At 44.2% G+C, this 67,208-nt stretch overlaps 20 protein-coding genes across 20 annotated transcripts in view; 8 read left to right on the forward strand and 12 right to left on the reverse strand.

The window, feature by feature from the left end:
- Window positions 1-2,574: 2,574 nt before the first annotated feature.
- BO72DRAFT_344668 (uncharacterized protein) lies at window positions 2,575-2,736 on the forward strand (the record flags this gene model as incomplete). The annotated part of the gene is made up of 1 exon (XM_040940648.1): window positions 2,575-2,736. A coding segment is annotated over one exon (162 nt), but the record flags the coding sequence as incomplete, so codon positions are not given.
- A 5,433-nt stretch (window positions 2,737-8,169) lies between these two features.
- On the reverse strand, window positions 8,170-9,291 carry BO72DRAFT_490501 (uncharacterized protein). The gene is made up of 2 exons (XM_040948135.1): window positions 8,314-9,291; window positions 8,170-8,268 (listed from the first exon to the last, which is right to left on the reverse strand). Exons 1-2 carry the CDS (start codon window positions 9,254-9,256, stop codon window positions 8,186-8,188), a joined length of 1,026 nt encoding a protein of 341 aa, XP_040795477.1. The 5' UTR covers window positions 9,257-9,291; the 3' UTR covers window positions 8,170-8,185.
- Window positions 9,292-10,865: 1,574 nt separating this feature from the next.
- Window positions 10,866-13,650, reverse strand: BO72DRAFT_490502 (Zn(II)2Cys6 transcription factor; the record flags this gene model as incomplete). The annotated part of the gene is made up of 8 exons (XM_040948136.1): window positions 13,574-13,650; window positions 13,480-13,505; window positions 12,730-13,428; window positions 11,718-12,674; window positions 11,514-11,584; window positions 11,166-11,251; window positions 10,980-10,994; window positions 10,866-10,891 (listed from the first exon to the last, which is right to left on the reverse strand). The coding sequence occupies exons 1-8, from the start codon at window positions 13,620-13,622 to the stop codon at window positions 10,866-10,868; spliced, it is 1,929 nt and encodes a 642-aa protein (XP_040795478.1). The 5' UTR covers window positions 13,623-13,650.
- A 281-nt stretch (window positions 13,651-13,931) lies between these two features.
- On the reverse strand, window positions 13,932-14,744 carry BO72DRAFT_441941 (molybdenum cofactor biosynthesis F family protein; the record flags this gene model as incomplete). The annotated part of the gene is made up of 1 exon (XM_040943489.1): window positions 13,932-14,744. One exon carries the CDS (start codon window positions 14,742-14,744, stop codon window positions 13,932-13,934), a length of 813 nt encoding a protein of 270 aa, XP_040795479.1.
- Window positions 14,745-16,334: 1,590 nt separating this feature from the next.
- BO72DRAFT_453657 (uncharacterized protein) lies at window positions 16,335-17,581 on the forward strand. Its single transcript, XM_040946034.1, has 2 exons — window positions 16,335-17,170; window positions 17,243-17,581. The coding sequence occupies exon 1, from the start codon at window positions 16,591-16,593 to the stop codon at window positions 17,155-17,157; it is 567 nt and encodes a 188-aa protein (XP_040795480.1). The 5' UTR covers window positions 16,335-16,590; the 3' UTR covers window positions 17,158-17,170; window positions 17,243-17,581.
- On the reverse strand, window positions 17,352-18,550 carry BO72DRAFT_14819 (aminoglycoside phosphotransferase family protein). Its single transcript, XM_040939213.1, has one exon. The coding sequence runs from the start codon at window positions 18,486-18,488 to the stop codon at window positions 17,547-17,549; it is 942 nt and encodes a 313-aa protein (XP_040795481.1). The 5' UTR covers window positions 18,489-18,550; the 3' UTR covers window positions 17,352-17,546.
- Window positions 18,551-19,037: 487 nt separating this feature from the next.
- Window positions 19,038-20,738, reverse strand: BO72DRAFT_417056 (PLP-dependent transferase; the record flags this gene model as incomplete). Its single annotated transcript, XM_040942602.1, has 7 exons — window positions 19,038-19,323; window positions 19,388-19,552; window positions 19,603-19,880; window positions 19,949-19,976; window positions 20,035-20,447; window positions 20,503-20,569; window positions 20,623-20,738. Coding segments are annotated over 7 exons (1,353 nt in total), but the record flags the coding sequence as incomplete, so codon positions are not given.
- A 380-nt stretch (window positions 20,739-21,118) lies between these two features.
- BO72DRAFT_473221 (MFS transporter) lies at window positions 21,119-22,817 on the forward strand (the record flags this gene model as incomplete). Its single annotated transcript, XM_040947186.1, has 6 exons — window positions 21,119-21,261; window positions 21,318-21,976; window positions 22,037-22,337; window positions 22,425-22,461; window positions 22,513-22,582; window positions 22,657-22,817. 6 exons carry the CDS (start codon window positions 21,119-21,121, stop codon window positions 22,815-22,817), a joined length of 1,371 nt encoding a protein of 456 aa, XP_040795483.1.
- A 184-nt stretch (window positions 22,818-23,001) lies between these two features.
- On the reverse strand, window positions 23,002-25,314 carry BO72DRAFT_473222 (uncharacterized protein; the record flags this gene model as incomplete). The annotated part of the gene is made up of 7 exons (XM_040947187.1): window positions 23,002-23,581; window positions 23,643-23,801; window positions 23,849-24,032; window positions 24,101-24,287; window positions 24,339-24,376; window positions 24,442-24,766; window positions 24,844-25,314. 7 exons carry the CDS (start codon window positions 25,312-25,314, stop codon window positions 23,002-23,004), a joined length of 1,944 nt encoding a protein of 647 aa, XP_040795484.1.
- A 541-nt stretch (window positions 25,315-25,855) lies between these two features.
- BO72DRAFT_503328 (uncharacterized protein) lies at window positions 25,856-26,514 on the reverse strand (the record flags this gene model as incomplete). The annotated part of the gene is made up of 1 exon (XM_040949111.1): window positions 25,856-26,514. The coding sequence occupies exon 1, from the start codon at window positions 26,378-26,380 to the stop codon at window positions 25,856-25,858; it is 525 nt and encodes a 174-aa protein (XP_040795485.1). The 5' UTR covers window positions 26,381-26,514.
- A 1,129-nt stretch (window positions 26,515-27,643) lies between these two features.
- Window positions 27,644-29,939, forward strand: BO72DRAFT_14888 (Zn(II)2Cys6 transcription factor). The gene is made up of 2 exons (XM_040939217.1): window positions 27,644-28,427; window positions 28,490-29,939. Exons 1-2 carry the CDS (start codon window positions 27,781-27,783, stop codon window positions 29,775-29,777), a joined length of 1,935 nt encoding a protein of 644 aa, XP_040795486.1. The 5' UTR covers window positions 27,644-27,780; the 3' UTR covers window positions 29,778-29,939.
- On the forward strand, window positions 29,940-31,652 carry BO72DRAFT_14889 (aspartate aminotransferase family protein). The gene has a single exon (XM_040939218.1). The coding sequence runs from the start codon at window positions 30,101-30,103 to the stop codon at window positions 31,424-31,426; it is 1,326 nt and encodes a 441-aa protein (XP_040795487.1). The 5' UTR covers window positions 29,940-30,100; the 3' UTR covers window positions 31,427-31,652.
- A 168-nt stretch (window positions 31,653-31,820) lies between these two features.
- On the reverse strand, window positions 31,821-33,734 carry BO72DRAFT_473225 (uncharacterized protein; the record flags this gene model as incomplete). The annotated part of the gene is made up of 8 exons (XM_040947188.1): window positions 31,821-31,928; window positions 32,039-32,204; window positions 32,254-32,321; window positions 32,352-32,583; window positions 32,634-33,059; window positions 33,106-33,237; window positions 33,280-33,396; window positions 33,670-33,734. The coding sequence occupies 8 exons, from the start codon at window positions 33,732-33,734 to the stop codon at window positions 31,821-31,823; spliced, it is 1,314 nt and encodes a 437-aa protein (XP_040795488.1).
- A 275-nt stretch (window positions 33,735-34,009) lies between these two features.
- BO72DRAFT_490508 (aminoglycoside phosphotransferase family protein) lies at window positions 34,010-36,067 on the reverse strand. The gene is made up of 2 exons (XM_040948137.1): window positions 35,773-36,067; window positions 34,010-35,713 (listed from the first exon to the last, which is right to left on the reverse strand). Exon 2 carries the CDS (start codon window positions 35,609-35,611, stop codon window positions 34,046-34,048), a length of 1,566 nt encoding a protein of 521 aa, XP_040795489.1. The 5' UTR covers window positions 35,612-35,713; window positions 35,773-36,067; the 3' UTR covers window positions 34,010-34,045.
- Window positions 36,068-36,775: 708 nt separating this feature from the next.
- BO72DRAFT_473227 (glutathione S-transferase) lies at window positions 36,776-37,900 on the reverse strand (the record flags this gene model as incomplete). Its single annotated transcript, XM_040947189.1, has 4 exons — window positions 36,776-37,193; window positions 37,279-37,397; window positions 37,453-37,626; window positions 37,871-37,900. 4 exons carry the CDS (start codon window positions 37,898-37,900, stop codon window positions 36,776-36,778), a joined length of 741 nt encoding a protein of 246 aa, XP_040795490.1.
- A 466-nt stretch (window positions 37,901-38,366) lies between these two features.
- On the forward strand, window positions 38,367-39,539 carry BO72DRAFT_503354 (zinc-binding alcohol dehydrogenase family protein; the record flags this gene model as incomplete). Its single annotated transcript, XM_040949112.1, has 2 exons — window positions 38,367-38,549; window positions 38,612-39,539. The coding sequence occupies exons 1-2, from the start codon at window positions 38,404-38,406 to the stop codon at window positions 39,537-39,539; spliced, it is 1,074 nt and encodes a 357-aa protein (XP_040795491.1). The 5' UTR covers window positions 38,367-38,403.
- A 1,461-nt stretch (window positions 39,540-41,000) lies between these two features.
- On the reverse strand, window positions 41,001-42,206 carry BO72DRAFT_441957 (tellurite-resistance/dicarboxylate transporter family protein; the record flags this gene model as incomplete). Its single annotated transcript, XM_040943490.1, has 1 exon — window positions 41,001-42,206. Exon 1 carries the CDS (start codon window positions 42,195-42,197, stop codon window positions 41,001-41,003), a length of 1,197 nt encoding a protein of 398 aa, XP_040795492.1. The 5' UTR covers window positions 42,198-42,206.
- Window positions 42,207-43,993: 1,787 nt separating this feature from the next.
- Window positions 43,994-44,965, forward strand: BO72DRAFT_441961 (uncharacterized protein; the record flags this gene model as incomplete). The annotated part of the gene is made up of 4 exons (XM_040943491.1): window positions 43,994-44,400; window positions 44,469-44,540; window positions 44,595-44,747; window positions 44,805-44,965. The coding sequence occupies exons 1-4, from the start codon at window positions 44,109-44,111 to the stop codon at window positions 44,963-44,965; spliced, it is 678 nt and encodes a 225-aa protein (XP_040795493.1). The 5' UTR covers window positions 43,994-44,108.
- An 18,067-nt stretch (window positions 44,966-63,032) lies between these two features.
- On the reverse strand, window positions 63,033-64,646 carry BO72DRAFT_453666 (RTA1 domain-containing protein). The gene is made up of 3 exons (XM_040946036.1): window positions 64,477-64,646; window positions 63,998-64,376; window positions 63,033-63,918 (listed from the first exon to the last, which is right to left on the reverse strand). Exons 1-3 carry the CDS (start codon window positions 64,496-64,498, stop codon window positions 63,279-63,281), a joined length of 1,041 nt encoding a protein of 346 aa, XP_040795494.1. The 5' UTR covers window positions 64,499-64,646; the 3' UTR covers window positions 63,033-63,278.
- A 371-nt stretch (window positions 64,647-65,017) lies between these two features.
- BO72DRAFT_417082 (beta subunit of fatty acid synthase) overlaps window positions 65,018-67,208 on the forward strand; it is a 6,886-nt gene continuing 4,695 nt past the window's right edge. The window contains exon 1 of the mRNA XM_040942603.1: window positions 65,018-67,208. This exon is cut by the window's right edge and continues 3,734 nt beyond it. Coding sequence (XP_040795495.1) covers window positions 65,131-67,208 — 2,078 coding nt within the window. The 5' untranslated portion in view covers window positions 65,018-65,130.

The following is a 67,208-nucleotide window of genomic DNA, read 5'->3' on the forward strand; positions in this document are numbered from 1 at the left end:
ACTATAAATTATAAAAAGTCTTAACCAGAAAAGACTTTTAGATATTTTAGACTTTTTATTTTTTATTATTATTTTTATTATTATATATTTCTATAACTACTTCTACTATTCTATCTATAAACAACAAAATAGTTATCTGCTATAATAAATAACCGGTGTTACCGGATAAAAAATAAAAATAATCGGGATTATAATTCTAGTAAGCTACTAGAATATAATATTTTATAATAAAAATATAATAATTAATAGTATATTTTTATTAATTTATTAATAAACTTTTAGTATTCTAATAATAGTATTTATAATTATAGTTTTTTTTATAAAAGTTATAATATAGTATTCTATTTTATAAACTTATTTAATATCTGCAAACTATAAGATTAGTAAATATATAAAAAAGCTAAATATTTACTATAAAAAAAGATTCTAATCTACTTCTAATTTTTTATTTTAGAAATCGGTAATCTAATATAAAATTAATATTAATTTTATAATATTTTTTAGTATATTTATAGCAGTCTAGTCAATACTCAGCTAAAATTAAAAAAAAAAAAAAATTTAAATTTAGAGTATTTATAAATATATAATTGAATTTACAGACAGTATACTGCTGGTATTTAATTAAAAATACTATATTAAAAATATAACTAAATATAAACTATTTTTCTGAAGTCTAATTATAATTTTTTATATTTATTTAAAGATACTTCAGACAGAAATATATTTAAAAAAAAATACTCGGTAAAAAAACAAAAAATTAACTAAATAGATATTTTAATATATAATAAAAACTGCAGTTATTTATTAGTATTTTAGTAGTATTAAAAATTATAGTAATATTTTAACAGTACTAAAATACTAAAAAAAAGATATTATAAAAAATATTTATTTAATTAGAATATTTTTTATAAGAATTTGTTAAAAAATTAATAAACAAACAACAAACAACTATAAATACAAAAAAGTTAAGAAAATAAAACAGATATAAAAAAGAAAAAGTTAAAGTATAACTATAATATTAATATTCTGTATAAAAAAATATTATATTTTTAAAGCAAAATAGTATTAAATTATAATTATTAATCTTATTAAAACTAGCTTTTATAATAAAAATATAACTGTAATATTAATATTCTGCGTAATATAATATTATATTTTTAAAACAAAATAGTATTAAATTATAGATCTGTTTACTAATACTACTAAAATAATAATTTTTTAAGATATTTATATAATTAGAAACAGCAGTTATAAAAAAAAATTAAATATTATTAGAAAATATATAATATCTGCTCCAATAATTATAAAATTAAGTTAAAAAATTATATCCGGGGTCTTAAAAATTTTATATATTATAATATTATTAAGATTAATATTAATTTTTATTAGAATATTAGATTTTATTACTAGTTGCTGCTAAAAACAGTCGTATATAAGAAAAAGATTAATTATTATAGATAAATTTTTAAAAGCTTATAGTATTTTTAGAAGATTACTAATATATTTTTATTAGAAAGAAATTATAATATTAATAACTTCTAGCTATTCTAGTACTTAAATCTTTAGAATCTTGCTATATTATAGGATAGTAAGAACTAGTTTTAAAATCAGAGACTGCTATTGTTCTATACCTAACTGACCTCTTTCATCCTTACAATTTATTTAATTTAAATAAATAACTAAAAAAAATAAGTTTATTTTAAGCTGCTGATAGACTAATTTTTTTATATAATTATATACTATCTTAAAAACCATACTTAAAAAAATTCTTATTAAGAAAAAACTACGAAAAACTAACTTAATAATTATTTCTATTATTTTTAATATTAGAAATATAAAGATTCTAATCTATATTATAATTAATACCAGATACTATATCTTAAAAGTAATAAACTAAAGCTGGACTAAGACTTATTAGTTATTATTATATTCTTTAAAAGTTTATAAAATAATTATAGGATTCAACAGCTGATAGAAAAAATTAGATTATATTATTTATTATATCTAAATAATTCTAAAAATCTATAACTATATTAAAAAAGATATATTCTTTTTAATTATCTATTTTATCTATTATTTAATTATTTTTAGTTTTCTATAGCTAAAGATTTATAATCTTTATACTAGTTGATTTATATATATAATTTAGTTTATCAGCCAGTACTGTTAGAATTATTATAATACTTTATCAAGACTTCAGAAAATTAGAGTATTATATAATATATTAATAAAAGCCTATTCTAAGAATATTATATCTTTAGAAGATCTAATAAAAAGAAATATTTATTTTATTTTATTAGTTATATATACTATTTATATATGCTACCACTATCTAATATTTATAATAATAATAAATCAGATTAATAAAATATTATAAATCTTAGTTAAATTAGAAAAATAAATCTTGCTTAAAAAATTTAAAAAATTTAAAAAATATTTTTTTTTTAAAAAAACTGAGAAGCTACTTTTATATTAAGATTATAATTATATTATTATTCTAAAAACAGAAAATCCCTGCTGTTTGGTTTCTTATATAAAATATTCTAAAATAAATTATAAGCTCTAAAAGAATAGTTTTTAAAAAATCTAAAAAAAAGCTTTATTTATTTAAACTTATTACCAATCACCTTTCTAGTACTATTTATAAAAAAGCTAAGAAAAAATCTAAGATTTTATATTAATTATTATACTTTAAATACTATTTCTATAAAAAATTATTATCTGCTTCTGCTTATTAAAAAGACTCTAAATAATCTGAAAAAAATAAAATATTTTATAAAAATCAATATTATCAGTACTTTTAATAATATTAGGATTAAGAAAAAGTAAGAATATTTTATTATATTCTAAACCCGCCTAAAATTTTATAAAATATTTATAATATTATTTAGACTGATCGGAGCCTCTATTATATTTTAGTAATATATTAATAATATTTTAAGAGACTATTTTAATATATTTTATACTATTTATTAAAATAATATTTTAATTTATAGCTGTATCTGCGAGAAATATTCTAAATATATCTATTATATTTTATAAAAGTTAAAAAAAATAAGATTTTATACTAAATTATTTAAGTATAAGTTTATTATATCCGAAACTAAGTTTCTGGATCTGATTATAGACTATAATAAGTTTTATATAAATCTGAAGAAGATTAAAACTATAACTAAATAGTTTATTTTAATTTATATAACTAATATATAAGTCTTTTTAGATTTTAGTAATTTTTATTATTAATTTATTTATAATTTCTTTAAATTAACTGCTTTAGTTATATATCTAATAAAAAAAGATGTTTTGTTTATCTAATTTTTAGATTATTAAATAATATTTAGTATATTTAAAAATATTTTTATTAAAGTATTTATTTTATAATTATTTAATTAGATCTATAATATTATTCTAAAAACCGATATCTTTAATTATATATTAGAAAAAGTTCTGTCTTAGTATAATAATAATAAAATATTATATTCTATTATATATTTCTCTAAGAAATATATTCCCGCCGAATATAACTATAAGATTTATAATAAAAAATTATTTGCTATTATTTATTATTTTAAAAAATAGTATTCTAAGTTAAAAAAAATATTATTTTTAATTTAAGTTATTATCGACTATTATAATCTAAAGTATTTTATATTTATTAAGTTACTAAACTATTAATAAACTTAATAATCTAAGTTTTTATTATATTTTAATTTTAAAATTATCTACAAATCTGAAAAATATAGAATTAAATCTAATAGTCTAATCAGAAAATCAGATAATCTTCTGAAGAAAAAGAATAAATATTTATTATACTAAAACTAAATAGTTTTAAAATAAGAAAATATTAATTCTATTTATTTATTAATATTACTTCTGACCCCGCCAGAGAGCGAGAAGGATAAAAAAAACAATTCTAAAAAAAATATAAAAAATATACTAAAAGTAAAGTTAGCATTTATTATATATACTTAAAGAAATATTATCTTTAAGAATAAATAAGATTTATAATTTTTATTTAATTTATAAAAACCTCTTTATATAGTATATAAAAAAAATAAATAGATTAGAAAAATATTAAAAGTTCTAGCTACTAATAAAAACCACTATTTAGATATATTATTTATATTATATAAAAAAAGAAAAAGCTTTTTATTTTATAAGAATTAATTATAAATATTTAATAATAAATAAATAAAAATTAAGCTGATTAGATTAGTCTATAATAAATCTGTTTTTAAATATTTTAAAAAAATCTATATTTATAAACTACTAGTCTAAGAATACTACTAGTCTAATATCTACTAATATATAAAATAATAAATAAAAAACTGCTATATCTATTAAAGAATAATACTATTTTAAAAAATTAAATAAGAAATTCTAAAGCCTCTGCCTGTATTTATACAAGTATAATAGAATATATTTATAAATTTTATTATATATTTATTTAAGAGCCAGAATTATAATATTATTCTAATAATTATTAACTATTTAATAAGAATAAAATATTTAATTTTTTATAATTTAACTGCTAATACTGCTGCCGTCGCGATAATATATATTTAATATATATAAAAACTATATAAATTATTATAATTTATTTTTTTAGATAAAAAATCCTAATTTATCTTTAAGTTTTAAAAATATTTAATTTAATAATTTAATATTACTAGTAAATTTTTTATAGTATATTATTTAGAGACTAACAGCTAAATTAAAAAAATTAATATAATATTTAAATAATATTTTTATATTTATATAAATTATTTATAAGATAACTAAAGCTAGTAGCTTTTTTTAATTAAATTTATACTAAATATAATCTATTCCAATATTATTAAAACTATTCTATTTTTTATAAACTATAAATTTTATTTTTATATAGATTTTAAATTTATTATTATTCTAAATAGTCCAGCTGTTAAAGATGCAGATTAGTTTACTATAAAAATATAAATTATTATTAAATTTATTAAAATAGAAATATCCGTTGTTTAAGCTTAATATATAAAATAAATAAACTAATAATATAAACCTATAAAAAAATTCTAAAAAATCAAAAAGTATAACTAAATATCTATAATATTAAGATATTAAGATTTAATAAAAAGTTTAACTAAAATATCTTAAGATTATATAAAATTAAAAAAATTATTAGTTTATATATTTATTAACTAATTTTATTTTTTAGTATAAAAATATATTTTATATTTAATATTAGCCTGCTTATTTCCGCCAGTAAAGAATTAATTTTAAACTAATATTAATTTCTATTACTGTATATAGAGGTTAATAAATTAAAAGAATAAAAAATTAAAAATATTCTAAATTTTATATAAAATTATAAAAATTATAGCTGCTTTTAACTAATATATATTATAAAATAGATTAAATATCCAGATCTAACAGCTAAATTAATAAATATATCTAAAGAATATTTATTAGATTATTAAAAACTTTTATTATTATTATTCTAATAAGCTGTAATCTATATCTTAACAAAGCTTAGTTTAAAAAAAACTATATTATTATAATATAAATCTAAAATATTTATTTTATTTTTTTATTTTAGTAATTTTATTATTCTTTTTAACTGCTTTATATATAATATACAGAAGTTTTTAATTTTTTATTTATTTCTAATTCTGTTTATAATTCTTTGAGCTATATTTTATTTATAAATCTAAGAATAGCCTAATTTAATAGCTAGTAAAAAATCTAGAGAATTAGTTATAGAGAATCGTCCAGCCAGCACTGTTATTCCTACCACCCAGTCCTACTAAGAACCAGACGCCAGCCTGCACCTTGATACTGGTATAAAAATAGATATTTTAAAAAAAAAATTCTTAAAAGTCTATAGAATATATATTAAAAACTCCGAAAATATTATTATTATATCTATTAGACAAAAGACTATATCTATATAATTATAATTATTTTAAATCTAATATTAAAATTTAAAAAGTTTAAGAAGAATATATAATTAAATAATAATATTAACTAATATAAAAAATATTAAACCATTTTTAAAAAATATTCTATTTCTATTATAGTTAGAATCCGGCTATTAACATACTGTTAATAATTTCTAGATTTTTATTAGACTTAAATAAAGCTTTTTATAATATTTTTAAATACCAAAGATTCTTACCCGCAGAAAAATATTTAAAAAACTAAAAATATATTTAGATATTAAAGATATATAACTTATTAAAATATTTTAGCTTATATTAATATTATTCTAAATATTATAAAATATACTAATATTTTTATTTATTAAAAATTCTACTAAAATTAGTTTTCTATTTTTTATTAAATAGCTAAAGATTTTTTTTTAATTATAACTAATAGTATTAGTATTAAATATTTATTTAATAATTTTTAAAATATTTATTATTATTACTAAAACCATTTTTATTCTAATATAATTAAAGTAGTTATATTTTAGATATATACTAATTATTTTATAATTAATAAGAAGTATAAGAATATTCTTAATAATTTTAATTTACATTTAATTATTTTTATACTAAAAAAATAAAAAAAAATAAAATAATTATTATCTTTTATATTAGTAAGAATAAAAATATAGATAATCTTAAAAATAATTCTAAAAATAGATTATTATTAAAATTAGAAAAACTGGGCCTATCGGAGTCTTTAAATGTTATATATTTAGATAAAAATAAAGACCCGGTTTTTATAATTTTTATATTAATATAATTACTATTCTAAACAGTATAAAAAATAATATAAAATTATTAGTTTATTAATCAAATATTAAATATTGTTTATATTATATTAGATTCTATAAAAGCCTTTTACAAAATGTAGTATATTTTAAAAAAAACAGATAGAATAAATAAAATAAATTAGCTAAATCTAAAAAATATTACTATATTATAATTAAAAGGTTATTATATTTTATATATAATATATATAAAAATAATATATATATTATTAATTAATCTACAGTTAATAATCTATCTGCTATATCTATTTCTAATCTATAGATATAAATAATTAAAATAGTAGTTATATCTTAATCTAATTTTAACTATACAGTTAAAAAATTTTTATATCTTAATCTGGTTATACGGTTATGGTCAGATTAAGATTAAGATATAACAGTCAGGTTAAGCCACTCTATCTTTAAGCCTAAATACAGATTTTAGAAGCTCAGTTTTTAATCTGTTTTTTAACCAAAATCCGCTCTAGATATAAGATTTTTTTTAAATCAGCTAATAATATAAATCTTATAGAAAACAGATATAATATATTAATTAATATAAATTTTTATTTTTTTTAGATTTAATTAATAAAATAATAGAAATAAAAATAGTTGCTTTTAAATTTATTAAAATTAAATAAATATTTAAAAAAAAATAAAAATAAAAAATTTAAAATTAATTAATATAATTATTCTTACTAAAGCAGTTATATTATTTGTAATAATAAAAATAGATTTTGAAATATATATAAGAATATTTATTATAAAAATAATAATTTAAATAATTTTTATATATTTATTCTAAACTTAATTTTATTTTTTTATAATAATTTTATAAATAATAACAATATTAACAAGCTTTTAGATTATAAATATCTTTTTTTATTAAAATTATTTAATTTAAAAAATTAAAAGTATTTTTTAAATAATTAGTTTATTTTAAGTTTCTATAATATAAGTATAAATTTAATTATAATAATAGAATTATTTTTTAAAATATTTTCTAATATATCGGCCGAACTTATTTGAAATATTTAATATTATTAAAAACTATAGAATTACTAATATATTATTAATATTATTATTTCTAAAAAAAAGCTATATAGTATTAAAATATAAACTAATATTTGGTTTTTAATTAGATTAAATAATAAAAATAGCAGTACTAGCTGGATAATTTTTTATAACTAATTTTTTAGACTTTTTACTAGCTACTAGATTAGACTATTTTTAGATTTATAAATAAAATATAGCTCGAAAAGCTATCAACAGAATCGGAAATAAATAGAAGTTTAGGAAGTTCTATATATTATATATAGAGCAGTCAGAAAGTATAATAAGATTACTAGAATAAAAGAATAGAACAGGTTAAGCAGGTTAAACAGAATATAAAGAATAGAATGGGTGCTTCAGGTATGCACTGTGATAATAAATGTGTTATTAATGTGGGCACTTTCAGTTCTGTTGCATAGAAAGCAACTGAAATTTGAGTGCCACTATCTCGTTCAATGATAACCGTGCGGTGTAATCACTTTCATCTACTGAAGTCAGCGCATGTCGAAAATGATGGCTTGGCTACCTACCAATACCATGGCTCTGACAGGCCTCTTGAAGGAGATCTTCAGACACATAACACTCAATACACTCAGCTGGAATCCATCTGTAGGCAACCCAGTAGTTAGGGTTCGCATATTGCAGACCGGTCGACTGACTTCCGCTCCAAAGCTTCATCCCAAGCTTTTCCGCTAGCGTCGTAGTGCGATTAAAAAGAACCCGCATTGCGAAAAGCTTTGAGACATTGATTACCGCTATCATGTCTCCTCTTCTGTGGCTGTAGCCCCATGTTTTAAGAATATTCAACACCCTTGATGGGCTGTCAGATAACGCAATAAGATCTGATGGCTGATTTCCCTCGCAATGATTCGTCAAAGAATCTTTGTTCACCAGCAAGCTGTTGAGCAGAGTGCCATCATGATACGCAGGAGGAGTCAGAGGCTGATTAGAAGAACGAAAACCCAGTTCCATACTATGGCGGCTATAGCTCCCACACTGGAAGGCGCGGTAGAAGAGCTCCGGTGTATCTGATTCGGGATATTCCATCGGATTGCTGTGAGCCTGGCTTATAAGGTATCTGTTGACGATTCGCAGCGATTCTATATTCGCTTGGTGGCCCAAGCTGGCGTCCCGGAGCCTGACGCTAAGGATATCCGTCTTTTCACTTAATGTTAATCCCTGTCTTGTCTCCACACGTTCAATCATAGGTCTCGCGGTCTGAATTTTAGTGCCTGCCATCTTTGACGTGACGTATTGCAGGCTCTCAGCGACGAAAAGCTTATCATCAAGGAGGCAGCAAAGTTTCAATTGATTTCTATTGAATTCCGCAGTCAACTCCCTAGTGTGGCGGGATGTACGGTTATATTCTTCTTTCTCTTCCGTTAATGGTTTGCCAGTACTCGCGAAGTAGTAAGTGGCGACAGATGGCAAATTTTGGAGGCCATGAAGTTCTCTAACCTGATGAACTGGCATATCTGACTGTGGCTAGAATGGATTTTCGGTTGTAGAGTCCGCGATGGGAGATAGTACAGTCAAACTCCTAAAGTTGGCGCTTTTGTACGGTAAGGGAAGGCGTGAGTTTTGAGTTTGCCTACGGATTTGTCAGCGATATCACCACGTGGCTTCAAGAACGGAGAGAAGGTGGCGGGATGACGATTATGATACTAACCGTACGCGATGGAAACTCCGACTCGCTCAGACATATTCTGTACACAATCAGCTGCTCCCCTAAGCAAACCCACAAGAGTACAATCGGCTTATATGAAGGGTACGTCGAAGGAGGATATCTACACCACGGATGGTATCAAACATCAACCGCACTGTTCTGTCCCCGTCGTGGTCTCCCGATGGCAGGTACATAGTGTACGAAAAGGCCGAGTGGAAAAAGCGACGCTTAGAGAAGAAAATGGGCAGCTCGCTACCAGACTGGAAGACGAGATTCGTCAATATCTTCCCACAATTCAACTATGCTTAAAACCGGTACGTCATGACCGAGAAGCAGCTGGGAAAGTTGTTTGTGGTCTCTTTGAATCCCAATGAATGAGATGACAAACCCGTCAATAAGAATATGAAGAGCGGTCTTCTGCCATTCTTGCTGGTTTTCTCGGGTGTAGCCGGCGCCTTCCAATCTGTATAGTGTCCAGATGGAGAACGGGGTCGACTTCGGCGAGGGTGCCTGGTTGCAGACTCGCGCTGACATGCCGGGCGGCTGGATCATTCGCGAGACAGCCAATGGTTTTTACTATGAGGATCTGGCCAATAGCTCTGTTAGTATCATCAAAACGTGAAGAGGCTAGTGAGTAAGAGGAATCAAAAAGACTCTTGAAGGCCACCAGCTTTTCTCAGTAATACTGCTATTTTTCGTGCTAACAGCCTGGCGACAGAGCGGGGTTCCGTGTTATAATATTTCATTGACCTATTTTACCAGGTCCATACAAACGTGCATCTTGTACTAGTCTGTGTTGGGTATGTTTACTGCGGACCTGAACCTCCCAGAACACTACGCCAGCCCGTGCCTCCACGGCCATGGATCTCTTGATTTTGCTTCATATCAAAAGGAATGAGAGGATGCTCAAGGGGAAGTGTGTCCTTTTTGTATCTAGGTAAGCAAAAGGTGGTGGTGAAAGGCTTAAGAAAGGATATGAGAAACCAGAAACACAAACCAAGCCTAAACTTGTGTGTATTCCACAGTCCGATTGTTATGATAGCGAGCAATAATTTAGGCGACAGTATATAGAGGGTATAGAAATTAGAGTTGAATTTGCGCATGAGCAACATTGCTGGACTTTCCTCATTGAAGAATCTGTGTTCTAACTATTATCTTCTACATCCTGCCCTCAAGAACACAATCTCCGACATCTCCGCCACTCTTCCGGACCTTCTGCAAAGTAACGGACATCGCTGCGGTCAGAATTGACATGATCCACCGGAAGAGTCATTTTTGCGGGGTCTGCTTGTTGTCAACGAGGCATGAAAGAAGCGCTGTGGTAACAAAGCCGCGGTACTACAATACTATAAATTCAGGGAGTGTTGTCAGTGAGTTCAATATGGGGTTTAGTTTATTATTATACGATACGTTACTTTAAACTAGAAATTGTACATCTGTGGCTAAAACATTTTAGACAAGGTGCAACAAATGCTGCACTCAGTGAACGGAAGCTTGCCGCCAGCGTGGCCTGGTGAATAACTTGCTTACAAAGAACAGCTAAATCTATGTCCAGAGATATTGTAGTTGTAAGGAATACGATATTTTTTGCCCCATCTATTTCACAAATCGAGATGGGGTAAATGGCGTATAGGGTATTTCGGGAGCACATCTGAGCCGGGTTATGTAGACTCTTGTGCAGGGCGCCCAGTGCTTTTCCAGAGTGCATTAACATACTACGAGGGGGTTTTCGCCGGGAGAAGAATGAATAGAGGGGAACAAGAGCGCTGGCAGCCGAGTCCAGCAGCTGAGTGTGGCCTAACCTGCGGGGCAAATTGTGCAGAAATGCATTTTCGAAGGAAATATCAGGGGGCTTTTTCCTTGGCTCGCGGCAAGTATTGCAGGCTTTACTGGAGGACACGCCGGGCATGTTGCGGACTTGTGAGGGGTGGGTGGTCAGCAGGTGAGGTTTTGATACGCCGCGAGCGGTGGAACTTGAGATCACACCGCCTTGGTCATTCGTCGTGGCCATTCGCCGATTAAGGTAACTTCACCCCTCCGAGACCGGCGGGCAATCAAGCACACTTTGGAACCGGAACCGCCACTGCACCAAGCCAATTTAGAGCATAAAGTACGAGGCGGAGGGGCAGATCGATCTTATCAAGTCAAGTCGATGGTCCAGTAGAAATTGTTAGATGGATTCCGCAGGGGAGTACATTGCTGACGCTGCCATCTCTAACCAAAAAACGTCTGCAAGTTCTCTTGCAGCATCACCTCTGTCCAACTCACCAGACGGCGTGTCGCATCGGCAGTGCCGACCCGGTGGTCGGCCCGCTGCCATACCCGCTCCACCAGCCGAGTGGCATATCCTACGGAATCCAGGCCCACATAGCGATGCAGGCTGCGAATTCTCTCACGCACCACCGTTCGCCAATAGTGGACGGTCGTACTGCTATGACAGATCGACATAATGATCGCATAGGAACCGCAACTGAGGGGGAAGGGTGTAAGGGGACTGGGTGGCGCCACACAACTCTGCAGGGCGCTTCCAGCAATGATCCAGGGAAGTAATTGGATTGCCTTGGTGCCCGTACTTTCTCCTAGCGATAGCAGTAAGGTCAGGATTTCAATGGCAAGGGAAACTAGGAGGTGGCTGGAGTGTGACAATTCCGAGTCCGCTGCAGTTTGCCAAGCGGGAGGACCGAGTAAACTAGGGAACAATCGATACAGCTCCAGCAGAATGGTCAGCCGGTACACTTGGCTCATGGTGAGTAGATGAACAGGCGGAGTATGATCATCCGCCGTCTCCAGGATGCATTGCAGAGGGGGCGGCGAGTATGACCGCGCCAGGAGTTCAATCGCCCTGGCCTTTTCGAGAAGAGGGGCATAAGAATCGCCATTGGAAGCGTGGGCGCTCGATATACCCCAAAGGCGGTCAACGTGACGAAGCTGTCTTGATAAAGCACCTACTTTAGCCATGTAGATAAACAACACCGTGCAGACACCTGTTAATGGGTTCGGAACGCAAGCACCAAGGCTGGTCGTGCTGTCACAGACATCGAACAGGTAATCTACAGAATCGACGTCCTGGTCCACATGGAACGAAGCGAGTGACTCCCAGAAAGCCATTACCCCTACCAGAAAGCTACAATGCGGATCGCAGAGGGCGGGGTCATTCCGTTGTCTGAACAACGCTCGGGCACCTTGCAGATGGACAAGGTCTAGGGAAGACACATCGTGCCATGTCTGCGCCAGGTTAGCGAAGGCGTCACTGCGGGACCGCCGGGGTAGCAAGTCTTACGGAGGTCATCCCAAGCATGATTGCCGTAAGCAGGAGGGCGGTCGTGCTGGAGCTGGGTGCTGCCACTGCCTTCTCGGCGTGAATGACCTGGGTGATATTCGATCCCAGTTCGGATAGAGCCTGTGCACGATGCCGGAGCGATCTCGTCTGACCTTTCTCTTTCTGGTGCAAATGCGCGGCAGACATACCAAGCACACAGTGCAACAGCGCTGTATGAGTGGGCACAAGCTCCTGGACCAGCGATCGGAAGGGGTTTTGGCGCGAGTCAAAGGCGGATAGGATGCCACAAACCCGCGAGAAGTAATACCTCAACAGTCTGTCTGTCAACGGCTCCAGATAGCCGTGTAGCACCGGGGACAAGGGAAGTGATGTGGCCAATCGCCCTTCGCATGGTAGGTACGACTCAGCAATCGAACTATGAGTTGGATCGCCCGAGTCGGTGATGTCGACGGCGGAGCTGCCACTTTGAGTAGCGGTATAGCCATCGGCCCTGACGGCGATGGCAGCCTCCAGCTTACCGGCCTCTTGGCTGAACCAGTCTGCATGGGATCTGCTGGATTTGTGGTCCTGGGCTTTCTCGCCCGGCAGCCAGCGCTCATATTTGTCGGACCATTTTACATTCCTTGTGTACCCTGGACAACTTAGCCCTCGCTTCTCGCAGCGAGAACAAGATGGGAGTTTCTCGTCGCACTTCAGACGCTGAGATAGCCGGTCAACTCAGGCACTCCAGAAGTCATTGGGCCCACTCACTCGTTGTTTGCAGGTGCGACAGCCAGCTTTTGTCCGCCGATGGAGTTAGCATAGTCTCCCGTTCGCGTATCCACTGGAGCAGTTCAAGCCCTACCACGTGATTTGACCCTTTTCCGAGGATTAGAGGTCTTGTAAACTGGCATATTTTCGCTTGGGGTGGCACGGCTGCAGTGGACCGAGTGGGAGAAACTTGGAGGGAGGGAGGGGGGGTAGCCTTTAAAATCCTTTTGGTTGTAGTTTAGTTAATTTGAGTGTGTCGACGTAATTGTGGTGGGGCGGAAATGCTCCGTCTTTCCCCACTTCCTTATCTTATCAGTAAGTTAACTGACCCCGTACATAGTAGTCTACTGTCAAGTGTACTGCACTGTAAGCGCTGTAAGAAGGCTATGCACGAGATTTTCTATCTTGACGATGACTCCCTCCAAAAGCTAACCAGGCTAACTACAGTCCCATCAAAGGTGACTTGTCTTCGACTGCACAACCCGCGTGGCATCCGTCTCGGCCAACACCGTCGCATACGATCCGAACCGCATCTGCACCAATTTCGCCGGCTTTGGATCCCAGCAGAAGAATCGCCCCGTGGACCGCATCTGCTCCAGATCTACCACCACCACGGATTCGACCGGCATGACTTTCTCACTCCAAAACAGGAGATACAACTTCTCTCTCAACTTGAGCATCTTGCACGGCTCGGTATCTGCCAGCCCTTTCTCCGTTCCGGTCAGGCAATGCCACGTGAATGTGCCTTGGTTCAAGTACACATGCTCGTACGCGTCCCGCGAGGTATAGCGGTAGAGGATGTGCTTTCCAATCAGATCTTCCGTGAGCTCAAAAGGGCGAGCGCCGTCCATCCCGTCGAGAGCGGCATCGGAGAACGTCGTGTATGTCCTTTTGGTCCCGTTGACAGTGTGAAAGCCGGAGAGTGCAACGACGGCTTGACCGGTGGTCTGATTCAGCACCAAAGTGACCTGTTCCTCATAGTCCGGTTTGTAAAGGTCGACGAAGAATATATTGGGTCGGACTTCGAAGGCTTGGTACTCGGCGTGCCCCCGCTGGTTGGTGGACAGGACCTCCCACTCCAGGGTGTGATCGTTGAGGAAGCGGTGCGCGACACGTGGGGCTTTGGGGAAAACCAGAGTGAGCGTTTGCCCGGTGAGTCTTCCACACGCACTCATCAGATGCTCGTCGTAGCCGACAGCGAGAGCCTCGAGGTTGGGCCATTCGGAGACAGGGATATGGCCGGGGGTTTCAGTGGTGGCGGGCATGATGCGAGCTAGGTAGGTAGGTGGTGAAACTTCAATTCAAGCAAGCCAGATCAAGTGATTTTTGTTTGTGAGTGGACAGAGCGAGATTGATCGAGTAGGAAGGCCAGTTTTATAGACCTTGTTCTCTGTGGGCCAGGGGAGAGCACTCACTTACCTAATACTCTTGGAGCCCGGGGTCGTACTTCATGCCCAAACATAGCTTAGCGTAGACCCACCTGAATTGCGTCCACCTGCCGGCGCGCTTTAGAACGAAATGTCTTCCAAGGCGCAGATGGCGTTGGCAAAATTGGCATTTCAGGTTAAGTCCAGTCTCGAGAGTACTCGCTCATTTCATAATATGGTGTATCTCGGTTGAAAAGCCAACCTAGTGTCAATCCACCTTGCACACGGATCATGGCATGATGTCAAGTCGCAGTGGTTCTCTTACGGTTGGGAGACGCTCATGAAAATCGCACCCGAGGATGCCAACATTGATCTCAAGACATTCCATCATATTGCGATCCGAGTTTCAGATGAAGTCGACGTCGCATATCCTACAAGAAGTAAAGAGTAAGATCGACTTGGTGAATGCTCACAAGAAGCATATAGGTAACTGAAATCCGTATACGCGAGTAAGGTATGTGTGACAAGAGGAGAATACTCGGGCAAATCAAGGTCAATCGTGCATAAATCCCACGTGCAATTCTAGGCACCCTCTACACATTGAATGAAGCATGGGTGCAGCGTATTCCACTCTGTGTGGCGGGTCGGGGCGGGGTTTGTGATTGATGTATATCTATTGTCCCTCAATATGATGAGTCGCATACCCCAGAAGCCAAATGTTGATGAGATCTTGGGACATATGAGTAGAGTCTTATAAAGTGGCTGGCATTCGCGCCGCCGGAGCTACCCCTGAATCCCGATCGAAAGTCTCCTCCAATACGACAGGTGGGACGGATCGAATGTACGCGCTCGTATGCATATCGGCTGGAACCACCGCGCTATCGCGCGAAATGGTATTGACATTGATGATGCTAGCTGGGCCCAGATTACACGAACGATACCATCCAAGCTGCTCTTGGCATCTCACATAGCCGCCTCCTTTGAGCTATCCTTCAAGCCTGAGCCGTGGTACTTGGACCAAAAGGGCTTCGATCGAGTACCTGTCCGATCATGAGCATATCTAAAGGGAAGCTATTGGGTGTTCGGGATAGAATGAGCAATAATAGCCCCCCTGGCAGCGCACATGATGAGAAGAATGGATAAAAAGCGATAGCCCGGGATTGCCGGCAGCAGCGAAGGGAGGCAGGAAAAGGGATTCAGGCGACTCCATATTCAAGAAGCAGTAAGCACTGTAATTGGCGGTCATATAGCTAACCAGAGCCAGCTCCTGTCTTGAAGTCTTTGTCCGGCCGTCTTCAGCACTTGAACGGGATCTGTTGGATGCATCGGCTTTTGCCGCTGGATTAAGCGCCGGAGTGGCAAGCACCTCCCGGCCCTGATCAACACCTGCTGATTTGGCTGCCCATCAGGCCCCAGGCGCTTATCGATGGCCCATAATTAGCAGCTCTTTCCCAAGCTTACTTGGTGCTCACTGTCTTTTGCTTGCGTGCTGTCGCGAGCCCTCGACTGTTGCAGTTTAATCCAATACCCTTGGCAGCAATTATTGGTCATCGCTCTTGTAAGCAGATTCTATTGAGCCACACATACGCCATGTAGCGCCCATGAAAACTGCCTCTGGCGCTTACTGATGCAAAGCGTTCCGGATGTAAGGACTACTACCAACTATGATGCAGCTATTGATAGAACTCCAGAAGGCAGCGCCTGTCGTTGGGGTGAGTACGGCAATTTAGCTATAATAGACGCCATGGCCACTCGACCTCGTCTTCTTGCCAGGTGGGATCTGAACTTCGTACTCTTTTGTCGCTCCACCACCCTCTTTCAAATCATGTCCCTCGCAGATCTTCAACCCAACAGGCTGTACATTCTCCTTTTCATCAGGCATCATCCCCCCATTCCGAATGACTTTCACTGGGGACTTTATTTCCATCGGGACAGCCGCAGGGGCGGCACGAAGTATCATATCAAGCAACAAGGAAGTGGCTGGATTTTCGCCCACGGACCTACTTCTGGGGTGTTCAAATCTTTTCTTTTGGTGGGACTCTTTGGAATTGCTGATGTGCCCGGTGGTTGGGAGGATGCCCTGGATCAAACCATCCGGACATACGATCATCAGTTGAACCAGCCAGCCACCACCTGCCGTGTCTGGCTTTTCCGGGTGCTGGCTCTTTTGCAGAATGCCCATGTCCTGAAGTGCACGAGCCTTCAGGAATTGGAGGCTGAAGCCAAGAGCTGGGGGAATGCACATGCGAGCGATGCTGCCGACAATCTTCAGCCGAGGCCGTTCGCCAATTCATCCCTGTGCGGACTGTGAGCAACCTCCTCCAGTAAGCCGCATTCTTGACCCTGCACATAGACCAACGATGTGCTTTAAACTAACGGATATGTGTATCCGACAGCCCCCATTCCACTTGGAAAGCTTGGATAGCGCCCAGCCACAGATGTTGTCCGATTTGCAACAGATCCTAGGCGTCGTCGCAAGTTTCGTTTATGCATTATAATTTACCGGGAGGGAGAGTTGATGGTGATATACTTGTCTCTGGCCTCTGAGAGATGACATGAGATCTCAATGTATCCGTAGAGTATGATGAAGCTAGTCCCCAATGATCGCCCGCCAAGACTCTTTGGAGAATTCCGACCAGACACCACACATCCATGTGCCTGACACCAGGTTGATAATCTCAACGGGATTGTCGGACAGCATCACCAATAATATGAAGCGCTTGTTAGAGAGTTCAATGCACGATCGCAGTCCAATTCTGCCAAGTACGCATCACCCCCGATTCTCAGAACAAAATCGTACCACCAGAAGTCCTTGCGAGCAAATCGCAGCGCTGTAGTAAAATCCCAGTAATCAGGATACCAGCCCGCAGACTCCCAGTCAAGAAATGCCGTGACCTTTCCATTCTTGACTAGTATATTATGATGTTTCAGATCGCCGTGACTGAAAACAATACGGTGTGGCATTTTCTCTATTCCTCGGGCAACCTTGAGAGCATGGTTGTATTCCTCCTCAGATGGGAATCCGCCTGCCCATGCCGGTTGAATCAAATAGTTATTGAACTCTTCTTCCGATTCAAAGGGACCGGCCAAGTGATTGGGGATGCGGACGCTTCGGATTGCGGTTCCCTCCAACGAGCAGATCCGACTCCCCCACGGGTTTGGCCATGCGCGCATAACCTGCAGATAACCCTTAAGCTCTTTCAACATGGACTCTTTGTTCTCGCTGCTTAGTTTCTCATAGACCTGGCCCAACTCTGCACCAGGCATACGAGTCATCAATATCGACACCGGTGCATGCGGTGTATTCGGATGGTCCCCATAGCTGATGACTCGTGGAACTGGGAATCCAGCTGCTCGGGCGACTTGCATTGCCAGAACCTCTTCGAGTCGGGTGCCATCCGACCATTTAAGGATCAACCCAAATGGAAGCTGGGCGATTTGATTGTCAAAGGGGATGCCAACCCAGCCGCAATACACCTGCGAGAACCGTTGGAGGTAGTCATGTACGATGCCCCACAGTCGCCGCAGTCGGGGGTGAGTCGGTCGAGGGGTGGGTGGTATTTGCCCATGGGAGAGTGATCGAGGATTGTCCTGCCAGATGAAGTCTGGCAGCAGGCAGCGTGGGATTAATCGAGAGATCATGGTGGTGACAGACAGATGTACAGAGTAGCGAGAGATGGAATAAATGAAAGCTGAGGCAATCTGGAGACGGGAGGCGGGAGGCTGGTGGGGCTCATCGATGCTTTAAGTGGGCTGGGGGCGTATCCCCACAGTACAGCACAGTACAGCTGTTAACAAACGGAGCGTCCTAAGTGTCCCAAAAGCGGTTCGAGATGGTAAGCTAGGTGAAGTATTGTACTTTGACTCCACTACCGGGTAGCTCACATCAACCTCCCTCGTATGCAATACTGTAAGAGCTCAATGTCTTGAGCTGACTGCATGGGAGAACAAAAGATTGCCTTTTGTATAATACAGGTGCCTTAGGCCAGGGTGTGTTGTTATTCCCGCGTGCAAAAGGCACATCGGCGGTGAGTGCAACAAAGCGGTAAGTGAGGACCATCCAACCGCATTTGAAACACATTCGACACTATGCATGTGCTTAGTCAGCTATCCAGTCCTGAAGTTGGACCATTGTAGCCTGCAGTCTAAAATCACTTGAGTCTTTTGGCCTTCGCATCACCAGGCTCCCATTGCTTCTATCTCCCTAATCGACATGTGTAACCTTTCAAGGCCTTCTTTCAAGGCTTCCTTTCCCACGGTGAAAGTGACGCGGAACCAGCCAAACTCCTCTGGGACGTACACATGGCCGGGGGCGATCAAAACCCCATTCTTGGCACAGGTTTCGGCGATCTTTACTTCGCGCTCCTTGCAGTCTACTAATATTAAGGCTTTATTTGCTGGCGACGCGGAGTGTAACCCTTTCGGGGTTGGTCGAATCAGATGGCGGAGGTCTATCCAGATAAATAGGCCGGCATTCCTCAGGATGGGTCAGCTGAGTCGGCAAAGCGACCCCGAAAAAATCGGCTTCACATCGAACTTACATCTCACAGTATGGTATCCGGTTCTGCTGAAAGAACGCAGTAGTTAAGCGGTAGTGCTCCTCCATGAGCTGTTTCTTCCTGTGCATGAAGCCCGTTCGCCAGTCCTTGTCAGCCAACATATTTGCCCAGACGTCCTGAAGAAGATGTGGTGACCATGAAAATATACTGCCAAGAATCTATCAGCACCGCTCGAACAGCTCAGGTTCGGTACCTACCTGATACTTGACATTGCGCCTAGGACGCCCTCGTTCTGAGTACACACCAGGCCGAGGCGCAAGCCATTCGCGCAAAAGTCTTTGCTCGCACCGTACAAGACGTGAGCCATGGCCGGATTCATGTGTCGCGGGATGTCCAGCGTCAGTGTCGAAAGGAAAGGTACAGCGTTTGGGAGAGCTGCGTTATTGAAGACGGACTGCGCATAGATCTCATCGGAGATGAAGTGGAGATTGTGTTTGCCGCAGAAGGTGGCGAATGCCTGTAGGGTTTGACGGGGCTGTTAATTCATGTTAGATATTTCTGTCGTGGCATACGAAAAGGGTCGAGAAGCCTTTCAGCACATACATAACACCTTCCCAACGGATTGTGCGGGCTGTCATTCCATCACATGAGAACTTGAACCCCGTTTTAAAAGGGGTCGATAAACTCACTGTGATATCAGAAGAGCACGAGGATTAATACCATTCTGCTTCGCATCACGAAATGTGGCCTCCAAGGCCCTACTGGTGACGTTGGGGCAGAAGAGATCCTCAAGACTCGAGTACCCTTCCACCCCAGTGTACGGGACGGGAACCACGCGAGCATTGCTGCGATTCAGGATATCGACGCCGAACCCATTATAGAACGGTTGCGGGATCAGAATGCCATCTCCTTCATTGCACACTGCCCAAGCTAGTGCGTCGATTGCACTAGCTAAGCCAGGGGTGACGACGAGGTTCTCAGCACTGATGGTGTGATTGGGGTGGAATTCCTCGTTCAGAAAAGCAGCCGCCGCGTTGCGCAGATGACGTGACCCTCGGGGGCCGGTGCTATACGTAAGTTGCTCGGTGGGCTTGACTGTTGTCTTCGTCGGCTCAGCTATTGGTCTTGTGAGGTTGGGATGTCACCTTGGTGCGCACATTGGCCTCGATAAACTCTACGACTTCTTCATGCATGAGACTATTCTCCGCCAGACGAAGTATGACTCTTGTTCGGTTAGCACGGGGAATTGCCCGGTTAGTAGCACTGGGTGCGCTTACGTTCCAGAAGGATTTGTTGGTGTCCAGGGATTGCCCATCAACTTTTCACGAGGACCCCAGACGTCTCGATTAACGAAGCCGCAGGCACCACGCATGGACAAGTGATGCTGATCCATCACTGCCCCAACTCTCTCATCGTCGGGATTGAGACCATCCATGCCAATGTGGGTAGCTCGCGGTCGTAAAGAGTAGGCAGTAAGAGAGAGAAGTAACAGTGACTGGTGTCGCAGGGGATGTCGAGGAGACGAGAGAGTTGTAGTTAAATTCAGAATCAGGAGGACGCTGATGATGATGAAGTTGATGATGCTGCGAAGTGGGGTTCGGTTCGGGAAGACCTAACTTCGTCCTGTGTTCACTCACCTCGGCTTCTTCATCAGTCACCTCGGGCTCTTACCGCATATCTATTCTGGCATCAAGTATCATATTTCTACCTGGTCTATTCCGGATATAAATTCGAGGCTTGGCTGCATCGGTGGCAGCATTCCGGAGCATTATCATGCGGAGCGACACTGATGGTAATCGTTCTTCTCGCGTGACCTCATCATCCTTCACTGAACAAGGCCACCACTACCCTCAACCTATATCGGAGTGGCACAAGTGGGCCATTGTCTGGATTGTCTGTACAGGCAGTATGTGGGTGTACGCGACCTTGCTGCTTATCCAAAACAAGTGCTGCGTATTGACCAATGTACTAGGACATGCACCAGCTCGATCTATACCACAACATACACGCAAATGAACGCTGAGTTGACCAGCACAAGCTTTATATCCACTCTGGGACTGTCGTCTTTTGTCCTAGGAATTGCTCTAGGTCCGCTGCTCACAGGCCCCTTGAGCGAAGCCTACGGTCGGAGGCCCATGTACCTGATCTCCCGGTCATTGTTCATTGTCTGGATGATCCCATCTGTTGTCACCATACATATGGCATTGATCATTGTATCCCGCCTTGTCCAGGGTCTCGCCGGCGGTACCTTTTTGGCCGTTGCAGGGGGGACCGTAAGGGACCTATTCTCACCAAACGAGATTCAGAAGCCGATGGTCATCGTTTCCTGTGCGCCTTTCATCGGGCCCTCGTTGGGACCATTGGTCGGAGGCTTTATCAACTACTATCTGCACTGGAGGTGGACATACTACGTTGTCCTCATTTGGTCATTACTTCTGCTCATTGCGATAATCGTTTCGGCGCTAGAAACGAACTCTTTGGTCAAACCTCGCAATAAACGTGCAAAGCTAGACTCGAATTTGGGAAATGAACGGCCTACGGCACAGTTAGGGACAGCCCCGCGCTCGACTGGTCGGCTTCTTGTACAGTCCCTTGTTCGCCCATTTCAACTGCTGTTCTTCGAACCAATGTGTCTTTGCCTAGACTAATATTTGGCCATCCTCCTGGGGATTCTATACCTGTTCTTCGGAGCGTTTCCGCTGGTCTTCCGTACCACGCATGGGATGAATTTCTGGCAGATCGGGCTGACTTTCCTCGGTATCATCACGGGGATGCTGATGGGAGCGGCCAGTAACCCACTTTGGATCAAGATCCGTGAGCGTCTGATACAACGTCATCAAGAGGACGGAAGCGGTGAGCCAGAGTATAGGCTGCCCCCAGCGATTCTAGGGAGTATTCTGATTCCCGCTGACCTCTTCTGTTTTGGCTGGACAATCTACCCCAGTTTTCACTGGATACTCCCTATCATGGGGTCCGCCGTCTTCGGTTGTGGGTGAGTCGTGTATTCACTCGCATTCCCAGCAATTGCTTCTAGCTATGGCCACGATATGATCACTGGTTGACTTTCTGGTTGGTGAAGCATGGTACTCACATTCATCGGCATTTTCACATTTCTGGTACGTGCCTCCGTTCCTGCAAGGCAATCCACACTCACGTGTCGTATCTAGGTGGACGCTTATCCCCAATATGCTGCCTCCGCACTTGCAGCTAATGGTTTTGCAAGATGCTCGTTCGCAGGTCTGTGTATTACAACAAAGCGAGGGTAAAACTGGTTTCCTTGAAGTGGCACGTCGCTAACATTTGTCTTCCAGCTGCCTTCCCGTTGTTTGGGGTCCAAATGTATGAGAAACTTGGGTATCAATGGGCCACCAGTCTTCTCGCATTCCTCATGGTTTTTATGATGCCGTTGCCGTGGCTGTTTTTCAAGCATGGCAAAATGCTAAGGAAGAACAGCCGATTCGGGCCACCCTAAAGGAAGAAAGGTAGAGGCTCGTGGTTCTTGAAACCGATGGGCAAAAAAGGCTAGCTTGAGACAGTTGAAGGGATAAGCACTGGAGGGAGTTCATGTGAGAGATTTTTTTCTGGCGGCCATGACTCGAAGCCGTGTTGTTGGCAGCAAGATCCCCCCCCCCCCCCCCTCTCGAATCGGAATTGTTTTATTCCTCGGTCTCAGGCAAACCCCCAGGAAAGAACGGTAGCGATGAGCCTAGACTATTAAGCACCAATAGATCGGAATTGAAGGTTTGGTCGATATAGCCAGCTAAAAAGGTATCATAGAGGACCTGCTCGGTCGCTTGGGAGAAATTGCTCGGAGGCTGATTATCCGCCAAGAGTGCTTCGTGGTCATGGCCGGGCTGGTGACTAAGCTCAGTGTTGTCCAGCTCGGAGGAAATGGCGTTGCTTGGTAGACAAGATGCCGTAGGAGGATTTATGTTGATCAGAGTGTGTGGTTCAGTCGAGTCGACGGACGCAGATGGTGCCAGACTAGAATGACCCGCAATGGTTGACGAGACGTTCACAATCGACCCGCCTTGTCGCGATCCCTGTCCTGTCAGTCGTCTCAACAGGTTCAGAAAAGCCTTTGCAAACCAGATCCGAACTGGCCACGATCTGGAAAGTTCGCTGAGAGCGAGAAGGCACTGGCGTGACTTGTTCTCAGCCAGCCTCTGGCAAATGGGATCTTTTCGACAGATGTTAAAGGTATGCACTGAAAGGGCACCAAACAATGCTGGCACACTGCACCACATAGGGTCAGCAAATAGACATCGTAAATGGTAAGGAGATATCAGGGCCTCACAAATGAATTTGAGTAAATTGGATGGTCCCCACAGCCAAAAGATCCTCTGCAATACGGGTGATTGCGTCGGCAGCCGTACACGCACGAGTGTCTCTCTCCACATCTGCAGAAGACAGGTGATTTATTGCTTTGGGCCGAAAGAGGAGAATGTAATAATTTCTGCGAGGTGTTAATATCGTCTACTCACTGCTAGCGAGGGCCCTTACTGATATGACAAGTGTAGCATGTTGGCCCAAAACGACGCACCGAATCCATAATCAGGCGGTATTCGCCGCAGTCGCTCAGGCAAGTATGATTCCCATTGCGCGAGTCGATGTGCTAACGCGTCTGTTTCGTGTTTCTCCAGCGCCGGACGCCTAGGACTGAACTCCGCCACAAGAATGTCTCCGACTAGGGTCCCGCAAAGTCAGCCTACCGGCCCCAGGGCAAGAATTGTGCCTCGTAGACATGAGACTCACGGACTGAAGCCAGCTTCGACATCTCCATGACATACAAAACATGGTAGTCTTCCTGCTTTGGAATTAAAGAGTGGTCATAGTCGTCATCAAAGTCGAAATCTGCTTGCGTAAGAGGTTCGATGTCGCAGTCTTCATCTCGAATACGACACGGTTGACCAAAGGCCGCAGCCGTATGTCGATCGCGAGCCTGGCTACGCTAGCATCGCCCCCATGAACCTTTTACCCAGTGCTGCATTACATAGACCGACCACCAAATACGCTTCCGCAAGCAGCGCACTGATCGGGGTGTGCCTGGTTGCAATATGCTAGATGGAAGTCAGCCAAGCCTCGCCGGATGAGACCTCCAGAAACATACGACCGATGCATCCCCAACGCTTGTGCTACGTGGATTGCGCATCCAATCCAGTAACACGTATCCTTTTGATCCTCGGGCCCCGACCAATAGAATCCCAGAAGTAGTAGAGCTGCTACGGTGGTGACACTGCAGGTTTCGTAGTCTGCATTATACAAGGCCTTTGCGCGGAGGTAGTGTGTTCTCCTGGCCACGACTCGGTCACTGTATCCCGCAGCATGGACAAGACTTTCGTCTCCTACCGTGAAGCCCAGAAGAAAAATAGCCTGCAAGAGGAGCGGAGAGGGCTGACCTTGGGCGTACAGGCGGCAAAACTCGTGCCGATCAAATCAATGACCGGAAACGCTGGATGGATCAGCTCGAAGAAAGCACGAATCAACTTCTCAGCTACAGGCGAGGGCGGGAGGAGGAGAGCATCTCGCAGAGAAACTGGATCTTCGGCCCTGGGGCTATGTGAGAGGGCCTGGGCGATCGAGGGTGGAATGGGATAGTGGACTTTGGATGGGTGGGTGGAACCATGCCTCGGGGTAGAGTTGACCTCGATGATATAGGTGAGGTCGGAGGAGCCAGAGGAGCTTGTTGTCTGCAAGGTACGATCGATAGCAGCTTCTCGGTGAGATTCAGCCGACAAGGGGGCGTCGGGGGTGTCGGAGGTGTCTCTATTATCAATGGGGAGCCTCCGAGATCGGCGGGGCGTGGTCCGCACATATCTGCCTCGACGCGATTTTATCAGCTCGCAAGGGGTGCCGCGCGTGCGGCAGTGCCAACACGGTCGTTCGATGGCTGCATCACATTTCACACGTCTGGCATTGCAGGCCTTACAGGCTATGCGGGCGCGGGCCGGGGGAGTGGCGTCGGCCATGTGTAACAGTGCAGGTTACGAGAATGGGGATCGGTAGTAGGCCGGTGACTTGAACGAAACCCAAGTAGAACCGAGGTGAATCGGATCAATCGGATGAGTCAAAGCTTAGTCAGTCCATCGGTCGGGGTTGTGGCACGTGATCTATCCCAACCTGCTAAGCGAGTTGCTCATGCAGCAGCATCATCACCACCAAAAACACCATCAACGCAGATCGGTAGTCACTCTAAGCTTCCCCGAGCTTCTGCAATCCTGACCTGGTTAGCTTTATTTCTTCTTGGTTGTTGTAGACTGTTGACGCAACAAGCTTTGCTCCGCAGACGGACCGCTGGGTAATATATCGCGGCGCGGGTACTACAATAGTCCTGACTACCGACGACGATTGATGTCCATAGTGGTCGGCCTAGGGTTGCATAAACCCAGCGACCAAGAGCCTGGGAATTCGGAATGTGAGATGGATAATTTATTCGTATAAAGCATCGAGTTCGACGGTCCATCTCGATACTACTCGACATGCTTTCACAGTCGGTCCCATGTTCAGTGACTAATGGAAGGTCATCCAGGCCAAGACTGGCCCTTCCACCTTTTCGGCTTCTTCATATTTCCCAATCTTCACCAAGTGCTCCGCCTGCATGTGAGGGGAGACCACATTAGAATTGTCCGGTCTTGGATTGACGAGCAATCGAACCGTGTCTTCCGCCTCCGGGAGATGCAACTCGTCCTGCATCACGCAAACGGCTTGCCATAGCCCGTACCAGCGCTTGTAATCTGTCTCGTAGAGTGGCTGAGATGGCGAGGATGCCGCTTGTGCCGTGGCTAGCTTCGCCTGCAGCAGCGTGAGGAGAAGCCGTACTTTTGTTGTTTGGTCCTGAGAACTGTCCGGAACGATAGGTAATTGACGAAGCTCGGGATCGGTGAAATCCCCGAGAAAGATGCGGGCGACACAGTATCTAAAGCTGTCCCAGAAGCGATTCACAGGGACTGGCGCCTCCCATGAAACCTGTCTGGCTTCCTCCGACGTTGCCACTTCGCCCATGGAGTGGCGAAAGGCGGGACAGGCAACTGTCATCGTATGAGCTCAAGCCCCTTCAGATGGAACGATCACAGCCAGTAGGGACTTGAATGACGGTGCTCAGTGCCCTTGGGCAGGACAGGTTTCTTTTTGACCGGGGGTAGATATGTCACGTCAGCTCTGAGTACTAAATCCTGTGCGTCGTTGTGTGCTGACCGGTCAGCATACACATGTTAGTACCCCTACCTAGAGTTAGGCAGCCTCGATAATCTCCGCTTTTTCCCATTCGTCTTTGCCTGACTATCACCTAATCATCACAAGATATACCTGAAAAATGGCTACTATACATTCCCAGCTTACTCAATCGCTTTTGTTACTTGATTGCGGCCTGCAGCCATTATTGTCTGCGGCCATTAAAGGTTACCTCGTCTTTATGTGCACCCCTGTTCGACGACCATTGGAGAAAATTGCTCCATAAAAATCTGGACAAGTGCTTTAGCCATTTGGTCTAATCCCGCGCTGTCCGGTCGGCGGACTTCCAAGGACTGAATCGAAGCATTTGTGCTCAGAGTATGATTCGCCAGAGCACGCCAGACACTTAGCCTGGCACCCATCATTTCGCTAGCCCTTTCGCATAGGAAGTACCTTAAATACCGACCGGGAGGCACATGTTATTCATGGGAATGGACGTCCTACATGCTGGATGCAAATACAGCACTATAAGTCTCAAATCGCCTTATTTGTACGCCATTCTGATCCCTCACCGCATCATTGTGGAATGACAATGACCCTTATACCAGTAGAAGTTGAGGTATCAGTCCGCTTTCACCAGGGAGACTTAGTGCTGCCCCGTTGAAGCTGAGTTTGAAGTTTTGTTTATGCTAAGCTCGCCCGTTTGCTGAGCTGGTCATCTCGCTTTCCCCGCCCGGCTATTTTTGCCCTGCATTGTCCACATGAGCCCCCCATTCGCTGTCCCCGCCGTGGTCAGACTCATCCAGACCCGGATGGGCTGTTTGAAATGACAGAAGGAGTAAAAAGGAACTTTAGAGAGCTGCGTCCTGAATAGGTACGGATGGGCTTGGACGACCGTAGAAGAGTGGCGGACCCTCTTACGGCATCATACGTACTGCCTGTTTGGAGCTCAAAGCGTGATAATTCATCCTCTATGCTTCTAGCAATCATATCGATGTGGAGCTATTCAGTGCCCCATAAAGTCTTCTTGAGGTACAGTACGCACATAAGAGGAGGGACTCTAAATTGAAGAGGAGAAGAGGCCTGAGGGTAGCAGAGACTCACGTGATAGACTTCCCCGCGGCTTTCTCCGCGGGCAAAGCCACTGCCAACTTCCACCGTTTCCAACTACCAGCATTCCATTGGGAATCCTAATCCCCGAGGTTTAGCTGTCTAAGGCATCTCTACTACGTCCAACACTAAACTGACAAAGAGAACCCCGCATCATGAGTGATTCGCAAGGACACAGAGCAGAAGGTCGACCTTATCGGTCACACCTGCACCCGGCATGTTTTTCATGCAAGAAGCGGAAGTCCCGATGCAGGACGCAAAATGCCTCGACAATCTGCATCATGTGTCAGGTTCACGGCACCGAATGCATTTTCCCGAGCCCGGACAGTATTCGCCACTGTCAAGGACTGGCTTCGCCGCGGAAATCCAATGTTAATGTGAGACGTCGAGTCGCCCGTGGCAGGCACAGCCAACTTGGCGCACGAGAGAAGGCTGGCCCACGGCACATGCACATAGCAGGTCTGGACAATAATGACACCCCGCAGAATGAGCAAGAATCCGGTGCCTTGCCAAGCATAGTGGGAATGGTTGCTGAAGCTGGGGATGATAACCCTCACATTGTCAGCCCGGCCGTAGCGGAGGATAACCGATTTCTCGAGAACTATCTGTCGGCCCTGCCAACTGCACAGGAAGCATGCTTGAGTCGGACGGGCGCCGAATCTAGTTGCTCCTTCAGACCGGTACGATTTAACTTGGTCCCAAGGAGGCCGTTGGGGGTTTGTGCAAGCCAGAAACTGGCTGCAGCCAAATGTGAAGTGATTGAGAAGTATATGGGGCCCAACATGGAGGAATACCTGGATCTGTCGGTCTCTACTGGCCCTTGTCTTGGCAGCTCCTTTCAGCTGACTGATGCCATTCCTATAGGTTCTTTCAAAGAGCAAATGTATGCTTCCCAATCTTTGACGAAGCTTCATTCAGAAGTGCATATTCTTTTCAGAGGGACAAACTCTCCCCTGCTTTACTGTGTAATCTATATGCCAACTCCTTGGTCTATTGGCAAGCATCCTTCATTTTATCAACAAACCATCCTCCCGACATGCGTTTCATTTGGAATCAAGCCAACGAGGCCCTGCATTCAGAGCTATTCTTGTCCCCGGGGATATCCACGGTAATGTCGATCTTGATAAACGTCTGTGGGCGACCCAGCACCTCAATGTTTGGCAACGGTGGCATGATGGGCACTGCAGTTGCCCTCGCCAATGCCCTTGGACTGCACCGCGACCCCTCGGGCTGGGGCATATCGTCCCTCGAGAGGAGTCTTCGGATTCGGCTATGGTGGCTCGTCCTGATTCATGATCGCTGGTGCAGCCTAGCTTATGGAACACCATTGCAAGTCCATCGAGCTCAGTACGATGTGCCTTTTCCAACGGCAGATGACCTCTGTGCTGTCGAAGCCTCGCCATTTGAAAGATCGACAGCTTCTGTTTTCGTTGCGCTGACCACGCTGACGGATGTACTCGCCCGATATCTAGAACATATATATGCCGTGTCGAGTAGTTTCCCAGTGGTTGAGCAATCCGCCCTAGACTTGGAACGCATGCTGAATGAGTGGGAGGAGGCATTGTCTGAAGACATGCGCAATCTCGTTCTTCGGGGAATGCATCAGGACCTACCGAGTGCTGCTAATTTTCGTCTGGCTTACCTCGCAGTCAAGCTTCTGCTTCGGCGCATACAGCTTGATCTCAGTAGGAGCCCGGCAGGCGCAGACGACAACAACTTCTCACCATTCTACATCCCTGCTCAACGGGCCGCCGAAGACATTGCGTACTTTGTGCAAGGGCTGACCGAGGATCAGCTCTGTGGGTTCTGGATTCCAGTGCACGCGTTCTCCATCACGTCAGCCACGATGCTACTGCTTCGAAATGGCTTGCGTATAAGACACCAGCCTCACAACATGCCATTGAAAATTGCAAGAGATCTCATTGATGCGCTACGGGTACACAGGGAGAGGTACGGATGGGATCTTGCGGATCACTGTCTTTCGCACTGCAGTGAGTTGGTTGAGAAAGTGGGGATGCACAGTGAACAAACCGATGATAGTCTCCTGGCGCCAGATTGTGCCGATCTACCTTGTAACATTGATATGGACCCGGCTACTCTGGAGGAGCTCTTTGTTGGGATCACTGGATTCCCGGGCGAATTCGATGTCTAAAGTATAGGTATGGGTTTTGAGTAGTGACGGAAATGAAACAATTCTCCCATTCAACTTGTGCTGAACGTGGGAGATGAGACATAAAGCATGTCCTACGCAGAATCATGATTGCAACGTGCCTGGCTGTTTAGGATTGCCCCTCTCCCCGCGGCCATCGCGTTTCACCCTTTCTGGCCGCGGGCAACTTATCTCAATCAACGCCACCACATCTCACCTCACAAGAGCCTTTTAAAGACACTCTTAACTTTCCAAAATCTGCTTCTCATTTCAGACTACATCTCTCTGTCTCCGATTGAATACCGCCTCACAACAGAGTATCCAACATGGGTTCCATTGATTCGACGACCGCCTTTTTCCGCCGGGCAGACAAATATCTAATGTCGACAGGCGTGCCCTACTCACCGGTGGTCATCACCAAGGCCAAGGGAACACGGCTCTACGATGCCAACAACCGTCAAATTCTGGATTTCACCTCAGGCCAAATGAGCTCCCTGCTCGGCCATTCGCACCCAGAGATTGTCGCAGTTGTCCAGAAATACGTCGCGGAACTCGACCACCTCATCAGCAACATGATCACCCACCCGGTTGTCGATTTGGCTGAACGCCTTGCGCGATTTCTACCGGCACCCTTGGAGAAGTCCTTCTTTCTGAACACGGGCTCCGAATCCACTGAGGCGGCCATCAAGATGGCCAAGTGCTACACCGGCAAATTCGAGATCGTGGCCTTTGCCGCCAGTTACCATGGCCTGACACAGGGTGCCGGCTCCGCCACCTACTCTGCCGGTCGTCGACGCGGTGGGCCTTGCATGCCGGGCCAGCTGGCCTTCCCGGCTCCGTATGCGTACCGGTCGCCCTTCCGGAAGCCCGATGGCTCGTACGACTGGGAAACCGAGATGGACTACGGATGGTCCATGCTCGACCGCCAGAGCGTGGGGTCGTTGGCGGCCTTCATCATAGAGCCGATCCTCTCGACTGGGGGCATTCTCGATTTGCCCCATGGGTACCTCCCGCGTGTGGTAGCAGAATGCAAGAAGCGTGGCATGCTCGTGATCATGGACGAAGCGCAGACGGGGGTCGGGCGTACCGGGCAGATGTTTGCTTTCGAGCACGATGGTGTTGTGCCTGACATTCTCGCGCTATCGAAGACTTTGGGATGTGGGCTGCCTCTTGCCTCCGTCAGCACCACTGCAGAGATCGAGCGTGGCTGCAAGGAGGCTGGCTTTCTCTGGCTAACCACCCATCTGAATGACCCCTTGACGGCCGCGGTGGGGAACAAGGTCCTCGAGATTGTCGAGCGTGACAACATCTGCCAGCGCGCCGCGGAACGAGGCGCTCAACTCCGCAGGGGGCTGGACAAGCTGCAGAAGAAATACTGGTGCATTGGGGACATTCGGGGCCGCGGTCTGCTGCAGGGCGTCGAGATTATTGCAGACTGTGAGACTCGGGCGCCAGGACCGGAACTTGGGCAAGCTGTATCTGACCGAGCGATGGTGTGTGGTCTGTCCTGCAACCTTGTCAATTTGCCTGGGATGGGGGGTGTCTTCCGCCTGGCGCCTCCGGTTACGGTGACGGGGAAGGAAATTGAAGAGGGTTTGAAGATCTTGGACGAGGCTTTCCACTATGTTCTGAACCAGCGTAACTTGGTCTAAGCGGTATATATGCTTCATAAATATGTCGTGACATTTGGTGACCTCCTCACAACGAATACCAGTGGACTCCAGAACGTGTCACACCTACGTAGCAAATGGCTGGTGCATGACCTAAACTCACTGTCATTTCGTCGAGCTTTTTCGGGCATACAAGCGGCGTCTTCAGTGGCACAACTAAATCATCAATCTGGGTCTATTCAAGGGAGCATACACTTACAAGGTGGACTTTTCTTGCCCACTATAATTTAGATAACTAGTCCATGGTAATCTACCGTCACCACTATGCAACAGAAAAACTCAAAAGCCTGCCAGTGGGTGATGTTCATTTCTTCCTTGGTCATGCAACCACATACAGTATTCGGATCCATCTCACTGCACTATTTTCAACAGTCTCTCACGCGACCCAAAGCCACAGCTTCTCGACGACAGTCATTGGAGCCTTCTGAGCCCACTCAATTGCATCAAGCTCAGCTTTGTCTGTGAACAGATCAGCCTCCTCGGCCTCTTCCACTTGGTCTTCTTTACAAGCTTTCACAAGACAAACAGGCCGAAGAAGAGCGGAAACACGACGTAGGATATGATGAATCCTGCTGTGTTGAATCACGCAATGACATCGAAGCCATTGAAAAACGCCACCATAGTGAGGAACTCCAGAATAAAGTATGTCGAGTACGGCTGCCAGAGAAATGAGAACGGAAGAGAGGCGCGGTCCACATGCTGTGCTTTGAGAGCTGCATGGAAGTGGAGATATGCAATGCAAACGGCGATCCACGTGTACCTACAGCAGATCAGCAACATCTCCGCGTGCGGACGAAAGATTCACACACAAAATGGAAACTTTCGTTGAAGTTTGGAACCACTGAAATGCAACACTGGGGCTCGAGCCCATTGGCATCTAAGTCAATAAAGGGATGGACATGGTGACGAGGAGAGTGTAGATAAGGATTCCCCGCTTGGTACAACGCAAGAAGATAGCCGGCGCCTGTCGATTCGACGCTAACGCAAAGAGATACCTTGATCCCATGAAGACATAGGGATTTCCCGCCGAAATGTCCGCGATGAAGATGACAGCATTGGCAATAGACGGGAGAGCCCGGATGCCTGCTAGCTGGATAGCAATCACCCAGGGCGACTCTGCATTGGATGCGGAGCTGGAGCTTAGAAGCTTGGGGTATTGCTAGGGCATTTCATTCCGAGGGCCAGCGACGCCAGAACGAAGAACAAGAGGTGCCAGAAGACTAGTTCAATGGCTCGTTGACGAGGATACTCTGCCTCGACGGCAGCTACAACAACAGTCTCAACGCCACCAAGAGAGAAGGAGGCGTTGACTAGCGTTGAGAAGAGTCCGAGAAAACAACCAGTGGGTCCGGACGCGATATACTCTTTCATCATGCCATCAGACTTCCAGTAATGAAAGCCCAGTCGGTTCTGAGATGGTACTCCTCTAAGATCAATGACTAGAGCGGTAATGAGCAGCACGATAACCCCCCAGAGTTTGATAATGGCGCACATAAACTCAGATTCGCGGTAGACCTTGACTGCGAGGATGTTGACGGCCAGCAATAACACAATGAGCATCACAATCCAAACCGCAACACTAGCATGGCTTGCACGCGACCAGTATTGGATGATGCTGCACGCAGCGGAGATCTCCGCGCAGAGTGATGACTGCGTTGAACCAGGTGTTCCAGCCCACGGCGAAACCCAGGGCATCATCGACGTAGCGGGAACAGATATGAGGAACAGCGCCAGGCACAGGAAGCCAGGCGGCCATCTCACCAACAGCCATCATCATCATAAGCCCAGCGAAGCTGGCAATGGCATATCCGAGGAAGAGAGAGAGTGGGCCCGACTATCCCAATGCTCGCCCGATCACCAGAAACAGCCCCGTCCCCAGGTCTCCTCCCAAGGCAATGAAGGTTACATGTCGAGCTTTGAGTTCCCGATGGACATTCCCGTACTTCCCAGTTCTGCATTTTGTGATCTCGTCAAATGCGCCATTCTCCTGTACATTCGTCTCTCATGTTAGTTGCTTTGTATCGACTCCGCGGCAGGGAATGAACAATGGGATTGCCGTACCTTCACGTCGAAGTGGGCTCCCCTGGGTCCTGGAGACTACCCGGACCCCAGACATAAGCATCGCGCCAGACGCTTATCTCTGCTCCGATCAGCTGCGAAGCTATCCCGCGGCCAAATCCGCGGGCAGAGAATGGGTCGACGCGATCTGATTATATACACGGTACCTGTGTGCCTCACCCAAGCGAGCCTGTTGTGATGCATATCTATGAGCTAAAAAGCCGAGATCCATGTGTCATGTGGTTTCATGGTATCATCTTATCTCGGGGTGCTTCTCCGAGCACAAGAAGCGGTATCTCAGTCGTATGCGGGTCCTCCTCGGAAACAATTCCCGGCCTCAGAAGATGCTCGTTGGGACCGACCCTTCTGTCAATTGTACGAGACATGAGGCCATACAATGTTGTAGCAGACTCCATCATATCGAGCCTAATCAGCGGTCCTTTAAATCAAGAGGTCCACCAGTCTACTAACGAGCACAAATGAAGTAAATCCTAACACAATTATTAGCGCTGTGGGAGTGCTTTGCGTTTATATACAGCTGTGTCAGTTCCACACTATACCGAACACCTTCTTCATAATTTCGCATTCAACATAGTACGGTGGGATGAACTTTTCGATCATCCGATCCCAGACAGGGCGCCAGGGTGGATTGAACATTGCCCGATAGAACTCCCAGTATTCCGGCCAGTAACCAGCTAGGCCCCAGTCGAGCACAACAACCACTCCATCAGTGCGAACGAGCAAGTTGCCGGGATGTAGGTCTCCGTGCGTGAAGACGATGGAGTGTCCACGCAACCCTCTGACAGTCTGGTACATGATATATTCTCGAGTAAAAAACGCAGAGTCCGGACGATTCACATCATCCCGCGAGTCCGGTGGGAGGCGATCCCTCAGCGCCTGTACCACGCCCTCATTGAACTCGGGCATGGAGGCATACGGTCCATACCGATAGGACTCATAATCTCCATAGCCACCTTCGAAGATCCCATCTCTACAAGGGGAAGAGTCAATGCCGCCAATGAACCGCCCGATGATGCTCCTCATTTGCGTGACGTAGTCTTGCAGCTGGTGCAGAACGTTCTCCTGTTGCGGCTCAGAAGCACGGTCCCAATAATTGTCCAAAGGCTCTCCCTCCTCATGAGACATAACGATGTGCCCGGCACCGTCAAGTATGTAAGCGCTCAATAATTTGGGAATGGGTATCGAGGTTCTACTGGATACCAGGTGCATTGCTTCAGCCTCAGCTAGACGAACGCCGTGGCCATATTTGACCAGCATATCGTCGTCAGCCCAAACTATACGAGCGCCCATCTTTCCAGGACAAAGCTCGGTCGCTGACTCGAGATCCTCTGGGTCTAGGATGATTGTAGGTGGTCCGATCTTCTCCGAGAATATCAGTCTTGGTTCTCGTGGGTCTGAGCCGGTGATAACGGCGTTGACCTGCGCCGTTCGTACAGCGCCAACACCAGAATCAGTCTGAGAATCGACGTCTTGTGTGTCACTTGCAGTGATTTGTCCTGGTGACTGCGGGTTTTGTTCGGTTAGTTCAGTGCCAACAAGGTAGTCTCCATCGAAGAGTGATTCACCCTCCCCACCATACTCTACTGGAACGGCATTCCCCAGATAGTGTACCAGATCCACGCGATGGGATAGAAGAGTCGTTTGTGCCAGAAACCTGTCAGGCACGTCAAGGGTAAGAAGATATTCTTCCGAGGGATTAATCACGTAGAAGATATCCAGAAGAGAGGGATAATGTAGATCTATTGATGAAACAAGATTACTTAGTTTCTGGATGATCATGTCGCGAGTTGACACGCGCTGTGGCTGAGCGGCAGGTGTTGGAGCCAGCCTGAATTCGACCACACAAGCAGCGGCCTGGTCATTGATAGGTTCGCCGGTGCATGCCTCTTGAATCTCCAGCCTGGCTAGGCTTTCCATGACTGCTAGTCCCAGGTGCATCAATCCTTTGCGAGTCATGAAATCCTCGTGCGAAGATGCGAAACCTTTGATGACGCGCTCATCTATGATGACCCAGAGAACAAGCTTGCCTTGCAGGCGCGTAATGTGAGCAATCCCTGACTCCTTGACAATTGCCAAGGCTTCGCTCATGGTCTCTGCTCTATTGAATCGCTGCCATTCCAAAGATTTTCTGAGTGACTGAGATGCCCGAGAGATTTGCAGTGCAGGGAGAATAGAGTAAGCGCTCAAGAACTGTACTATGTTAGCCAACGATTCAGACTCATCTGGCGTCTTTCGGGCTATTACCCTACCTTTTGAATGACAGCTTCAGTCCCCTGCCCTCGTTGTTCAAGGTCCACCCCCAGATGAGACTGTGCCTGGCCTTGGATATAAGACTAGGTAACCGGCTGTGAAGCTGAGTTATCTTTTCAGCATCCATCATGGTGGTGGTCTGTGGCTTGAGTAGCGCGGCATATGTCACGAAGAATGTCCACATTGTCAGGTCGAGAGACAGGACAGGAATCTGATTTGTTTGTGAAACGACTAGGCCGGTGATGATAAGCTGCCAGCCGAGGTGAGGCTGCGGTGAGCGGCGGTACCCAGAATTGCTGGGTGGGGTGAAGGCTGAAAGGTGAAAGGTGGGGTTCGGCACTTTCTTCCTGACGTCCAGCCGCGCGCATAATACATGCAGCTTCCATTGGCCATTACCATGATTGTCCCCACTCGGCGCTTGTCGTCAGCGATCGTCGCGAGCAGCCCTACTTCCTCCCGGAGAGGGAACATTCTGGATGGAGATGATGATCAATAGAAACGCCGACAAGATGAAGCAAGCGTGTCTCCAGTCGGGCCGCGAGTGGGTGGACGGCAATCTCCACGCGTTCGAGGGATTCCCGGATGTTCGATTTGCGGACCGCGAAGATCGACCCGTTGGTAAACTGGCCCAGAACCCAGCCTTTCGCGATCGCATCCAAGCCTTATCTGGTCTTTCTGGTGGAGGAGCGACAGAGCGGCCGGTCTAAATTTCCAGTCCATTTTTCTCAACCAGCAAGCCTACCAAAAACTCATAGCAGCATGTTTATGGTTGATGGTACCGGTCACAATCGCCCTCTCGTGGACGCTCCGTCAGCACGCGATGACTCGCTGCCCTAACCCCCTACCTTGTCCCAACCTGAATCCCCTTTTTGTGGATAGTGAATTCCATATTAGACTGGGAACGAGCGCAAGTCAGAACCAGAGAGATAGTGGTATCTATGCCAGTCACCCAGAAACAATCCAGTTGCTGATTCTCTATCTTCCCATCCCATTCCACTAAGATCACACGGCCTGTTTGGCCTCCTGTGCCTTTGCCGCAAGCTTCTCCCTATACTCCTCATACTCTTTGATGTTGTTGATCCCCTTAGGCATTCCATTGGGCATCAGCCCCTGGTCGTTCATCAGCTTATCCCGGACCGCCATCGCTCGCTTCCAAGCCGGACGCTCCACCATCCGCTTGTGCCACGCCTGCACGTTGGGATAGGGAGCCAGGGGGTCCTCCCCGGGCTTGGTCATGAGCACAAAGTCTAGTCTTGTGTTCCACGGCATGAAAGAAAGATCGGCAAAAGTACACTTATCCCTGACCAACCAGGTCTTCTCTCCTCCCAGGAAGGTTTCCAGCACGCTCAGCACGCGGCGGACCGGTCCGTTGTAGCGCTCAATGACGGAGGGTAATCTTTCGGGGTGGAGGACGTTGAACCTGACAAACAGTCCGTCAGCTTCTTTCTCGGTTTTGGGAGCAAAAAGGTAAGAAGGATCGGTCGATCGATTGATTTGATTCTTACCACCCTGACTGGCCGTAGTAAGGCCCTTGACCACTCATCTGGAAGTGCAGAGACTGGTTCAGCAGATAGCGCTCGTTGAGTGACTCGTGAGTTATTTCTTTCTCCGACTCATAAGTCTCCTCCAGGCATGATTGCCCCGGACTCCCACAGGGTCAGGTTGGTGTTCGGGTCGACAATGGCGGGGACCCGCCCGTTCGGGCAGATGTCAATGTAAGGCTTGTCCTTGACATAGTCGAACTTGAAACTCTCGGCGGTCTTATAGGAGACTCCAAGCTCCTCGAGGATGAGAACCACCTTCCATGGGTTGCGCCCAGCGGCTGGCAAGGCGCCCAGGGAGATACAATTAGCCTAACATTCAGACACAGCCTGCTGGGAAAGGGGAGGAGAGGCAGATCACGTACAACTCAGCCAGACAGTGTGGCCATAGAGGGAGGTATGGTCTCTGAGTATGATTGTTGCTAGAAGTACTGAAGTGCTGTGTGGAAGTCGAAAAGCTTGCGGCAACCGGTTTAAATGCAAATACGAAGGGAGGAGGCGAGAGGAATTCAGCCAACCTCGCCAACTTCCCGTTCGACTGAGGCTTGTTTCTTACTGAGATGCTTTCTTTGTTCGTGGCAGACATCCTTACTTCATGATCACATCACATCCAACAAGCAGGGGTCACTCCAGACTAATAAGCACAATACTGCTAAGCGCTAGACTACTCAATACGACTAAGATTCGATCGACTCGTAGTTCGGCTAAAAATCATCAGAGGCTCAATCCCATCGATCTCTTTTCGGCCATTCCATATCTTGCCTTATACTATATTTGGTTCCCGCAATATAAAATGCATCGCGTTGGAGTTCGCTACGTACATATGATAGCGTGAGATCGATCAGCGGCTCGCTTGCAATTAACCGAGCCGGCCCCACTCCATTTGCCGACAAACCCGCCGTGACATTCACTTGACTGGCTTGGATGATTGACTGACTCGCTATATGGCTTACAAATACAAAAACCCGGTTCATGCGTGGGTCCAACTCAGAAAGATAAAGATGAACCCTCGTCCAAAAGCCCAGCACCATGCATCGAGCACGGAAGAGCATGGGAAGAAAAAGCGGTCACTGATAGAATCCGACCATAATGGTATCAAATGTTGCTGGCTTGATCCGAAAGCCGGGGGATTTGGTTGCAATCGAGGCTGTTGACCAGTGGGTTCCAGCCGAGGGTGAGCTGCTGGTCCGGGTCGAGGCTGTCAACTTCAATCCCATCGACGCAAAACTGCAGAGGTATCATATCATTATCCGCGCCCGGGACTATTGCTGACCTATGGATTCCAATCATCTTGCAGGTCTGATCTGTTTCAATCCAAATATCCGCTGGTTGTCGGATTCACCTTTGCCGGAACGGTGATCTCCACCGGACGAGGCGTGGAGTCGGTCCAGAGCGGCGATCGAGTCGTGGTGGCGCGTTGGGGTCGGACCGGGGCCGATCACCGATTCGGTGCCCTGCAGCGATACGCCCTGGCTCTGGAGCAGAACACGCTTCGCCTCGAGCCAGAGAGCACTACTTTGGAGGCCGCCACGGGGTTGATCGCGAACCTGGCGACCGTCGTCTCGGCGCTCAGTATCCATATGGGCCTTGCGAAACCGCCCCTGAATAGTAGTGGTGGGCTACTCCGTCCATCAAACCCCAACGAGGACGCCAGGAGGAAACGAGTTCTTGTGTACGGCGGATCCTCCGCGGTTGGAGGCCTGGCCGTGCAATATGCGGCGGCGGCCGGGTATGAGGTTGTCACCACCGCCTCGCCGGCCAATCGTCCGTTGGTGGAGGCACGCGCGGCTGCTACACATATCATCGATCATCACCAATCCCGAGAAAGCCTCCTCGATGAGATCCGAACCCATGGTCCATACGACGGGGGGATCTTCGAGGCCATTGGATCCCAGACGACCACTCAGCTCATGGCGGACTTACTGCGGGATACCGGCGGTCAGTTCTTTTCGACCAGCCCATCCCCGGGGGATGATCGACTTCCAACCAATGTGACCAAGATATGGTCAGGTTACAGTGAGGACTTGGTCTCAAACCCAGAGAACCGGGAGTCGCGTGCATGGTTCATGGAGCGGTTTCTACCCCGGGTTTTGAAGGATGGAACGATTTGGCCGAACCCGGGGCTGTGGCTCCCGGGAGGGCTCCGCTCTGCTCAAAGGGCATTGGATCTGTTGCATGAGGGAAGGATCAGTGGGAAGAAGATCTTGATCAATCCCCAAGAGTAATTCTCCAAGAGCAAATTGGGTGCATCAGGCTTCTTTAAAATGGAGTCAACTCCAACAGCACACAGAGTTCATCTTTAGATGTCTCCGGCTGCCTGGGGATAAACACGTCCACCGGCTCCACGTCTTTGTACTGTATTGTAATCTGTCGGGTTAGACCGACGGAGAAGCGGGAGAGAAGAGGCGGGAGAGGCGCGGCGTTATGAACGTATTAGATGTAACACGTACTGTAGCATATCTTTATACCAAGACACACCCCATCGTGCGGATGGTGAGACCTCAGCTTTTATATCCCCTTTCCCCCTTTGGAATCGTGGCAGATTCTCCACCTATAGTCAAAATCCCCCCTCAAGTCCGTCGACCGACCCTGGCCTACGGAATTTCGGACATGATAGGACGGGATGTCGAGAATTACCAGGTGGTCTTGAAATGCCCAATGCGATAATACACCCATCAAGGTAGCCCAGACAGGGCTGTCCACGCACATGAAGTGGGATCGTATTCTGTGCTGTGCATGGCCTGCGGGAGATTGATTTACCGCAATCTTCGTCCGCACAGGTATGTCCTACAATGTCGGCAGATATCAGACATCGGTATTCGCCTGCCTTACATGCAGCACGGCAATCTCCGCGCGTTCTGTCAGGACTGCTGCGTCACGGATCAAACCAAGGACCAGTGGATCTAGCAGCCATCACAGTAATTGCTCATGTCCATTTTTTATGGCGTCCTCCATGCCAACATCAGCCCACGCAACCTCTTGGTCACTGATAACTTGATCCTCGAGTTTTGCGACTTTGGTGGATTGGGGTTCCGAGAATCTCCCCTCTGTTGCGGAGGAAGAGGGCAACTTCCGTATCTTCCCTGGAATGTCGCGCTTCGCCCGAGCCAATGTCTTTTTCCTCGGCTGTTTGATTTACGAGATCGCGGTAGGAAAGAAACCATACGCAGACATAGACGACGAGGACTGGGAGCAAATTGCCAATAATTCTGCGGCCGGGAGCTTTCCGCGCATCGACGGAGCGAGATACCAACGCATCATCCAGAATTGCTAGACATTACAATACGACGATGTACAAGACATTCTCGGGGATATTGAAGCCATGGATAGCCCACCATAAAGCTACGCGTTCAACTACGGCCAAACATCTGGCAATTCTCGGCATTTGCCCGAGCTCCGCAATTGAGTTGGCTCTTTCACTACCTTTTCTATAAGTCTTCGTCTGCAAGATGTGCCTGGAAGGACAAGATAGTATGTAATCCATGTACTGTACATAAGCAAATAAGGCGACACAGGAAAAAGAAAGCAAGACAGCGCGAGAGAAGACACAAACATACTGTACAAGTGATCGAACCAATGCCACATGACAGCTTCGCAACTGCACGTCCATGCCAGCAAGGTATATACATTCTGACCATGGGTCATTGAAAGCCGGTGCAATATACGATCGGCAGACCGGTCCGCAGTCAAGCCGATGACGAACCCTTGTACGACCGGACCTCACCCTCCAAGTCCAGGGCGGCCTCCTGCTGATGCTCATCCGGGCCGAAGCCCTCATCCATCCCCGGCCACAGCGTGCGCCGCGTGAAGTAGGCCCAGATTTGCATGCTGGCGCAGCCCAGCCACAGAATCACTTGTATAAGGGTTGCTGCCGTTCCAACACCTTGGATAGCGGATGAGTCGAGCAAGTCGCCGATCTTGATGATGGCCAGCGCAAATCCGGTGTTGGGAAACACGGTCGCCCACCAGGTGATGTCAAACTTCCACTCGCGGCGGGCGTCGAAGATACTGAGCCATCCAATACTCCAGAAGAACAGGGCCACGATCCAGAGGAAGATTGAGATAAACACGGCCATCACCAGCAGGACGTCGGCGGTGTTTACCCGGTTGGCGATGGGAATCAAATGGACCGGGAACTTCTCGGTGGCGGTCTGCGCCATGCCCATCAGCGCCACTGCCGTGAAAGCCGGTGGCCCAACGGCGATGAACATCTGCGGGCGACGACGCATGGGCGGCAAGCCCTGATGGTGTAGTCCGTGGATGTACTCGGCCAGGATGAACACGGAGATCATGAACCCAAAGCCTTGCAACGCAGTCCCGGCGATTAGCATAGGGATAGCGTAGTGTGAGGGCTGGGCGGATGTAAGAAGAGAGGCGATGGTGCCGCCGAGCATGGCTGGGAAGGATGGGAGGAGACGGACGAGCCAGAACGGCTGTCGAGCGGCCATGCGGGTGCGGTAAAGGTGCCAGTACATCCCCACGGCCAGACAGATGGCAATGGCCGTGTAGATCCAGAAGCAGACCAGCTGGACCCAGCGAAGCCACACTCCGCAGGCTGGGATACCGTAGATCTCGATGCCGAAGAGGATGGTTGCGAAACCAAGGGCGGCCGTGGCGATCAAGTAGGATTCTTCGGGGTCATTGAACGTGTCGATCAAGGCGTGACGAACGCGGGAGAAGCGGATGATCAAACAGGTCCAGATGCCCAAGTAGCTGACGATGTCGAGAATGAAGAAAATCTTGCCAATTATTAGGAGGCCGTCGAACGTGTGCGGACAGTTGTACAGCAGAGTCGCAATACTGCCGGTGCTCATGGAGATGGAGAACCATCCCCAAGTCACTCGACATATTCGATCCAGGAAGCTCACCCTGAGGTTGTCCATGGTCCTGGGGGTGCAGTGTTCCAGCTGTTGTATGGAGGGAATGGGGGAAGATGACCGCGGGCTCTGGGGGTTGAAATGTCTCGCGGGGGAGGCCCTCGTCCTAGAGGTCGGGGGTTCCACCATCGACCCCATGCGACGACGTAGTGGTTGGAAGCGTGGGCAGCCGAGATGCCGGCATAGCCGACATAAGCAATGCGCGGTTTTTGTAATGGGCAGGCAACCTGGGCAGGAGGACTACGGACTGGGTGGCCTCTGCGTCCAGCTCTCTTCTTCTTATCTCCGCGGCGGCAGCCCTCGTCGGTTCAGCTTTGTGGGACACAGCAGCATGGCTGCCCTCGATTATTCATATAAACCATTTTCTGGTGTCATGAGAACTGTTTCGGGAACCGTGTTGGTGAACATATCACAAGTTCATCACATCTTGTGAATTGTCATCCGGTCTTACTACTATTATTGTCGGTGAAGGTATCGAGAGAGCTCACTCGGACTTGACTTGGCCGGTGATCTCTCGACTCGGGCCGATAAAGTCCTGTCGGCCAGGCTTTCGGAGAGTAAGTACTTACGAACAAGTGGTAAATGATAAACATGACCGTAGTCGGGTAAGGCCAAGCATTCTCGGCAAAAGCTTGACTTTGCCACTCCTTTGGGTCAGCCCGGGGGTGGATTTCCCCTGGAATGAGGCGCCAAAGTTTTCCGGGGATATGCAACTCCGCGCCTCGGACGAAAATCACGCAAGCTGCCACTCCAAGGCATCCACGTTACCTTTGGGCTTCGTCCCTGGCATTGGTTATATATCGCCGCTGATAGCCTACTTAGCATGCAGAACAACAATGACAAGGAATTTATTGACATAGGGTGCTTGTTTTCCGCCACCGGTGCAAGCGAGATTCGCGAAACCTACCGAGGCTATGGTCCATTGGACTTCAGCCGACTTCGACGTAACTCAAAGGACTTCGATTACTTCACAACCCGTAAGTGAACATACCCAGTGGCAGAGTACTTGGAATCCGATGGGGCCATGTTCGCAGCCTGTTGGGTAGGGTTACCGGGCTCAAGAAACTCCATCCGATCATGTGACTGGTAGCCCCTGATGGCCTGACTGTTTTGCGCTTCACGTTCAAGATATATGAATAACAGTCTTGGCTTTGCGCCGACTAAGTCATTAGTGTCTAGAGTTGGGAGGATTTCCTTGGTTTTATGACGACCCTTCAACCCTTCATGTTGTAGTGTCAAACAACAGGGTCAAGAGTATGTCCGTTGCGCTACATTGGTAGGTAGGGACGATCGGCAACAATTGTCTCGACCGCATAATGTTGTCCCATACGTGGATCTGGATGATAGTCGAGCAAAGAGGCAGTTGCACCTGCAGTGAATATTTCCACCTTCCCACCCCACCCGTCTTGCTGCCTCGCTCGGTCGGTGGTTTCAGCCAAGGGCTCGGAATCCCCTTCAAGCCGCTTACCTAATCCCTTTCGACACAACCGGGTCGACCGGGTCAATCACCGTGATAACTTCATCACGGAGTTATCTCCCTGTCTGCTACAAATGTCCGGGAGGCAGCGCCGAGAGAGGGAGGTGGGTCCGAAAAGAGATATTGGCGTAGCAGTCTGCGGCACTGGTGCCTGTCATCGGGATCGAAGTAGATTAATTCTCAGCCTTGGCTGACGGCTTCAGGGCATCGAGACCCATAACCCCACATTCTTCAACTCCTCTACCCTAGGGCTGAGGGTCTTTTTCCAGACAATGTCAAACAGGGGACTTCTGCAAACTCTCCCCATGGCCAGCCCTCAGGAGACGCCAAGGCTGAGGTCTAACCACCTCCAAAATCTATAAAGCGACCTTCGTGCTCCCTCGTCGACCATCAAACCAGATCAATCATCGCACCTCCTCCCACCTCATACCTCCTTCATCATGTACACTCGCACTCAAGTCCTCGCGGCCGTCGCCGCCCTCGGTGCCACCACCGTCAACGCTGCCATGGGCCCTGCCTTCAGCACCGGCCCCGTCGCCTCCAACTCGTGGATCCGCGAGGCCACCTCCACTCTGGTCCTTCCCAACGGTCCCAGCGGCGGCTCGACTGATGCCATCACCTCCCTCTGGGTTGGCATGGGTACCTCCAACGGTGACCTGATTCAGTCCATTGCCGATAACTGGCAGCAGAAGGACTGGACCATGTACGCCTACACCTTGATGAAGACCGGTGGTGAGTATCCTGCTCTGAGGAGATGCATGATCAAGAGGGACAAGTTACTGACCCGAGTGTCGGTGTAGACTACAGCCAGATGCCCATCTACGGTGATGGCCAGGAAGATGGTACCAAGGGTGACAAGGTCACCATGCACTGTAAGGCTCCGTGGGCAGTTTTTTTCTTGATTCATGACTGAAATATCCCTCCAGACAAGTTCGACGATGCCAGCGGCAACTACACCCAGACCGTTCAGATCAACGGCAAGACCATCTCGACTCTCTCGACCAGCGACGGCCACGCCCAGGGCTGGGGTAGTGCCGTGGAGTGTGCTGAGAACAACTGCGGTACTGTTGGCGCTCACTGTAAGTCTCTCCTCATAAACCCGGTCGCTGGGAATGTCACTCACGAACTGGCTCTAGCCTGGATCGACACCAAGATCATCCTCGACGTGGCGGACCCCAACTATATCAACACGATGGCCAAGGGTAGCGGCGTGACGGGTGAGATGACCACCACTGACGGTGGCAAGACCTGGACGGTCTCCACCATCAGCATCCCCGAGTTCAGCTTCGGCAACTAAGCGGACGAGCGCGTCATCCGTCTCGGGGCTCCTTGTACTATATTCTATTCTCTTACCCTTCTGCCTGTATCTAGTTTCACCAATTTCAATTGATCCCTCAGTCATGCTCGCGCCAGCGTGAGCGACATCAACGAGCAGATATGCGTTGTCTTGGTAGATGGAGAATAGGCACTGGGGCACATGTCAGTTCTCCCTTGCGGCGAAGTCGGAGGTCTTTTGCGATCCTCCCGGGGAAATATACATTCGGGCGACATCGCGTCGGTAGCAGCCTCCGATGCCCCGTCACTGACTCAGAGACATGGCATTGACTTTGATATGGGAGCAGCTCACTGAGTAAAGTCATGCATTTCTATAGATATCACCTATGGCTGATCAACAATTGATGCAGGCAAATGTGGTCAGTTTCTACTTCGTAGGTAGTACTAGGTACTGTAGTTAATCTCGTTAACTACTACCTAGTACCTTACTAATCTCAATGCACCTGCCGAATTCGGGGCGGAGCGAGCCCCGATGCAAACCGGGCAAAGAGTGCAAAACATGCAACAGCGGCAAACCATGCGGGGGGTACCGCAGCACGTGACGCACACCGCGCGTTCCGGTTTAGTGCTTACTAAGGGATACCTCGACGGTGGGAAGAACCTCGGCGAAATCTTCCCATCTCCCATTTTTTTCCCCCTCTTCACCACGCAATGCAACCATGGTGAGACACCATCAGCTTTCATCTACAAAGATGCGATCGGCGTCCTTCCACACGGCTCAACGCCCTGCCAAGCGGGTGAACCATTTTTTGAGTCCTTGAGTCGACAATAGCCTCCCAGTTGCCTGCCCCTTGTTTCTACGCTGGCTGGCGCAAACTACTGCAACTACCGCAAATCTCGTTATACTAGAGTCCCAAACACACTTCGTGCAGGCTACAACTCTGCCGCAGAGTCATGAATCGCCTCCCTGTCCTGCTCCCCCAATGACTTCTCGAGTTTTCGGTCAGCAAGGTGGGGAATCGAGCCCAGTTTTCCCAGTGCAGCGCTGCGATAGGCACAAAAACCCCACCCAGGATCTAGATTCACCCATGTGGAGGCGGCTTAGATCCTGCCCTCTCCCGATCCAGATCGCACTGGACACGATGTGGCCAGGAGCCCCGGTGGGAGTGCGGGCCCGGTTTCAGTGCTTCCAGGGCCTGGTTGCTCTTATCACTCGAACCAAGTCGATCTCTACCCGACTTTCCAGCTAGCACTCAAAAACCTTTGGGTCCGCCGAAGTTTAGATTGATTATCCCGTCCACGCAGTCTAGCGTCATTCATTCAAACAGGAAAGGGGAAATTAAGTCGCCAGCTGCATCCGCCACATGGTTGGTCCCCTCCCCCACGATGATCCTCCAGCCTGCGATCGGCTCGTGGACTGGCCTTGAGCCCGCCCCAAATAAAACCGGTCGACCACTCCCCTCTCGACTCCAGTGATTTCTTCTTGCTCTCTTCCCCGCTGCGACTTCGCTCTCACGCTCATGGCTGCTCAGGAGGCCGTCTTCGCCGTCTCGGCCCAGGCCACCCAGCTGGGGAACCGCATCTCGGTGCACATGCTGGACTACCTGAGCACCGTCCAAGACTTGCCCGACGGGTTTCGCGAGTTGTCGCAGACCTTTCTCGACACTTGTCGCGCCCTCTGGGCCATTGACGCGGGCCTCACCGATTCCACCGCCGCCAACCGCCCCCTACCCGAGGTCATCGTGGAGGAAGTGGCGAAGAAGTTCGTCGCCGCCTATCGCGATTTCCAGCATCTCGACAAGCTTGTCACCAAACTGATCCAATACGAACATCGTGGCGCCCTGGGGAGGCTCCAGCGAGGATGGCACCGCCCCAGCCACGAGCTCGGCCGCATCCGCGAGTCCCTCCAGAAGACGACCGAAACGCTCCAGATCAGTGTCCTGGCCTTCCACTGGACTCTCGGGGAACAGCCCTTGGTGGCCGAAACAGTGGGAATCGGGTATGCTGGGCTGGCGGCGGCCCTTGACCGCATGGCTAAAGGTCGGTCGGTGATGGGCATCAACAAGGCCAAGTCCCTGGAACGCGTAGCCACGCAGATGACCTCGGTGCCTTCGTCTCCCGTGCCCTCGGTGCCTCCGAAAGAGCCACTCGTCCAACCCGCGACGGGCATCAGCAGTCCGCCCCAATCCAACCCCGATGATACCCTGTCCTCCGTTCTCTCCCTCGATTCCCTCCTCCTCTCGAACCACCACGATCGGGATTTGCCCCCGTCTCCCCCGCTCGAGCCCTTGCCACGATTGCCACGACCAGACAGTCCACCCCTTCGGACGAGCTCGCGAGAGTCGCGCGCCGAGACTCTCATGACCCCCGAGGGCGATACATATGGAGAGATCCTCACGCAGTCCCGGGCGTACACTTCGTCCCCCCGACCGCCGCATCGCACGCCCAGTCGCACCAGCGCGGCCAGTGCCACACAGCTACGCAGCGCCCTGGCCTCCGCCGTCCGGGCCCGAAACCACAAACTACTGGAGCAGCTCCTGGACAGTGGAGTATCACCCAACTTGGGAGAACAGATCCATCCGCTGAACGAGGCCGTGCATCAGCGGGACTTTGAGGGGATGCGGCTGCTCCTGCTTTTCGGGGCAAATCCCAACGCGCCCGATCGGGAGGGTAAGACGCCATTGCTCGTGGCAGTGGAGGAGTCCTTTGTGGACGGCGCGACCTTGTTGCTAACATACCGCGCCGATGCCAACTACGCCCCGGAGCCGGGGCTGGACTCGCCACTGAGCCGCGCGATCGCGAACGGCAAAGTCAGCATGGTGCAACAGCTGCTCGCGCATGGAGGCAGCCCGGATAACGAGACCCCCGACGGCAGCACAGCGCTAATCGAGCTGATCCATCACCGTGCGCCACCCCAACTGGTGAGCCTGTTATTGGAGGCTGGCTGCGACCCCAACCGCAAGGGCCGCCAGGGAAAGACGGCCCTCAATGAAGCGGTGCAGAGCGAGCAGGTCAATGTGGTGACAGCCTTGCTGGAACATGGGGCGAACCCGAACTTGCCTGGCCCCGAGCATGTCCTCTGGCTGGCCATTTATCGTCCGGCCTGCTTGCGGGTGTTGCTTGCTGGCGGAGCCGATATCAAGAAGACTCCCGGCCTCATGGAACAGGCTACCAGCATCAATAACATCGAAGCTGTCCGCATCCTGCTACAGGTAGGCGTCGATCCCAACGCCAAGAAGGATGGCATCTACACGCCACTCTGCTCAGCCATCCGTGACGATCGGTCCGACATTGTCAGCTTACTGCTGGAACATGGTGCCGACGCAAACGTTATGGCGTCCGAGTATCCGGCCTGGAAGTGTATCACTCATAATCGTCCTCGTTACCTCCCAGCCTTGCTGGCTGCCGGTGCTGACCTCCATCAACCGCCGGGGATCGTGGAGATGGCCGTCCAAGTCAACAACCCAGAAGCACTACAGTGGCTGGTTGAGCAGGGAGGGGCGAATGTCAACGATCGCAATGCCCAAGGACATACAGCCCTGACCACCGCCATCCGGGAGAACCGGTCCGAGATGCTGAGCTATCTGCTCGCCCACGGGGCTGATCCCAATCAGCGAGGCCAAGATTGGCCGGTGTGTATGGCGGTGCGTTCGCCCGCTCTGCTGCAGCGACTGCTCCCGATGGTTCCTGATCTGTCCGCCCACAAGGGCGTCATGGAGATGGCGGTCTTGGCCAACCAGCTAGAGAGCATCAAGCTGCTGTTGGCTGCGGGGGCCAGTGTCGAGTACAAGAACGGTGGCGTCTTCTCGCCGCTGACGACCGCGCTGCGTGAGCGGTACGTGGACATTGTGCGCTTTCTGTTGGAAGAGGGCGGCGCCGACCCCAATGCCCCCGGCGAACATCTTCCGCTGGTCAAAGCGGTTCGTCGTGTCATCAACCGCGACTATTCTATGGTCGAACTTCTTCTCGAGAAAGGTGCCGATCCCAATCAGACCTACCGGGATTGGAACGCAATCATGCAGGCGATCGAGTACCGCGACCTGCACTTGTTGCACCTCTTGGTCCAAAAGGGCGGCGGCGTTGATCTCACACAGCACGATGACGCCGGGCAGACGGTGTTGGAGATGGCGGATGCTTCCGGCTGGTCCGAGGCTACGCAGTTCCTCCTCGACCACGCGCGGCCGTGATTTCGATTCCCCATTCGGTTTCTCACTTTTCACTAATCTCATGTATTAACAAATAACAACGCTGCCATGTCCAGCCCGCCACCTTGATTTCCTATGTTTCTTCACTTGAACTCATGTCTTGACAATTCGGGCTCGCGCCAATTCTCTTTGCTTGATCTTACTGCTATTTTCAAGATTCCCTTACCAGCTTCGTGCTCGAGCACAGACCTCGCAGATTAACGATATGTCACATACCACCGAATCCTATCATGTTCGATCTTCTTGTGCTGTTCTTTGTCCGGTTATTTCTCCCTTGTTGTGTTCCCATTATAAATCCTAATTTACATTCCCTTAATCTATATTTTGTGAACTGGGAGGACGAACTTTGAGCCTCTCTATAGGATTCGTAACGTCTTGATACGTGCCGTAGCCAGGCACTGGCTGCAGATATATGGTGCCAATTGGGGTATGATCACTATATTGTACCTTTGCCAGGTTGTCAGATACTGGATACGCTAAGGTTATTACTCCACTCGGATTTGGATTAGTCTCGTGGACTTGAATTCGATAGCTAATCCCTGAGCAACGCCACGAGAAGATTTTGCATGAGATCCTCTGCCGTGGACAGCACCTGGCCCAGCAGCAGCGCCGCCTCGTTCTCCGGCAACTCCAACTGCTTGACCATGGAGATGGCATCCTCGCGGGCGCCCCGACGGACGTTCAGGAGGGCCTTCATCACCTGACTTTCATTGAACCGGCCGGTGATCTGGGTGACCGCCCGGATAAACACCGAGTCGTCCGCGACGAGCTTCCCAAATACCTCGCATGGGAACTTCATGACCGTCTCGAGCGTCTTGTTTCCCAGCGCCTCCTGGAAGAGCGCCAGCCCGCGGCGTTGGAACACACACCACGAAGCGGGCGATTTCCTCGAGGCTGCGCAGTGGCCTGCAGCTCGCCATTGAAGTAGGGTTTCTCGGCCGTCCACGAGGTGCCCAGGTTGAGGTGGATCTGGCCCTTCCCGAAGTGGACGTCGATGAGCTGGTCGCGGATGACCGCACTGACGGGCGTGGGGAAGGCGCTCAGATCGATGTGCAGATCACGAGCGAGAGAAGAGTTGAAGGCGCGTTCCGCGCGCAGGTTGAAGCGGCAGCAAGGATGTAGAACGAGTACGGGGAGATGTCAATGAATGCGTGCGCAGACCAGATGGCGTGTTCCGAGACGTCGATCTGGGTTAGTGAACGTCCACGTCCACGTCCGAGATTGCAGCTTGGGGGGGGGGGGGGGGGGCAAATGCCATCAGACTAGAACTCATGTCGGCTTCGAAGTAGATTCGCTGTTTGAGCGGCGAGCCATCGACACCCCCATATCACGCGGCACTATCTCGACCGCAATGCGGCGGAGATCGAGGCCATCGTTGGAGACGAGACTGTCCACCACCGCGGGCCTTGAAAGGCCCCTTGCGAAGGCCTGCATCAATTAAGGGACACTGAGTCGGTCGATGGGATGGGGCCCTTCAGATAGGAATTGGCAGCATTGCCTTCAAAGAAGCGGATATTGACATTAGGGCGTTATCAGTCAACGGAGTTCGAGAAGAAGGCAGAGAGACAGGCCCGGGGATACCGACCTGCATCGGAGGTCATTGACGGGAGTGAGACGAAGCGCCTCGCTGAAGCCAACCTGGGTGTGCGGCACCGACCCCTGCGTCGGGCTGAACATCGCCTCGACTGCAAGGTTGGCCATTTCCAAGCCCTCGATACCAAATAAGTCGGGCAAAGTCCTGGGCACCGCCAGTCGAAGCTGCATCCCGTAATTGTCGAGGTTGAGCCCCATGGCGGCTTCCACTCGGACCGCCGACTTTCTCACCTTAACCCCGGGCAGGAGCTGCACCGAATTCAACGAGGAGATCAGAACCAAAGCCCCCAAGGACTTTCTCCTGGTCGGGGATGTGGTGGAGGCTTAGATGGTGCTGCTTATCGTTGTTGTATTGATGCCGCGCGTGTCTTTTTTTTTTTGTTGTGCGTTTGGTTTTTTTTCCTAGATTAATCGTGATTTATAAATTTAATCCTATACAACAGCAAGGAGTGTGCATCTTCAACCGAGATCAGTAGACCATACGCATCGAGACATAAAGAGGCAGATAAGAGGTGGCTGGACAACAAACAACAAGGATTGTCCGGATCTCATCATAAACAGATCGCCTGACGCAGGCACAAGACAGAATAATAAACTATAATCACGCCGTGTATAGCCTTATTCCGAGGCATATTGATTGTATATCAATATACAATTAATATTAGAATGCGTTGGTGCCAAGCGGGACGATAAATGTAGAGGGCCATTCGAATGTGTTCCAAATTGATATCAAAGTGCTGGTTATTTTTTAACAACTTGTGTTTGTAATACAAAGTTCCGCCGTTGCATATGGGGCAGCACAGCTGGCAGTCAAGCACATACGACCACAGCGTGTGGAGAACAGGGCTTTCCGTCCGCTCAGCTGTAGTTAAGCTATTTATTGAATGCGGCCGAGTAGTTATAAGGGCTGGAGGTGAAATAGCGTGAAGAACGAATAACTCTCGCAAGTCTAAAAATACCAATATATTATCTTAAGATATTGTTACTAATTTTTTTAAGTTATAAGATACTACTTCTAATTAAAAAATTATAATTAGCTTACTTAGTTATTATATAACCGATGTCTGAGACTATATATATATAACTTTTTCTTCGCGGTATCCGCGAAGGTTGAAAAAGCTGATTTAATTCTTATAACTATTTTTTTTTTCGCGGAGAATAGATTATTTTTTATAATAATACTATTAAAATTTTTTTTCTATAAACTGCTTCGCGGGGAATTAGAATAGTAGAAAAAATAATTCTTACTATTTTTATTTTTATAGTAAAATATTAGATTATTTATTTAATATTTCTACAGTAGTTAATTCTAGTATATAGTCTGCTATCTACTAGACTATTTTTTATAGTAGTATTTAAATAGTTTTTTTATAGAATATTTAAATAGCTTTTTATAATAGTAGTAGTTCTCTTCTAATAAATATAAACAGTTTCTTTAGTAAATATAGGCGGTTTTTCTAGTAAATATAAACGGCTTCCTCGCGGTTAAAATAATAAATAATATTAAATCTTTTTTAATTTATTTTTTTAGACTGCTTAAAATACTTTATAGTTAAGACTAGTAAAGCTATTTTTATAAAAATAAGATCTTTTTTTATATAAAAAGATTCTTTTTTTTAGATTTTCGGTTTTTTTTTTTTCTATAATATTTTCTCTTTTTCTTTCTTTCTTTTTTTTTTTAGTAAGTTTTTTATATAATATTTCTTTCAGATACTGCCGTAAATTAGTATTTATTAATTTTTTTTTTACAGCAGCTGTTAATATATTTTATTAGTTTTTTTTATAGCTTGGTTTTTATAAAAACTTAGTTCTGCTTTTTTTTTTTTATAAATATAAGGGCTGGACCAGCCCTTCTAACCTTCGCGGATACCGCGAAGAGAAAGCTATATATATATAGCCTCAGACATCGGTTACATAATAACTAAGCAAGCCGATTATAATCTCTTAATTAAAAGCAGCATCTTGCGATTTAGAAAGATTAACAACAACATCTTAAGGCAATATATTGGCATCTTTAGACTTGCGAGAGTTATTCATTCTTCACGCTATTTTACCTCCAGCCCTTATAATAAAAATCTGACTAATTTTTTTTTTATAGTCTATTATTTAAATTCTATATCTATAGATTCTATCGGCTTATTCTGTTCTGTTTTTTTCTGTATAAGTTATTTGTAAAATAGCTTTAGACTTAACTAACTATTTATAGTATTTTTTACTATTTTTTTTTATTATAAAAAAAATATTTCTATTATTACTACTGCTATTAGATCTGCTGCTGTTATTACTATAAGTATATCTATTTTTATTATATTTATTATTATTATATCTATTTCCACTGTATTTACTGCTGCTATTACTACTATTTTTTTTTTATATTATTATTTATATTTACAGGACGCGGGTTTAGTAGTTAATTATAGTTAATATTATTACAGTTTTTATAGCTTTTATTCTTATAATTTTTAAATCTTTTTTATTTTTAGCAGATATATTTAGAGCTGTTTAAAACTAATCTATATTTTATAAATAAATTAATAATAATAAATAAAATATTTTATAATTTATTAAGCTGTCTGCTGCAGTCTGGTTTTTAGATTATAATATAATAATATTTACTATAATATTAGACTTTTTTTTTAAATAAAATTATAGTTTTTATTTAGCTATAAGCAGATTTAAATTTATAAATTTATTATATAGTTTATATTATATATTAAATAGTCAGACTTAAAACAGCTAACTGTCCGGATCTAATTTTATAAAAATATTTTTATATTATAAACTAATTAATAGCTGTTGTTTAATTAAATATATAAATATTATTATAATTTTTTTTTTAAAAGAGTTTTCTGCGATTATATTAATAAAAAAATTAACTAGTAATATAATAATTATTTATATATAAATAATAAATATTACTTTTTTATAAAATAAAATTATATTTTTATATATTTTAGTTATTATATATTATAAATATATACTATAATTTATATTAGAATTATAAAATATATAATTACAGATAATTTATAATTTATATTTAATCTAATTTTTTTTAGTTTTTAATTAAGTTTTTTATATTTTTATAAGATAAATTTCTTATAAATTTATATATAATATAGATTTATAGCAGATTTTTAAATATTTTTTTTATTATAGTATTTTTTTTATTTAACTAGTATTTTAATAGTTTTTTTATAATATTATAAATCTAGTAGCACTTTTAAATAATATTTATAATTATTTAAACTTTTATTTTTTTATAAAAAATATTTTTGCGAGTTTATTTTTTTTATTATATAATATTTATAAAACAGAAATATATAGAAAATATTATAAATCCGAAAATCTATAAATAGTTTTAGTTTATAAGCTTATTTATTTATTTTTTTAATTATATAAAATAGTTTATAGTAATACTAATCTAATTTTTTATTTAATTTTTTTTATAATAAGTTTTTTATAAATAACTAAATCTTTTAGTTTATTATAAAAATAATAGTTTTATAATTTCTATTATAAAAGTTTTTTTAATATTTATAAATTAGTTTAAAATTTATAACTATCTTTTTTCTTATTTTTTAATTTTTTAAAAATATTATTTTAATTTTTTTATAGGATTTTCTAGTACTTACAAGTCCAGTGCTATTATTCGTAGATATTATATAATTATTATGAAAAATAGAAAGTATTTAGTTAATATTTATAATAAATTATTATAAATAAATTTTATAAATAATAATATCTCTATTTAATTATTTTATTTAAAATTAATATAGTTTTGTAAGTATTATTCTAATATATTATTTATTTTTTTTATTTAACTATTTATTTATAAATAGTAGGCTATATTTAAGCTTTATTTAATTATAAGAATATAAATAAAATCTGATTAGAAGCTTTTTATAAAAACTAATCTATAATTTATAATTACTTTATTAGATATTTTATATAATTAAAAATTTTTTTTAAAAAAGATTATTATAAGCTTTTTTTTTAATAATATTTTATAAATAAAAATAAAATAAGCTATTTTATTAAACTAATCTATTATAATTATAATATTATTATAAATCTTTTATAAGTTTTTATTTTTATAAATACTTATAAATAGATTTATAATAAAATTTATAATTATTTTTTTTTAGAATTTTATAATAGATAATAATAATTTTAATAGATTTTATTATTTTCTGTAAATTATTTGTTTATTTTAATATATTTTATATATATAATAATAGTCTTATATAAATTTAATTAATTCCAACTACTAAAATTTTTATAAAACCAGTTTTTAGATTCTTACTCTTATAAAGTATTTTATAATAGAATTATTATATAATTTTATAAGAATTTTTAATTTTAGCTAATAGTTATTTAGAATATATAATTTTTTTATAAAATAAAATAGTTTTTAATTAATACTTTATTATAGATAATTTTTTTTTTGCGAATATTTTTTTTTATAAAAAAAACTATCTTCGCAGTTTTTTTTTTATTTTATTTTAAATATTTTTTTTATAAAATTGTTTTTTTATAATAGCTGGAGTAGTTTTTATATAAAATTAATAAATAGATTTTTATAATATATATTTTTTTTTATAATTATTTTTATTATTTTTATATAAGATTTTAGTTAGTTTAAATCCTCTGCAGTATTTTTTATTAGTAGTATTCTAATTTTTATAAAAATAATTATAATTTTTTTTAGATTTAAAAAATTATTTAGCTGCTGTAGTATTATTTTTTTAAGTTTTTTATAGTCTTTCTTTATAGTTTTTTTTATAGTTAGATTATTATAATAGAATATCTGCTGGATTTTATAACCCCGGTCTATATATTAAAAAAAACTTAAATATTATAAAATATTATACTTATCTAATCTATTTTTATAATAATTTTTTATTAGTTGTAAAGTATCGAAAATTTTTATAATTAATAACTATTTTTACCGGATATTTTATATTCTTAAATTAATATTATTATTTTTTAAATAATTTTATAATTGTAAGAAGTTTTTAATTATAAATATTATAGTTCTACTTTATAGGAATTATTTTCCGCGAGTAAAATATTACTAATTTTTATTAGTCTTTTTAATTTTTTTATAATAGTATTTTACTAATTATAAAAACTGATATATTAATTTTAATTTATAAAAATTCTTTTTTTTTAAAATATACTATAATTATATTTTTTATAAATATATATTTTAGCTTTTAAAAACTCTCGCAGACTTTTAGTATTAAAAAACTATATTTAGTTTTTTTTTTTTTTTATAAAATATTTTAGTTAGATTTATAATTAGTATTATAATTTATAAGTATTTCTTAATAAATTACTTATATTAATTTGTAAATCTAATAAATTTTAGTATATTTTTTATATTCTGCAGCTTAGATTAATTGCGGATTATTATAATATATTCTAGTTTTATATATATATTTTTATAGCTGATTAGAAACTTTAAAAAATTAATTTCTATTATTATAAAATAATATTTATTAAATTTTATATATAATTTTATATTTTATAGTATTTTTAGTATTTTATAGATTTATATTTTATATATCTTTAGATTATATAAATATATTATAATATTATTTAGATAAATAATTATAAAATTATCTAGATATTTTATAAATAAAGAATTTATAAAATTTTAAAATCTTATAAATATATTTATTAGTCTAAATAATATAATCAGATACTTAAATAATTTATATTTTATTTAAAATACTATTTTTTATTTATATTTTTTTATAATTCCAATTCTATAGTAGGTCTCGCGTAGATCCAGTTATATAAATTAAAAAATCTTTATAAATTAATTAATATATTTATTAATTTATAGTAGTAAATAGATATTTTTTATTATTTATTTATTTAATTTATAATAGTTTATATATACTTACAGACTTTTATTTTTTTTATTTATAAATAAAACCGGTATATCTACTAGTAATTTAAAATACTAGATCTATTTTTTTATAAGTATTTTTTATAAATAGTTTTATAAGATTTTTTTTTATAGGCGATATTTTATATACTTATTTCAGCTTCGGTCAGAAATTCTTATAAAAATTAATTTTTAGATTAATTTTTGGTTTTTATATAAATAAACTTACAGCTTTTTTTTTGTAAATATTATTTTATACTTATAGTATTATATTAGTATTTTTTAGTTAATAATTATTTTATATATTTTTTTTATTATTATTAAGTAAAAATTTATTTTTATAAGTTTTTTTATAGTAATTTCTTCTGCTGTAATCTGTAGTATTTTTAGTATATAATATTTATAAAACTAGAGCTAATATTTATTAAATTTTATAATAAATTTTTATTATCTTATTTAAAATATTCTTAGAATTATTTTATTTATTTTTAGTATTATAATTATAAGATTTATTTAATTCTCGCAATATTTCTAAATATTTTTTAAATATATTATAAATATTATAGTTTTTTCTAACTATATATCTTTTTATTTAATTTTTTTTATAAATATTTTTGCCGGAATAATTAGCTATTTTATTTATTTAGTAAATATTATAAATATTAGATTTATTTTTATATTATTATTTATAATAATCTTAATCTTTATAAAATATTTTTTTTTTATAGAGAATCGGCTATTTTTTTAATTTTAAACTAGAATAAATTATAATTCTAATTTAGTTTAAGACGGGTACTATAATCCTATTTACTAATTATTTTATAAATAATTTAGTTAATTAGTAGTTTTTTATTTAGTAATCTATTTTTTTATAATTATAATAAGCTTTTAATTTAAAAGCCTCTATAAGTACTTATATTATTAAAAAAATTATTTTAATTTTTAAATTCTTTTTATAGAACTATTAATCTGGGTTTCTAGTTTTCGGATTTTATCTATAAAAATAGTAGATCTGTAACTTTTTTTTAAAATTTATTTATAAAATATTATATTTTTGATTTACTTATATTACCAGCTTAATATTAGATATAATCTTATAAGTAGTATAATAAGATTTTATTTTATTATAAAAAAAATCTACTACTTATAAATCTTTTTCTAAACCGCAGGAGAAAATAATATAAAAAATAAATAAAATTATATAATATTAATATTTTATATTTTATAATCTAATTTAGTTCTTATTTTTTTTTATTACTAAAGATAAGTAAATTCTGGTTTTTTTTTATAAGATTTAATTTTAAATATTTTTAATTAGATTTTTTACTGTTTATTTACGGGATTTTCTAGTTGTATTTTAAAAAACTTATAAAAATTAGTTTATTTTTTTTTATAATAGAGTTCGGCTGTCTTATTTTTTTATAAATTATTTAAAATATAATCTAAATAGACTACTATAATATATATTTTTTAATTTTTATTTTAGTTATTAATTTCTGCAGTTAACTTTTATTTAATAATAAATATATAGTAGATAATATAATTGCGGATATTATATTATTTTTTATTTATAGATAAATTAATATATATATTAGTTTTTTTAGTCTCTACGGTACTAAAGTCAGAATTTTCTAAATTTTTATATAATTATTTTTTTATAATACTAATTTTTAGTTTATTTTAGATATTTATAATCTGTTTAAATAATTATAGTTATTTGTAAAATTTATAGATAGAAGTTTATATTTTTTTTTTATTATATAAAACTTTTTTTTTATAGTTAATATATAGTTTTTTATAATTAGATTAGAAAAGTTATTTTTAGTTTAGCTTTATATATTATATCCAGTTATTATTTAATAAGCTATTTCGCAGAATATAAATAATAAGATTATAAAAGCTAAAGATAAAATAATATAAAAAATAAATAACTCTTATAAATTTAAAAATATTAATATATTATTTTAAAATATTATTATTAATTTTTTTAAGTTATAAAATACTGTTTTTAATTAAAAGATTATAATCGGCTTGTTTAGTTATTATATAACTGATGCCTGAGGCTATATATATATAGCTTTCCCTTTGCGGTATCCGCGAAGGTTGGAAGGGCTGGTCCAGCCCTTACAGTAGTATATAAGCTTTTTTTTAGTTGCTGCTTTATAAATAAGTAACGCTAAGACAAAGAATAAATACAGATAATTTAGGTAACATTAGTTAGAATATAAATAAATAGAATAAACAGATAAATAAGCAAATAAATAACTAAACAGGCTAGCCAGACAAGCAAGCAAGAAAATTTTGAAAGTTAAATAAAGTATTTAATCTGATTATTTTTTTTATTTTTTTTTATTTAATATACTCATAATTAGTAAACAACTTAAAAGTAATACTATATAGGAAATTAGTATATTATATAACAAAAAATCAAACCTCTCCGAGAAGAACCAGAGGCAGAGAAAAGTTAAGAAGCTTCGAAAATCGGTAAATTATATAGTTTTATGATTAAATACCCACAAATTGCAAAACGAAAAGAAAATAGAATATATTATAGAAAACGAGCTCTGGCTACTAATATAAAAAATAACAAAACTATTAAGAATTAAAGAATTTAAGTAATAAGACTTGTTAAAGATGATATATCCCTAACAGGATAGTGCTAAGAGATTATTACAAAGAACGAGGGCTCCTGACGTGATGGAGGCGAGGGAGAACCTAGGAAGATGAATGATGTATGAAACTATCTACGTAGAGCTATTCGAGAGGAACTAGCTTAGGCTATTTAAATGGGCAGTGATCTGGCAGCCTCAGGCCGCAAGTTCATTAGAGTTGACTTTTTGTGATCTTCTTTCCGAATCTAGGGATTGATGGTCCCAGTTTTTTGCAAGGTGGGGTACGTGGTGGCCGAGGCTCTTCGGATTCTTGCTATTTAGCACTTGTTGGGCAGTTGTTTGTAGAACGTAGACGTCGTATCCGAGAGAGCGGTTGAGGAAATATGGAACAGCGTCACGATTCTAATACGCGTTAGATGCTTAGTGGTATGAGAATTCTGAATTGCGTTGAGGTTAGTTTCAGGTTGTGCCCGGTGGTTATGTTGATGTTGTTACGATACCGTACCCACGCTAATAAGCGCCTGAGTGCTTATTCAAAGCGATAGAAGGAACATTCCAACGAAATATCCCAACAGAGTACATCCATGGTACAAGACTTGACATACTGAATGCAGATATATGGTAGAACATTCACAGCCTCTTTATTTCCTCGAGGATGTACAGATATGGGTGGAAGGGGGCCAAGGCGGAACAGAAATCGCGTTACTGAGTGGATCTGTTGCCATATTCGGACTGGTGGCGTGGTGTGTAAAATATGCGACGTCGCGACATCGCGACATGGACTCCGCTCCGTATGATGACCGTGTGGGCCTACCCGTAACATAAAGACTGACCGCTCAGCCTCTTGATGGAATTCAAATAACTCAAATATCAATAGCAACCCTAAAATCTATTGGCGAAAAAAGTGTCTTGTTCAACATTCACCAGACCTGAATGATGCTGCGATCGGAAAATTGCACTGTCGGAACTTACTTACACCCCGTGACCGGAGACAGATCGATCATTGCAAAGTCATCTTTGAGTTAGCTCCAACTAGTGATCAGAAAGCTTAGCCTTAGTCTGTCTCGATTGGCTGACGCGAGAGATTTGATCCTTCATTGGTCTCAGGACGTGTGCGTGCGATGGGCGCGATGATTGGGTGGGAACCTACTGCTACTGAAGGAACTTATCGCTCCAGGATTCCGGTTTTAGTTGCAGCCTGCCATAAGTTTCTATCACGCCGGGCCACCTATTAAAACGGGATTCAGGCTCGGGAACCTCCGAATATAACCTAGTGTGTGGTACAGTACTATCCGGGAGCTTGTATTATGCAAGGGAGACAAAAGTTAAATATAAAGAGAGCGAGAAACACAACCTTGAAGTCCTCTAACACCGACAAGGCGGGCCGCCTAGGTTAATCATTCAAGTCTCACTTGCTACGAAAGACTTTAATGGCCACTCTGCAAAAACAGATTTTACCGGCAGAACAATAAGATTAGGAGAATTGAGCCTCTTTGATAAAATCCCAATAATCCTAAAAAAAAAAGCAATAATAATAAGTATTTTATGTCGGAGAATCTAATATGATATGATCCTGTATGTAATTTTTAGAAAGCAGCGTGGTAGTATTTATAGGGAGTCTTATAGGCGGTTACTGCTGCGGTAGAGATATTAATTAGATAAGAAGAACCTGTTTTTACAGAGGTGGCTATCAGAGTCTTCTATAGTTTTACTAAAAGGTCTCGTAAGCAAATCTTCCAACTTCAATCCGAGCATGCTTGGTGTTATTCTTCTAAATTTCCAAGCCCCAGCTAGGCTCCAGCATTTCTGATTCGTGACCGGCCAGTCCATAATCCCGACTGATAATTTCTCTCACCCGGCTGGCTCTTTGAGTTCCAGGGCAAAACCAAACACCGTTGTATAGGGCGCTGGAAAATACGAGCAGCAAGCACCCCTGCAGCTATTTCCTCTACGAGATTAGCCAGATTGCTCAGGGATTCAGGCGTCCTGTTCATTCAGTTCTGGAGAAGTTGGTCGTCCTCTTCCTCCTTCTCCTCCTCAACCACTGCCACCCAAAGGAGGGGGGAGAAGTCTGGAGTCGGCCATGAGGGTGGTGGTTTGATCCCTGGATCCCCAGATTCCCGGATTCCCGGATTCCCGGCCGCCCGACCATGTCGATCCATCGCCGTCACTCCTTGGCGAATTGGATTCTATCTGGGACGAGACGCACTTTCCGCATGGCCTTCCCTCGTGTTTGGGGGCCGGTTCAGAGTCCTGCAGGCTGCTGGCGTTGCAAACGGATCTCCACCCCTGACAACCTCGTCGGTTCGCCTTCCTCTGTATGATGCGATGGACTGGGCCACGGCGCCTATGTAATCTGTCAGACGGGGTTCGTCGTCACGTGGAAAGGCCCAGCACCCGATCTTAAATAGTAGATCATCGACCGGGAACAGGGACGCGAGGAGAAAAATAGGCAGAAAGATTATGCACGACCGCTGTTGTACGACGATTCCGTGACTTGTCGTCTGTCTGTCTGTCTGTTTGATTGGTTGCCTGCATGCCGCGAGACCCTGCTCTCTATGCACTATCCATGAAGGTAACTCCCATTCCCGTTGGTGTCGTGGGGGAGAATTGGGCCAATATCCACGATCCAGTGGAGCGTCGGAGGGCCCAGAATCGCATTGCTCAACGAGGGTATCGTCGACGTGAGTACTTACCAAGCCTGGAATGGGCGGTAGTCGAGACCGGAGAGTTTGCTAAATCATTGAGTGTGTCTTAAGCAGGTTTACGAAAGGGAGAAGAGAGAAACACTGCGCAAGCCAGTGCAGCCACGCTGCCTTCTCCTCCCCAGCAACAGCATGATCAGGTCCTCCCTCTACCACCATTCTCATCACCACCGCCACTACAATCATATAGCCTCCACCTATCCACCCCGCCTACGTTACCCTCCGATGTATCTCCATACACCTCCCCAGCGGACCCTCTCATGTTCACCGGAGAGCCCTGGGACCCGCCCCTCAGTCTGGACGTGCTATTCCCAGATCCGGTGGCGTACTCAGCCTACCCCTCCCCGCTGGCCCTGCCTCTGCCGGACCTGGTCCACGCACCCACGTCCAGCGGAAGCCCGACCTCGACCCCCACCACCGAAGGGAGGAGCGGCCCTGCACACGGACACACAGCTCTGCATCGTGCCGCGCTCCACGGCCATGAGTCGGTGTTAGCGGTGCTGCTACGGGCCGGGGGCGATCCCTCCCTGCCTGACAGCGCCGGATGGACGCCGCTACACCTAGCCGCGCGGCAGGGCCACACCAGGGTGGTGCAGCTGTTGCTGACGAGTGACGCCCATCACCGGGGGGCCGTGAATCGGACCACCCGACGTGGAGAGACTGCCTTCCATCTAGCCGTGCAGGCCCGGCAGCACGCCGTGGTGCGCGTCTTACTCGAGCATCCCGCCAGCTACTACTTGGTCAATGCGCAGGACTGCTGGGGTCGCACCCCGCTGCACCTAGCGTGTGAATCAAACCAGCAGGAGCTAGTGGAGATGCTGATTCTGGCGGGTGCTCAACTAGACATTCGTGATTTCGAGGATCAGACGCCCTTACATAGTGCTTGTCTCGGTGGCAGCCACTGATGGCTTTGCCGTACAATCTTGCATTTTCTTTTTCTTCTTTTTCTTTCTTTCTTCCATCCGGCATCGTCTGCGCTTTTGGGGGTGGTGTATTTTGGCTGGCTTAGAATTTGGCGTTGGGGCTGGTAAGGGCTGTCGGGGCTTTGGGATACCAACTTTACATCTTTGATTATTTTGTATACATATTCATTCGGATGGATATATATATTTATATATGTGCACCAGAGGATAGCTGCTAGAGGGTTGTCATCACACAGGGAAGTCATAATTATTTCAATTTTGAACATGATGCAGTGGGGAATCAGGTAGAAAGAACACCGGTCACGGCGCTAAGAATATTCAGAAAATAGGAAAAAAAGAATTGAAAAAAAAAGAAAGAAAGACATAAGAAAAGGTCACCGTTCCTTATCCGGACAAACTCCCTACATCCGCACCCTGTCCGGATAAGCATGCGTGAAACCTTCCTCCAACTGCGCATTGTCCGACTGCTCCGTCAAATGATATTCGGAGACTCGGTGGTTGCGCTTCCGACTCGACGACCGACGGCGGTTGCTGCGCTTCCGCTCCTTGGCCTCCTCCTTGGCCTTCAGCTTTCTGCGCCTCTTCTCCACGCGCGACAGCTTGATCTTCTTGGGAAACTCGCTTTCGTCCCCCTGCAGGTAACGACCGGGGTGCCAGACGTTCCAGATGACCATCGCGGCGAACATGGGCAGACACTCCAGACAGTAGAAGGGCGCCTCGTTGACGGTCAGCGGACTGCTGCCGGCCGTGTTGGTGTCGGCGAACTCGGCGAGACGGTAGATGATGCGGATCGTGATGCACGACAGACTGGCGTACATGGCGAACACGAGCGCCTGCCACCGCTGTCGGTCGCCCATCATGTCCTGACGCCCGTGGCCCTGGCGCATGCGCCGGTGGAAGGCGATGAGGAGGCCGATGAAGCAGACGATGAAGAACTGTTGCACCGCGATACCCGCCGTGTACACGTGCAGGCCGATCTTGTCCATTTCGTTGCTGAAGTCGGAGTCCATGATACCACCGGTCGCTTGGACGATGAAGGAGCTAATGGTACATCTGGTGAGTCTTTTCTCCTTGTTGGCTGACTACTGCCAGATTGAGAGATTTGGGGAAGGCCGCTCACCTCACATCCAGCCAGATGAAGATCTTGGCCAGCTTCTCCGCGCGAATCCCGGCGACTTTTTTCTCGGGGAGGAAGTAGTAGACCATCCGACCGAAGATCATGTAGATGTAGGCGTTAATCCACAGTGGGGCCAGCAGCACCAGCAATTGGCCGGCAGACGCCGTTGTTGACTCGGTCTGGTTGATGGTCGAGTACGTGCGCATGATCAACCCCAGACATTCCCACACCGTGCCGACCACGATCACCCAGCAGAATTTCTTGCGGTAAACGATCGCTTGCACCAGATGGGCGATCCAGGTCAGTCCGAAGAGGACGGAGAAGAATACCGCCGCGGGGCCATTGGCACAATAGCTGTATTGGGCATTGTCGCTGGAGAGATCTATGGATTTTTTTGTTCATCAGTTAGGGTCATTTTGGTTGTGCTGCTTACTTAATCAAAGAAAACGAAACCGACTGAATGGGCGAAGTAGGAAACTTACCGCAGTGACTCGGCCAGCCCATGGTGCGGTCTTGGTCTTGGTCTTGGTCTTGGGACTGGATTCAATTGGCACCAAGCAAGAAAACGAGATATAATATGACTCTAGAGAAAGCCTGAAGAGAAGAGAAAAATAGAGAGGGCCGGGATCCTCAAAGAAAAAAAAAAAAAAAAAAAACAGAAACGAAACTCAAAGAACAGCAAAAGCCTGACGCTGGCAGCAGCGTTTTATCACCTCATCCAATCTGATTCCAGACACCCAATCTCACCCAATCTCGCGGATGATCGACAATCGAGCCAGGGTTCACAAGTCCCAGGGCTCGTCCAAAATTAGCAAATTACGCTGCCTGATCCTCAAAGGATCGTTTCAGCCTTCTAGACGAGCAAATATGCAAGCTCATCATTTGCCGCTCATTTCATGCAAGGTGAGCCACTTAGGGCTTACATCGGCCCCGCTTGATAGCCTGGTCGCAACAGGCTAACCAAACACTAAAATATACGAGCTGGTCCCGGCGCACCTCTTTTTCTTGGGGAATATATGAAGATACTACTCTTATGACTCAAAAAGGCAAATAGAGCCATCACATTGGCGCTGGAGCGGAGAAGTGGCTGGGCTTGATTTTTAGAATTTGAAACTGTTCTGTTTGGGGTGCCCCTCATGGTTGCCTTTGATTCCACCATGTTGATCTCAACCACCACATTATCAACCACTTCATTAACCGACTCGTCGACATCGTCGTCGGGTTGGTCGACACCCGAACATCTGTCCACGTCGGCGTCGGCGACAAATCCGCTGGCAGGGCAGATCCTCACCATCAGTTACGGCACCTTTACACATTCCCTCTCCGTCACCACCGCTTTCTTCCCTGCTGCTCTTCAACTCCGCGATGATTTTCTCCACCACCTGCAGACGGCCAACGAGCCGGTCACATTGTCGTCCCTAGTGGAGTTCTGGGCGCGCTTCCTCGGCTTCACCGTGCATCGGTTGGAGCAAGCCCCCCGGGGATTGACCGAGGACCTCCGCCACCTCCTCACCATCGCCCTGGAGACGTTCGACCGGGATATTCTGCAGCAACGCGAGGTGCATGGGGTGGTCTACAACCTCGAAGATACCTCGGAAATCACCCAGTCGACGATTCTGGCCGCGTATGTCCGAGCCCGGCATGCCTTGCGGCGCCTGAGTCGAGCCGCCACCCCTCCCTCCGCGCTGCTGACGGCGGCACAGGAGCGCAAGGCACGACTGTATGTGGTGTTTGGCGGCCAAGGCAACGATGAGCACTATTTTGAGGAACTGCGCACACTCTGGCAGACCTATCGGCCCCTAGTCGAGGAGTTGATTATTCCCGCCTCGAGCCTGCTGCAGCGCGAGAGTATGAACGGCGGCAGCAGTCGCTTCTACCACAACGGGCTGGATGCCCTCAGCTGGCTGGAGCATCCCGAGCGCACGCCGGCGTCTGCCTATCTCATCGGGGCCCCGATCAGTATGCCTCTGATTGGGTTGCTGCAGCTGGCCTGGTATCGAGTGGTCGGCCGGGTGGCCGGGGTGACGCCCGCGCAGCTGCAGACGGCCCTGGCCGGCACGACCGGTCATTCCCAGGGCATTCTCCCGGCCACGGTGATTGCGGTCGCGCAGTCCTGGACTCAGTTCGATGCCCTGGCGCTGGATGCCCTGCGCGTGTTACTCGCCATTGGCGCCTGCAGTCAAGACCAGTTCGCGGTGGCGCAACTACCACCGGCCATCGTGGCCAACGCCGAGGCCCACGGGGAGGGCTTCCCCGGCCCCATGCTGAGTGTTGCCGACTTTCCAGTGGCGCAAGTGCGCAGCTACGTGGCCGACGTCAACGCACATCTCCCGGAGGACGCCCACATCGAAATCGCGCTCATCAACGGACCCCACAATATCGTCCTGGCCGGGCCCCCGCTGTCGCTGCACGGATTCAACGTCTGGCTGCGGGCAGTGAAGGCGCCCGCCTCGGGGGTGCAACATCGCATCCCGTTCAGTCAACGCCGCCCAGAGATCCGTAACCGGTTCCTCCCCATCACGGCGGCCTTCCACAGCAGCTATTTGGCGGAAGTCGTGCCTGAAGTGCTGGCGCGAGTGCCCGGCCTGACCATCAGCGGCGAACAACTGCGCATTCCCGTGTACTGCACCCGCACCGGAATGGATCTGCGCACTCGGGGGGCCGCGAATCTCGTCCCCGAGCTTGTGGCTATGATCACCGAGCAGCCTCTCGTCTGGCCCAAGGCGACGCAGTTCCCCGGGGCCACGCACATTCTAGCCTTTGGTCCGGACGGCAGCGCCGGCATCGGCTCCCTGACGAACCGGCTGAAGGAAGGGACGGGAGTCCGCACGATCCTGGCCAGCGGCGGTCATCATTCGCACAGTGCCCGGGCGGAACAATTGGGGGATCGGAGTGAGATCTTCGATTGGAACCCGGCCCCGCGGGGTCTCATCTACGGACCGGTCTGGCGGGATCGCTATCGGCCGCGCCTGGTGCAGATCACCGGCGGGGGCGGCGTGCTGGTCGACACGAAGCTCAGTCGCCTGCTGGGACTGCCTCCGGTGATGGTCGGTGGGATGACACCCACGACCGCTGCGTGGGACTTCTGTGCGGCCATCATGCGCGCCGGCTACCACGTCGAACTCGCCCTGGGGGGCTTCTACAACGCCACGGCGCTGCAGACCGCCATCCAGAAGCTGGTGGCCGCCGTCCCCGCCGGACGGGGCATCACCTG

Source organism: Aspergillus fijiensis (genome assembly GCF_003184825.1).
Source record: "Aspergillus fijiensis CBS 313.89 unplaced genomic scaffold BO72scaffold_100, whole genome shotgun sequence".
NCBI classification, from domain to species: domain Eukaryota; kingdom Fungi; phylum Ascomycota; class Eurotiomycetes; order Eurotiales; family Aspergillaceae; genus Aspergillus; species Aspergillus fijiensis.

Excerpts from the sequence above, each read along its gene's own strand:
- BO72DRAFT_453666 (XM_040946036.1), bottom strand. The coding sequence starts at position 64,498 with ATGGGCTGGCCGAGTCACTGCG. Across the intron at positions 64,377-64,476 it reads GGGCTGGCCGAGTCACTGCG|ATCTCTCCAGCGACAATGCC; the intron begins GTAAGTTTCCTA and ends AAAAATCCATAG. Across the intron at positions 63,919-63,997 it reads TTCATCTGGCTGGATGTGAG|CTCCTTCATCGTCCAAGCGA; the intron begins GTGAGCGGCCTT and ends ATGTACCATTAG.
- BO72DRAFT_490501 (XM_040948135.1), bottom strand. The coding sequence starts at position 9,256 with ATGCCAGTTCATCAGGTTAGAGAACTTCATGGCCTCCAAAATTTGCCA. Across the intron at positions 8,269-8,313 it reads CTGTCAGAGCCATGGTATTG|ATGAAAGTGATTACACCGCA; the intron begins GTAGGTAGCCAA and ends TGACTTCAGTAG.
- BO72DRAFT_14888 (XM_040939217.1), top strand. The coding sequence starts at position 27,781 with ATGAGTGATTCGCAAGGACACAGAGCAGAAGGTCGACCTTATCGGTCA. Across the intron at positions 28,428-28,489 it reads ATGGAGGAATACCTGGATCT|GTTCTTTCAAAGAGCAAATG; the intron begins GTCGGTCTCTAC and ends CCATTCCTATAG.
- BO72DRAFT_490508 (XM_040948137.1), bottom strand. The coding sequence starts at position 35,611 with ATGAGCGAAGCCTTGGCAATTGTCAAGGAGTCAGGGATTGCTCACATT.
- BO72DRAFT_14819 (XM_040939213.1), bottom strand. The coding sequence starts at position 18,488 with ATGATCTCTCGATTAATCCCACGCTGCCTGCTGCCAGACTTCATCTGG.
- BO72DRAFT_453657 (XM_040946034.1), top strand. The coding sequence starts at position 16,591 with ATGGCCACTCGACCTCGTCTTCTTGCCAGGTGGGATCTGAACTTCGTA.
- BO72DRAFT_14889 (XM_040939218.1), top strand. The coding sequence starts at position 30,101 with ATGGGTTCCATTGATTCGACGACCGCCTTTTTCCGCCGGGCAGACAAA.